This window comes from Homo sapiens, chromosome 13, assembly GCF_000001405.40.
Source record: "Homo sapiens chromosome 13, GRCh38.p14 Primary Assembly".
NCBI classification, from domain to species: Eukaryota; Metazoa; Chordata; class Mammalia; order Primates; family Hominidae; genus Homo; species Homo sapiens.
This window is the reverse complement of record NC_000013.11, coordinates 105,245,799-105,317,887: the sequence shown is the minus strand read 5'-3', so window position 1 is coordinate 105,317,887 and position 72,089 is coordinate 105,245,799. Positions and strand designations below refer to the sequence as shown.

The 72,089-nt window shown below is 37.3% G+C and overlaps 4 annotated features.

Moving 5' to 3' along the window:
• Positions 34,550-35,485: an enhancer, noted in NCBI's record as "OCT4-NANOG hESC enhancer chr13:105934754-105935689 (GRCh37/hg19 assembly coordinates)". NCBI's record gives its function as "activates a minimal SCP1, AML or CMV promoter by ChIP-STARR-seq in naive H9 embryonic stem cells {active_cell/tissue: H9 hESC(naive)}" and the evidence as "EXISTENCE:reporter gene assay evidence [ECO:0000049][PMID:30033119]".
• Positions 38,246-38,746: an enhancer, noted in NCBI's record as "OCT4-NANOG-H3K27ac hESC enhancer chr13:105931493-105931993 (GRCh37/hg19 assembly coordinates)". NCBI's record gives its function as "activates a minimal SCP1, AML or CMV promoter by ChIP-STARR-seq in primed H9 embryonic stem cells {active_cell/tissue: H9 hESC(primed)}" and the evidence as "EXISTENCE:reporter gene assay evidence [ECO:0000049][PMID:30033119]".
• Positions 38,747-39,247: an enhancer, noted in NCBI's record as "OCT4-NANOG-H3K27ac hESC enhancer chr13:105930992-105931492 (GRCh37/hg19 assembly coordinates)". NCBI's record gives its function as "activates a minimal SCP1, AML or CMV promoter by ChIP-STARR-seq in primed H9 embryonic stem cells {active_cell/tissue: H9 hESC(primed)}" and the evidence as "EXISTENCE:reporter gene assay evidence [ECO:0000049][PMID:30033119]".
• Positions 43,350-43,527: a silencer, noted in NCBI's record as "fragment chr13:105926712-105926889 (GRCh37/hg19 assembly coordinates)". NCBI's record gives its function as "represses an EF-1alpha promoter that drives an FKBP-Casp9 reporter gene in an ReSE screen in HepG2 liver carcinoma cells {active_cell/tissue: HepG2}" and the evidence as "EXISTENCE:reporter gene assay evidence [ECO:0000049][PMID:32094911]".

Genomic DNA, 72,089 nt, shown 5'->3' with positions numbered 1-72,089 from the left:
TCATCTTGGTTTTGGTCTAGAGGGGAGGATAAAGTGCTATCCAATTTTGAGAGCTATCTGCAATTTTGCTTAATATTCGCTTTGCATAAAGTCAGAAATTTTTGGAGAGAACTATAATTGCCCCATATTTAAAATATTATTGAGAATGCAATAGACTGAATTCAAAATGCACTTTGAGATTCAGCCTACTCACTTAAAAAATAATTTTTTCCAAGTTCATTTGCAAAGTTCTGTTGAATTCTTTTTTTAGTTATACTTAGTTATATTTAAAAACTTAATAAAAAGGCCTGTGCTATAAGAAGTTAGTGTTCTTTGCCATTATTCCTTTTAGTTTTAAAGGTACTTTGCAGCACATGTGTTAGTACAACTTACAAAATCTGGTAAAAATAAAAGGGAATTAAAGATGTTATTGAGATGCTGTGAGTTTGCAAAACATAATTTAAAAAGTTAGGAATTAACTACTGATTTCTTATAATAGTGTATTTTTAACTCTTATCTAACCTGGAATCATCTTGCATTGTTTAGCAAAATTCATCTTGCGTTTTTGGAGTCAAATGATGGCAAAACAGCACAAGCTGGAAAACTGATCATGGATTTTGAAATAGCCACCGTCTTTTCTGCTCCCAGAATTTTATGAATATTTTTTTCTTATTTTTTTCCTTAATCCTAAGGTATTTTATTTCTACAAAAACATTTATTGACTCACATAGTTTGTCAGGTATTTAATAAAGAAAGGTTTTACTTCTTGTGTGTTTATTCATTTGCTTAATCACAAAAAAACTGTTTCCTCCAACTGTAATTGATGTTTCTTTAGCTTCTTTGACTCTTATCAAGTGGTTTGTGTTGTTATCATTGACTTTTTGAATTGTTTAGCACTTTTTTGTCTTCGTTTCAGTAACTTCACATACAGTATGTATTCAGAAAAGAGCCTGAGGTATGTTAAAAGGGGTAATGTCAGTGAGCCCCGCCACGTCACAGTGACAGCTTCAGGTTCCTGATATCTTCTTCGAGGTGATAACCATTAATAGCTGCTTGAAGGGCTAGATGTATTTTGGTTGTAACAAAAGGGAGTGTAAAGTGTTGCCAGAATCATGGTGATACTCTACTGGAGAAAATAAGAAACACTAAAAAAAATAAATAAAAAACTTACCTCTAAGTATGATAAACTCCAAAGGAAGATGTAGATAAAAAAAGACACTAAGATATTTGTGTGGCATGCTATAAGCAAGTTTTGAATTGTATTCTTCAACATTTGATAAAACAAAAATTCAAACTCTTAATAAAAATTAACCCCTCTCCTTTTTTTTTTTTTTTTTTTTTTTCACTTTTCTCTGTGCCAGGCCTGGTGATAAAATTATCCTGCCAAAGACCTTGGTCTGAAGCCATTATTTGTGTAGCCACTTCTTCAGAAATCAGAAAATCATTTAAGCTTGGGTTAGACAGCTGTGTGAAGTGTTATCAAGTAAGTGACATCTGCAAATTAGACAGAAAAGTATGCAGCTGGCAAAATAATCTAAAATGCAACAGTTTTCTGAAATTCTTGGGAGCTAAAGAAGGGACCAGGAAAAAGAGAAAAAGAAACAAAAATGTTTTCTAGGCTAGATTTTAAAGAAGTCAAGATTATATATATATGTAGCAAAGAAAGGCCTTACCTATAGCTTAATAATTTTAAAATGACATTTCTAATCCAATTATATGTAATAATGGGAATAGGACAGACCTGGGCTAAAAACTGACAATTTATGCCTAAGTGTGTGTGCACCTGTGTGTCTTTTTTAGTGTCTGTCTAGGTAAAATGAATTCTCTAGATTAAGTGGAATGAACCAATGAACTCATAGGTCACCTCCTCCTCCTCTGCCAACTTTTTCATTTTGGTTTTTACTTAGCTTAATTGCTTTTGGTTTGAAATTTGCAATCCTGCTACTTGAGGTTATAAAACAATAGTTGACTTAATAAGAACACACCAACTAAAATTATCAGGAGAAATTAAGGAATTTCAGGTCAATAGGAGGATGCAAGGGAAACCTCTACATTACAAACAATTTATTTATATGGGCTGCAGTTCTCTGTTCTAGTTATGTATTGCTGCATAATAAGTCACCACAAAACTCAGTGTGAAAGCAATTATGATTATCTTGTCCCTGATGCTGCAGTACGATCAAGGCTCCAGTAGATATCTCAGCTCTTCTCCGCATGCATCTGCTGGGCCAGCCCAAAAGTAGGGGTTATTTGACAGGTGGGACTAGAATTATTGCAGACATCACTTGGGTTGGCAGTGAAGGTTGGCTGTCAGCTGCTACTTTGCCTGAGGCCATCTGCTAGAACCTTTGCACATGTTCTTGCATTGTGGCTAGTTGGCTTTCTAGCAGCATGTCTACCGGGTTCCCAAGGGAGTATCCCAAGGAGACAAAATGGTCAACCATGGCTTTCCTGTAGCCATAACCAAAAAACATACCTGAAACTAAGAAGAAAAAGAAGTTTAATTGGACTTACAGTTCCACATGGCTGGGGAGGCCTTAGAATCACGGCAGGTGATGAAAGGCACTTCTTACATGGTGGCGACAAGAGAAAAATGAGGAGGAAGCAAAAGTGGAAACCACTGATAAACCCATCAGATCTCATGAGACTTATTCACTCTCATGAGAATGGCACAGGGAAGACCGGCCTCCGTGATTCAATTAGCTCCCCCTGGGTCCCTCCCACAACACGTGGGAGTTCTGGGAGACACAATTCAAGATGGGATTTGGGTGCAGACATAGCCAAACCATATCACCGGCCTTGAAGGTCACATAACATCCTTTCTACTCTATTCACAAAGTTCTACCTTTCAAAGGGAGGGTCTGTCATGGAAACCACCTCATGGGAGGAATGTCATTTAACATGAGCCCAGGGAACAAAATATCTTGCAGAGGCCCTCTTTGAAAAATACAGTTTGCCACAGTCTGCCACCTGGCCACAACAATCCATTCCCCTCTTCCATGTAAAATGCATTCAACCTCTCCCTCAAAATCTAAGTCTCAGGCCTTTATATGTTAGTTTGCAAGGGGTGCCATAACAGATATTTCAGACTGGGTGATTTAAACAATAAAAATGTATTTTCTCACAAATTTGGAGTCGGAATTTTGAGATGGAAGTGTCAGAATGCCTGGTTTCTTTTGATCCCTGTCTCCCAGGATTCTCCCTCTGTAGATGGCCCTCTCCTCCCTGTGAAGATGGCCATCTCCTCCCTGTGTTTTCACAGTCTTCCCTCTGTAATTGTTTCCAAATTTCCTCTTCTTGTAAGGACGCCAGTCCTATTGCCATGTTGGGTTCAGGTTCAGCCTAATAACTTCATAGTAATTTAATTACCAACTTAAAGGCCCTGTCTCCAAATATAGTCATATTCTTAGGCACTAGGGGTTAGACATTTATCATATGAATTCTGGAAGGACACAATTTAGTCTATTCCATGATAGCTGTTTGAAGTCTATTACCTAAATCGTCTCCAGGTACAGATGATTCTACTTGGTTGCATTCCCTGAGTATTTGCTTTCAGACTGAAGAACTGTGAATTAAAGAGAGAAGTGTTTTGTCTCTCCTTCTCCAGCCCCATCGCACACAATATACAATGGTGACACAAGCATGGGATATAGACTTTCAAAACTCCTCTTCTAAAAGGAAGAGACTAGGAGGCTCACAGAAACCACTAGCCCATGGCCATTCTGAAATCCTGTGGGATACATACTGCTTGTTCCTTGGTGATAACTTTATGGATCTCCTTCTTTTAAAAGATAAATTAAAGCCCTCTATAAGGGAGAGTGTGTTTTTATATTTGTAGGAGAGAGTTCTTCCTTAGAAATCCTCGTGCTGTCTTCGGGTTCATCATTTCTTATTGCAGGTAAAGGAGTACCCTGGCAACAGTGGCAGGTTGTATTTTCTAAGTTAGTCATCATAATGCACCCTACATTTTCCTCTGTGTATGTGAGGTTGACCTGCTCTCACTGAGGGGATATGTCCCATCCCTTTGCACCTGCGTGGGACTTAGGGGCTGCTCCACGTGAGCAAGTATGGTGAAAGTGATGCAAAGCAAGACCCAAGGTGAGGCCATAAAAGGCCATGCACTCCTGATATTCTTACAGGACACTCAATTTTGGATCCCATCACCATGCTGTGAGAAAAAACAAATAGCAACATAAAGAGATCCTACGTAGGTGTTCTGGCTGATAGCCCCATCTGGGGTTCCAGCCAACAGCAGTCATCAGGCATGAATGAGAAACACTGATTATTTCAGTACCTAGGATCGAGCCATCCCAGGCCTTCCAGTTGCCCCTCTCGACGCCACATGGGATACCTCCTCTAAGTCTGGCCCAAATAACAGTTTAATGAGAAAAAAAATCATTGATGTTTGATGCCACTTAGTTTTAAAGGGAATTGGAACAGAGTTCTGTACCTGGAGGAAGGTGCTCCTATAACAACCCAAACACTGACATTAGCTCTGGGCTGACGCAGTGGACACAATCGAGGAAGACACTAAACGATGTTCACAAGAGAACCTTGGAGAGAGTTAGCAGAGACATAATGGGCCTGGAGGAGGCTTCTGAGTAGGGCTTAACAAAAAATATGAAAAATTAAAATGATAGTAAAAGCTGGCAGAAAGGAGACCCTTGCTTTATACTAGCAATAAGTTTCACAACGTTGTTGCCTGAAGTAACATAGGAAATCAACAAGGCTTCTAATTAAGTTGATAATGTAGTGAAGAGATTTTGAAACAGGTAGTGAACCACAGGACCACGTGACTTTCTCTACCTCCACATGACAAATGAGAGAGGGTGAGACAAACTAGAGAAAGAACTGTTAACTACAAAAGACCTGGGATTTGCTGGGTTTGAAAATAAAACTCTTCTTTATTCCTAGTCTGTCCAGATGGCAAAGTCTGCTGAGATTAAAAAATGGCTTTTGGGCAGAGAATAAATCCAGGACATTGTCAAGAAAACAGAACCTAAAGATGAAGCCAAGGGGGTGACTGGAAAGCATGTTTAAGACATTTAAGGTGGTGCCTCAGAGACCCTTTCTAACAGGTGTCATTAGTGAAATCATTAATAGCATCTATTTAGGGAACAGTTCAACTTAGCTCTCTGAACCTCTTCTTTTATTGTGAAATAATATTCTTGTATTTTATCACACCACCTTATATTTTCAATCTCTGCCATATACTTTATTCATTTAATCATTATTTTAATGAAACATACTGGATGAGGAGGGCAGATATCATTGCTCTCCATTGTCTCCAATGACATTACATTCCTTGAGGTCAGCTTAAGTATCTATCTTTGTTACCCCATCAGCCCAGGGACTAATTCTTTGACTTTAGAAAGTGTCTCTCTGCCAGGCTCTACTCACACTACCACCTCTGTTATCTCATCAGTTCTCATGACAACCCCATACAGGCAAGGTTATTACACCCAGATGTCAGATGAGGTAACTATAAAACCCAAAAAGGTTGAATAAATTTCCCAATGTCACATTGCTACTGTGTGTTAGAATTGGAATTCTAATATGGTCTTTCTGACTTGAAAATAAGCAAGTGACCTTTCCATTTTACTCAGCCATCTTGCATGTAATAGAAACACAGGCATATATGCACTCAAAGGAAGAAAAGAAATGATGTCATTTGATTTCTAATCTTGTGGCTCTGAAACACTGAGACTTTATACTTTCAGCATCTCCTGACAAATCATCCCAAGGCAATGCTGTTTTTAATATTAATTATTCAAATAAGTTGTAAAATAGTTTTTGAATTTAAAACTAATGTGGATGACATGTATACATATGTAACTAACCTGCACATTGTGCACATGTACCCTAAAACTTCAAGTATAATAATAATAATAAATAAATAAATAAATAAATAAAAAACTAATGTGGAAAAGGACCATTCCTTTAACATTTATTGTGTGATATTTTAATCCATGGATAAACTGTTCATAACTGTTAATATAAGTCTTTCTTGATTTTTCTTACCTATTTTCACAAAAAATGATAATCTGGAATTATATTTGTATAACTCAATTATATGATATCTCTGAATAAAACAGATACTCAATATTTAGATGGTGATCACTTCATTTTTCCAAATTCCATATGTGTACATTTGTGTGCATTATAGTCACTACTTGAAATATTTTATTTCATAATCTAGTGACAAACTTGCTGATATGGTTTGGCTGTGTCCCCACTCAAATATCACCTCGAATTGTAATAATCCCCACATGTCAAGGGCAGGACCAGGTAGAGAGAATTGAATCATGGGGGTTGTTTCCCCCATGCTGTTCTCTTGATAGTGAGTTTGAGTGTTTGCTTCCCCTTAGGCCATGATTGTAAGTTTCCTGAGGCCGCCCCAGCCATGCTGAACTGTGAGTCAATTAAGCCTCTTGCCTTTATAAATTACCCAGTCTTGGGTATGTCTTTATTAGCAGCGAGAGAATGGACTAATACATTTGCCTTCTCCTTGTTTTGGAATTGTCTCTATATTCATTGGTTTTGGTGTGTAGAGCCTGGCAATGAGCAGAAAATGAAGTGTGTTGTGTCATTCACTGAGTCATTTGTTCATTCATACTTCTTCCAACAAAAGGTGCTAATCTTGGGTGTCAGACACTGAGTTTATCCTTGATTTATTATGGTCCTGAAGCACATAGACAGATAAAAGGGAAAATTCATTTACAATGCAGTGTGAACGTATTATTGTAGATCTGCATGTAAGACGCAATGAGAAATCAGAGCTGGAGGCCGAGAAGGCTTTTATTAAGAAGGGATTTTAGATCACAGCCTTGCAGGTCTTAGCCAAATTAAGCAATTAATTGGTGAGTATGGAATAGGTAAGTGGTCTGTCAAAAGGCTGTGAAATTAAAGCAGAAAGATTCTTTATTTTGGAAAGGTAAAGGAAAAAATTTCTGACTTATCTACCAAAAATTTATGAAATAAATTTATAACATTTATTTAAAAATGTATAACCAAAAGAAAATATAGGAGGTGTTTTCTACCTACATGATTTATTTCCTGAATATCTACATATTAGGTGGAGTTCCCTTTTCATTTTCTAAAGAACTTAGGTTCCACACTATATAATATTTGTCTTATATGACTCTATTTTAAAAGTACGAGTCTTGAACAATATGAATGGTACACACAAAAGGATCAAGTAATTTTTTTTTATTTTGCACATTTTCCATTTATATTCTTCCTTAATGGGTTGCCATAAATATTTACTTGACGTAATTTTTGGTAGCAATTTTTAGAATAATTCTAACTATTACAAAAGTAGCATCAATGAGAAGACCTACAGTTTTAATATTATTTTATTAGTTAATATACCTTCTATATTCCACATATTGTGCTAAGTCTTTTGTACAGAGTATTTCTTTGATATTCACATTAAACTCTATTAAGAAGTAAATATTGTTATTACCCCCAGATACCTTTGCAGATCAAAAAATTGAGACTTAGAGAAACTTCAGACACAGAGTAACTGAATATAGAAAATATTTAGAAAATCTTATTTGATCCAGTTGCAAGAGAATTTCAAGCAATGTGACAAAGTTCAAAATTATCAATTTATTACTTAATTACTCACATTCCAAATTTGGTTAATGTTTATGAATAACACACCACCCGAAACTTAGTGGCATAAAATGACGGCCATTAAAATATGTTTTTCTTTATCAGCCTTGGTCCAATGTAGAAAGTGAAATTGCACAGTAATTCGAACAGGTAAATGTATACTATAAAATATAAACAATTAAAGATAAAAAGTGAACAATTAAAGATAAAGAGAAAAATTTATAAATAAATATATAACATAAATAATTATTAACTTTTACAGAGTATTGAAATAATGGAGGAATGTCAAGAAGCAAAAAGAATTGTAAAGAATTTAAAAAATTCTAAAGAATATAAGATGAGCAGATATGATATGACACAATATAACATACCTATGTAATATAAATATTATACGAAGAGTAAAATGTAATACAATGTAACATAATTAAATAAAATAAAATCTGGCATAATATGATATGGTATGATCCAACATGATCTAATATAATAGCTGTCATCACTGGTGCTAAGATACAGTACCCAAGGAAGAACCACCCCACTTCCTCCCAGGCTGAAAACTAGGCTCCCAGACCTCACTGGTGAGGACATAGTCACCGATCACTGTATGGCACATAGGTTTCTGTTGGGGCATTCTGATGGAATTTGGTGAAACTTCACCCTTTGGAACTTACAGAGCTCTAAGATGCTGCAGGGGAGCCACGGCCCACTGCGTGCTGCGTGCTGCTGGCTACAGTGTATTGCCTGGGCCACCCATGCCGCAGGAGCCTTCAGAGCAAGAACACCAAAGTCAGGAAGCACATTCCTCTTCTCCAGCAGTATCTTTTCATCCTCCTCCATTGGCCAGGCCTAGTATCCTGGGTCATGTCTAAATGTGGCTCTCTTGTGTTTTTTTTTCTTGCCTGTGTCATGGCTTGTAATTTTTTTGTTGTAGTTGAAAGCTGGGCGTGTTGTATAGGACAATAGGAGTGGAGGTAATAGGACTATAGTTTGGGGGCTTATGTTAACCTGTCTAGAATTTGGGTTGTGTTGAAGGTTTATTGGTACTCCAGGGGTCAGAGTCGTCATATTCCTCTATTGGCCTTGCCTTTGTCTCACCTGTTAACTCCAGACTTTCCTAAGTGGTTCTGCTCAAAGAGACGGTCTGTATCTTGTACATCTTTTAGTGAAAATTCACTTTTGGTGTAGTGATAGATGTGGAAGATGGAAAATGTTCTGGAAATTCATGACTCATCCTCCATCTCTTAGTGGGCTTGTGTTCCTGAGCTGCAACCTTCACTTTCACACATTTTTTTTAGCTTCCCCACTCCTCTCAGGTGAAACAGGAAGGCTGGAGGGGCCTACACTCAGGTAAATGACCTTTCCACAGGTAGATCAGGCTCTGATAAAGTCTTTTCCTGTGGGGTTAGGCCTTTGTTTTAGAGAATTTTCTTGGTATATTTCACAGCTGTTACTTTCCCTTCCTTCTGCTAAAGCCAAAAGGGGATTTTTCTTAGCTCTAAGAACTAAGTTTCTAGTTAGAAACTAGTACTCTAGTCTCTAAGAACATGGTCCTTACTAGCTCCTCACTTTCAAACTAACCCACACCCAGCTTCCAGCAATTTATTAAAATTACCATCTAAGTGTTCTACCAGATTATGTCTCTGGTAGCTTCTGTCCAGGTATATCAACTCCACCTGTCAGCTGTGCCTGTCTCTCCAGATTTTGGGGTGGTTAACCCCAAAACCGCAGTTCTGTAATGGGTCCAAGAGAACATGTTTAAGTTTGTTGAGCTTTTTCTTATTACATGTAATAGAGTGATCACTTCCAAGTTATTTAACTTTTAAATAAAAACCTGTTGAGCAATTAATATATACCTACTTCTATATTACTTTCGGAACATATGTGCTCTTTTAAACCCATGTAGTTTTCAAAATGTTTTAAATTATGACTGACCCCAAGTCCCAATTCTCTCAAAATTGTCTCAAATAAACAAGTATTGAGCCATCGTGATGAATTATGTTTGTTCACAGGTTATTCCATTTAATTTTCTCTTCCCACCTCATTAAGATGTAAATAGTAACTCAGCTTCATAGAGAAGACTGAGGCTAAGAGAAAAGGATTGTCCAGGCTGAAAGGTTAGAAAAAGGCAGAAGCTGCTCTTCTACTCAGATTTCTGACTTCAATTCCACAAAGGTCTTAAAATTAGGAAAGCAACACTTAAGCACTTTAAATAGCTATGAAAAATGCAAAATGGAATCTATTCAAGCCCATGATTCTGTGTTAATTGTGCTCTGATGATTGTTCTCTTTCTTTGCAGCCCCACGGTAACGGAGGTGGAAGTCAGTTCTACTTCTCTGTTGTTTTGCAAGGAATGTTCCTAGGAATATTCTGTTGCACCCTGGGAACATTATCTTCATCCGTATTTTAAGCTTTTTATAGACAAGCAAAAGAACCATTTAAAATATATATACCACAGCTTCTGATACAGTGTTGAAATACTACAGGCATATTAAGCAGTTTCTCCCATTCACAAAGGAAGAGTCAAGTGAGATTTGACAACAATTTTATGAAACTGACAAAATGAATCACAATCAATTAATATGTAATGGTTTTATTTATAAGAATTTGATGGTCAAAGCTGTGAAAGCTTATATACTTCTCTCTGGAAGCAGGATTAAAGGAGTTCCCTCTTGGTGAACTCACCAACACACAATCTTGAGCTGGAGAAGTCATTACATCATTACAAAGTATGTAATTTTTGACTTTTTATTTATTAATCCCCTTAGATACACAATGCATTTTACAATAATGAGAAGTTGTTTCCTAAAGTGACAATCATTTTTCTTCATAAACATAATTTGCTTCCTTAACTATTTAGGAGTATTTAGTTCCTTTAGAGTCCATATCTGTTTTTGTCTTTATGGGGCATTCCACAATTATCCTTCACTTGCCATAAGTGAGTCAATCTTTCAGTTTCATTGGTTCTGGAAACCTGTCTTAGTATTTTGTTATATTATCTTTCTATTTTTTACTTGTTATGGTTAAGAAATACAACTTTATCAAGTAAAAGTATATAAAAGTAGATATTAATTTCTCCATTTGTTAGACTGATTATTCACTATGGGCAAATGGACTTAAGTAGGCCTTTCAGATTATTCTGTGTTCATATGTGAGTAGCAGAGTTTTCACTTTGTATCCTAGAGGGTATTATAAACATTAATTAACTTCTATAACAACCCTGGGAAATGTAGGCTGTATTATGTCTATTTTGTAGATAAAGAACTTGCAACTTGTAATCAAGCTATGCTGAGCTAGGTACTGAAGAGTTTCTCACAAACAAGAAGATATTGTCACAGGTTTGTACTGACCAAAAAAGAAAAAAAAAATCAGCCGTGTTTGGCTGCCATTTTTATTTGTGATTTTAAAAATTTTAAAAGTAAATATTAATTTAGTTATTACTATGGGCAAAGCATTAAGCCCACCCACATTCTTTCTTGTTTCTCACAAAAGTTATTCCCTAAACACATTCTTTTTCCTTACATTCACAGTTTCTCACCACCCAATTTGATCTGTAACCTTGCTTCTATCTGTTTATTATGAATTTAAGAACAGCTGGTGTTTGATTTACCAATTTCCCACCATTTATGCTTTTTATGTCATCTATTTTGACTCCAATTTGCATGTGTCTGCAAGCATTCTGAATATGAGAATTCTCTGCTCATCTTTAATCCAATTTATTTTTGTTTCCTGAAGTACCTTATTCTCATACTGTTGTGACCTCTTTCTAATACCTTCTGTGTCAACTTCCTCGTGTGTGCTTCCTTTCTGTAGTTCCCATTTAAAAACCCTTTGATCCTCTCCCTTTCCAATGATTACCGTATTTTCCCAAATATTTTATAGTCAAATCCTTTAACTTCCGTTTTTATACTCACTGTGCTCATTCCCTTAGCACATATCCTTTTCTCTAACGCTTGCAAAATCTTTCAAATCTAGCATACTTCAGATATCTGAATAGCCAGACGGGCTACTTCTTTCCATATCTTACACCTTTTTAATGTTTTCTGCAATACTTTAAACATTTGTCCTCTCTGCAACATTACTAGACAGGTTCCCTTCTTTAAGTTCTAATCTTTTGAAGCTTCTGACTTCCCTGGGCCTTCTTGACACTGTATTTTCTTGCGCTCTCTGACTGCTCCTTCTCTGTTATATTTGCAACTCCTCTTTTTTCTCTCACCTCTAAATGCCTCATGAGGAAACCAATCCTTCCCTCTGCTCTTATAAACTGAACCTGCTCTATCTGTGAAGCTTAACACTGCCTAGGAGAGTAGTCATGGAGTAGAATACATAGCTGTACGCTGGATGCAGCAGATCAGAAACAATGTCTAACTAAAGCATTCAAGAAAATAAAAATAACCTTTCTTCATTTCTACTTAAATGAGCTCTATTTGAGTTTTGATTTCTTCATTTCTACTTAAATGAGCTCTATTTGAGTTTTGAGATCTCATTCAACCAATGCATGTCAGTGCAAGGTTTGAATTCTGGTGCCGGTCTGCCATCTTGAATCTTCCACCTAAGATGGTATTTGCTGAAGGATTCATTGTGTGGTGGGATCTTTAAACAGAAATCCGAGCTGGACACTGATGAGCTCATCTTACCTCCGGTTTGCCTGTAGGTAACGGATACTTTTGTGTCCTATCTAAGGCTATGTAGCTATTCACCAGGTTTATAGTCACTTGGATATGATACCCTCTTAGGGTCTGAGGAGGCATATTTACATAGATTTCCTAAAAACTCATTTCCATTCTTTAGCCTTTTAATCCCCTTCACACCGTACCCCTCTCCCCAGCTCCCTCACTCAAACCTCTGTCTGGGGTCAGGGAATGGGACCATCAATTTGAGACACTGAATTTACATGTTTTCTTCATCTCTGTCTCCCCGTTTACTCTGTCTAGCGCAAATGATCTTCTCTCCAGCCTTTATGGGAAACTCAAGTCCCCAGCTCTCTTCACAGTGACATTTCTCTCACATATTGAAGTCCCTCCAATAACAGTTTAGCGTCCTGGATATCAAAAGCAAGATAGTCCTTAATTTCTATTATTTTTTGTCATGTTGGAGTCTAAGATAGACTACTCTAGCCCCTAGAATGGAGATGAAAAGGGTGGCAAAGTTCATCAGAAGAAAAATTATAAACTTCTATCCTTTCACATGACACCAGTTTTTATTTAGCTACAGGCAAACTATGCTTTATATCTGCAGGCCTGTCATCATCAGAGGAGAGATAAAGGAAGTCGTGTTGTGGCTTCTCTGTGCTAACTTCCTAAAACCATTTAATCCATTTCCAGAGGTATTGGTGGAATAAAAATAAACCTCCTTTCCTCCTTTTCATGCCCAGGTTAACTTTGAATCTGGCAAGTAACTGAACTTTTTTACCTGTGCTTCTGCAGTAACCCAGAGCTAAGATGTTTCCTCCCAAACCCCCAGGCACATGACATTCCTCAGAGAAGCTCTAGGGTCGTGAGGAAGATTGTAGCCTCTGCCACGATCCCATTCCCAGCTCTGTTGATACAGCGGGGTGAGTTACTTCCATTTCTTTGCTTCTGTTTTTACTAAGGCATACTCATGGTCTTTGAAGTATAAAATTATGAGAATTCATGGAGTAAAAGACTTAATGCAGAGGCTGGAACATAGTATATATTCAATAAATGTTCATCACTGATGTGATGAGGACACTGGGTCTTAATAGAGTACTTTGGCAAATATTAAGTATTGAAAAATTTTTGAAGTGTCCGTTCAGTAATTTGAATGACAAAGCTAAGGCTCAACTGAAAACTCTTTTCTAGTAACTCAAATTCCATGCCTTTTTAAAAAGGTTCTTGTTAGTGAGACAGTAATAAAATTAATATTTATTTTATTTTTTCATCAGCAATGAAAGAGTTCATGTAAGTTTTGTGGCTGATTCAGTTGTCTATTGCTTCATACCCAACTACAGAATTCAGGTGCTTCTGATTCTGAGGGCTGGCTGGACAGGTCTTCTGGTGGTCTTTGCAGGACTCACTCATGAGGTTCCTTTATCCAATGGGTTTTCTTGTAGCTGAGCTATACTGGGATTCTGCATTGGATGAACTTCTCTCTCCCTGTGGACTCGAGGACTCTCCATATCCACCATTTCTGAGCCTCAAGGAGGGTGACCTGGGTTCTTGCATGGCAGCTGGGTCCCTGGGTTCCATGTTCCATGAAGAGAATGCTTATCAAGTCTCTGCTTGGATCATGTTTGCTAATGTCCCATTGGCTCAGTAAAACCACATAAACAAGCCAGGATCAACATGGGAGGGGGCTAAAGAAGATGCAGAATACTGGAAGTGCAATTCATGAGCAACTACCAACGTAACTGTGCACCCAGATTCTGGGGATTTATAAAGTGTGAAATTAGTTCAGCTGGAAAATACATTTCTCAGACTCATCTCCTCTGCATGACTACAGGTAAGAGTTGGCTAAAGGAGGTAGTCCATGAAATTGCAAGGTGGTAGGGAAGCAATTATCATTACTCCGTAAAGGTTGTTATGGTCAGATATAATGTCAGGTGAACACATAAGTGCCTGCTGGGCTCCAGTTTGTCCTCGCCGTCCTCTGATCCATGCCCAGCTCACATTCATGTCCACAGAACCTGTTGAACAACAGTGGTGCCAACTCCACAAACCAGATGCTCGGCTCTAGACCCACTGAGTACTGATGGCACAGAGGCTCAGCTTCCCAGAGGTGACCCTCCAGTTTTCCTTCTTGGTCCCAGTTTGGTGCATGATTGGCTTGTGTAGTGGCTGCAGAAAGACTCTTGCTTTAATCCTATCCATGTTCCATTCCCAACTTTCCAAGTTCTCCGCACACTTGTGTAGGGTCTAACCCCTATCCTACTTTCTCCATAACAGTTATTGGGGCTCTGATTCTTTCAAGGCCTCCTGAGGTGGTGATAAGCTCCATATTTTTTCTTCTGGGTTTGCCTGCATACACCATAAGGCAGGAGAAACAATTGACTTACAGATGTGTAATTTTAACATCTGAAGAAAACTTTGTGCTATAAACTGAATAGAAAAATAATCAAGACAAGCTTTCTATGATTCTTAATAAAATACTACATGTTCATACCATTTTACCTCTCATTAGAATACTTCATCTTTAAGTCTCATTTTTGTGATCTCTAAATATTGTATGGTTAGATGTGATAAAAAGTATTATGCAAACAAATGTGAAATTCTAAGTCTTTATACAGTTGTCTCAATTTTACTTTTCAACCCAATCAATCTTATTAACTTTGTATGTAATGTTCTCTATTTCCTTACAACTGTGATTTTCTTCTTTAAGCTGTTAAATATTATTTACCTATCAACAGCAACAAAAGTTTTCCACAATTACCAAATCATGCAATACTCTGGAGAAATACACTTGGAAATGATGGCAAAAGAAAAAAATAGTTGGTTGAATTTTCATTAACCTTGATATAATTTATTCCTGTCATGCATTCTTGTATTGATTCCTCTGTGATATGATGAGGGTTATTTTTTCACCTTATAGTTTTTTTGGTAAAAGATATGTATGTATAATTCCTTATTATATAGCTACAGTAGTTTTTGTGGTTAGGAAAACAATCTATTCTTATCATAAAAATTGTCCAATATTATAGAAATTACCAAAATATGATATCAACTTGACTGGTAGAAATAACTCCTATTAAATATTTAGTACTTCAGATTTAATTTTCTGCACTGTTATAGACTGAATGTTTATACTCTCAAAATTTATATGTTGAAAAATTCTAACACTCAAAGTGATAGAATTAAGACATGGGGCTTTTGAGAGGTGATTAGGTCATGATGGTGGGGTACCCATGGATGTGATTAGTACCCTTAAAAGAGAGACCCCCGAGAGCTGTCTTGCTCTGCTCTTTTTCCACCAGATGAGTCCATCTGTCTTCCAAGAAGCAGACCCTCACCAGACACCTTATCTACCAGTGCCTTAATCTTAGACTTCTCAGCATTAAGAACAATGGCGAATAGATTGTTTAGGTCACTAGTTTATGGTGTTTTTGTTATAGCAGCTCAAATGGACTTAGATACTGCACATATCATATATGTATGCATACACACACACATAATAGGGTTATACTATTTGCCAGGTTTTCTCATTTCTATTATATGGCAGGTTTTCCCACTTAAGTCTATAATTTTTTTGTGTTATCTGTACATCATGTTATCAAAAACATTGTAATCAAAATTGTTTTTATTCCAATGAGAGCATCATTCGTCTTGACAAGTGATTGGGTAAAAGGAATCTTCTTTGCTGCATTTAACAATTGATATCAAATAATTAATACTGACATTTTCCTATGGTAAGTCTTGATGAAGTACCTGGCCACCCTAAAAGCCTAACTCTTGAGCAGCCTCCTCATGATCCACACTTTTATTTGCCTGTAATACAAATAAATAAGATCATCGTGTGCCAATATGTTAATGTCTTATTCTTAATATACATTTCAGGATTACGTTTCCTTGTTTGGGGATTGAATTCCTCTAAAAACATACTACTCCCCAAGGAGTATAATAAAGACCGATAGAAATGTTAATTTAACAATGTTTTTCTGATAGTTGAAATATTTATATCATAGCCATAGTATATTTATGGTTTCTCAAAGTCACAAGCATTAAATATAGTAGCATGTTGTAGGAAAACAAATTAATTTAGAACAACTCAGTACTTTGATTCTATAATAACTGATTGATGATTTAATCTTTCCAGTTTCTTAAAGCCATTCTTCAAATGGGGAAAATGACATGAGATTTGCACATCACATGTTACTGTGAAGATCATGATGAGGAAGCAGCCTCTGGAAAAAGCCACCATTTGATCGGGTTTAAAAGCCTGCACTCTGGTTTCTTTTGATATTTCTTTTTTTTTTTTCTTTTTTTTTTCTTTTTATTATACTTTAAGTTTTAGGGTACATGTGCACATTGTGCAGGTTAGTTACATATGTATACATGTGCCATGCTGGTGCGCTGCACCCACTGACTTGTCATCTAGCATTAGATATATCTCCCAATGCTATCCCTCCCCCCTCCCCCCACCCCACCACAGTCCCCAGAGTGTGATATTCCCCTTCCTGTGTCCATGTGATCTCATTGTTCAATTCCCACCTATGAGTGAGAATATGCAGTGTTCGGTTTTTTGTTCTTGTGATAGTTTACTGAGAATGATGATTTCCAATTTCATCCATGTCCCTACAAAGGACATGAACTCATCATTTTTTATGGCTGCATAGTATTCCATGGTGTATATGTGCCACATTTTCTTAATCCATTCTATCATTGTTGGACATTTGGGTTGGTTCCAAGTCTTTGCTATTGTGAATAATGCCGCAATAAACATACATGTGCATGTGTCTTTACAACAGCATGATTTATAGTCCTTTGGGTATATACCCAGTAATGGGATGGCTGGGTCAAATGGTATTTCTAGTTCTAGATCCCTGAGGAATCGCCACACTGACTTCCACAATGGTTGAACTAGTTTACAGTCCCACCAACAGTGTAAAAGTGTTCCTATTTCTCCACATCCTCTCCAGCACCTGTTGTTTCCTGACTTTTTAATGATTGCCATTCTAACTGGTGTGAGATGGTATCTCATTGTGGTTTTGATTTGCATTTCTCTGATGGCCAGTGATGATGAGCATTTTTTCATGTGTCTTTTGGCTGCATAAATGTCTTCTTTTGAGAAGTGTCTGTTCATGTCCTTTGCCCACTTTTTGATGGGGTTGTTTGTTTTTTTCTTGTAAATTTGTTTGAGTTCATTGTAGATTCTGGATATTAGCCCTTTGTCAGATGAGTAGGTTGCGAAAATTGTCTCCCATTTTGTAGGTTGCCTGTTCACTCTGATGGTAGTTTCTTTTGCTGTGCAGATGCTCTTTAGTTTAATTAGATCCCATTTGTCAATTTTGTCTTTTGTTGCCATTGCTTTTGGTGTTTTGGACATGAAGTCCTTGCCCATGCCTATGTCCTGAATGGTAATGCCTAGGTTTTCTTCTAGGGTTTTTATGGTTTTAGGTCTAACATTTAAATCTTTAATCCATCTTGAATTTATTTTTGTATAAGGTGTAAGGAAGGGATCCAGTTTCAGCTTTCTACATACGGCTAGCCAGTTTTCCCAGCACCATTTATTAAATAGGGAATCCTTTCCCCATTGCTTGTTTTTCTCAGGTTTGTCAAAGATCAGGTAGTTGTAGATATGCGGCGTTATTTCTGAGGGCTCTGTTCTGTTCCATTGATCTATATCTCTGTTTTGGTACCAGTACCATGCTGTTTTGGTTACTGTAGCCTTGTAGTATAGTTTGAAGTCAGGTAGTGTGATGCCTCCAGCTTTGTTCTTTTGGCTTAGGATTGACTTGGCGATGCGGGCTCTTTTTTGGTTCCATATGAACTTTAAAGTAGTTTTTTCCAATTCTGTGAAGAAAGTCATTGGTAGCTTTATGGGGATGGCATTGAATCTCTAAATTACCTTGGGCAGTATGGCCATTTTCGCGATATTGATTCTTCCTACCCATGAGCATGGAATGTTCTTCCATTTGTTTGTATCCTCTTTTATTTCCTTGAGCAGTGGTTTGTAGTTCTCCTTGAAGAGGTCCTTCACATCCCTTGTAAGTTGGATTCCTAGGTATTTTATTCTCTTTGAAGCAATTGTGAATGGGAGTTCACTCATGATTTGGCTCTCTGTTTGTCTGTTGTTGGTGTATAAGAATGCTTGTGATTTTTGCACATTGATTTTGTATCCTGAAACTTTGCTGAAGTTGCTTATCAGCTTAAGGAGATTTTGGGCTGAGACAATGGAGTTTTCTAGATATACAATCATGTCGTCTGCAAAGAGGGACAATTTGACTTCCTCTTTTCCTAATTGAATACCCTTTATTTCCTTCTCCTGCCTGATTGCCCTGGCCAGAACTTCCAACACTATGTTGAATAGGAGTGGTGAGAGAGGGCATCCATGTCTTGTGCCAGTTTTCAAAGGGAATGCTTCCAGTTTTTGCCCATTCAATATGATATTGGCTGTGGGTTTGTCATAGATAGCTCTTATTATTTTGAAATACATCCCAGTTTCTATGGGATATATTCACATCCCAGTCTTACTACTCCTTAGCTGCATGATCTCAGACAATTTAGTGAGCCTTTTTGCACCTTGTTTTCTCATCTGCAAAGTGGGTGAGATCATGATGATCACAGTAGTAGTCATTTTAGAGTTGCTATAAGGATGAATTGAGTTACTAATTGTAAATTAGTTGATACAATTAAGTAACAAATTTAATGCAGCAGTAAGTAGTAAAAGTTTCATAAGTGAAGTATAAGCATGAGAGTGCTTTTCACATTTTGTGAACTAAATGTAGAACTAATAATTTCCATCTTGGTTCCTTAAAAAATTATACAGAATAAAGGAAACAAAAAGATGATGTTTCATTTGATGGAAGGTAGCTATGTTCCTGGTGTTTCCTTAGTAATTGAAATTTATCTTTAAAATAGCAACATAGAATAATAAAACATCCAGAAACATTTATTGCAAAAAAAAATCATTACTAATATCCATCCATTTAAAAAGTTTTTGGAGTATTTTTCTCTTTTTTCATTTAATATTTAATATAAATATGCCTGTATTAATTCTTACAATGCCAAGACATTTGTAAATTAAACATTAAAAGTACTTATTATTTTAAAAGTACCTATTATTAAAAGTACTTAATATTTCAAGTACCATTGGAAATACACAGAACTGTAGTCGTTTTTGTTGGTCACAATTCCAGGAAAGGAACGAATCTGAAGCACATAAATGTAAAATCCACTTATTTGCCATCCCATCTTCATTTATTTCAGAGTAAAGTTATCTAAATGAACCTATTTTCTAATTAAGAATTTCTTTTATGGCCAGTAAATTACTTTCAAGATTTGCCCTGTAACTCTGCAGAATGCCACCAGCATACTATGTCTTGAGGATAATAGAGAAAATTTCTATATTCATAAAAGAATGTTTTCTGTCCAGAATTGCTTTTGATTAATATGAGGCTGCATTACTGACACTGCCTTTTTCTGGGAAAGAACCCTGAGTGTATTTTATCTAAGTGCCATTATTGTTCTGGAAATAAGATAGCAATGGCATTCGTTAGCTTTGACTCTAATGGCTGTAAAAGCTATGGGAATGTAGGACTTTGTGCTACGTTTGCATGAGATAATGACGGCTCATTGCAGGCCAGCTTTCATGAACTTCATTTGTGCCAGAACGGTAATGCTGGGCGTGTACTTAGGGCTTTTCCTCTCGAAGGCTCCACATATCACTTTTGAACGTGTCTGTCAAAGTAGCTGGTAGAATCAATGAAAATAGCCTTGGCCTCCAGCATGAATGATCTAAATTGAAAGAAGCATATTGAGAGGGCTGGAACCCAGTCACAAATTCAGGGACAGGCGGCCGGATAATGAAGCAAAGGCACCCAGTGGCACAGCTGTGTCGCATGCCTCTGGGAGCTAGAGGGGAGCTTCGCCATCATTTGTCTTCCATTTGCACACCCAGAGAGCTGTGTTTATTGGGGGCTTGTGATCCCCTCTTCTTTTTTCAACCACCCAGGGGCATCTGCTCATAAAGTGTGTAATTATTTATTTTTACAATTCTGCATTATCCAGATAATATTTTGAAATCTGGACTGATTTTTGAAAAATCAAAAAACTGCTTTTTCTGCATTGTTCAAAATTGACTTTGAGAAATCGACTAGCAGTTGTGAATTGTTTCAGTTCATATCCTACGTAGCTAGAAGTTATAAAGCTATTCTTAAATATGATGCCTAGAGAGGGGTTTGGTAGATGGGGAGTCAATGCACAATGGCATTAAGAAAGGTGGAAAGAATGAAAGGTTGCTAGGAATTTAATAGGCTTAAATACTTTCCTTTCACCCTTCTCCAGTATGGAGAGGTGAGGTTTGGACTGTAGACGAACAGGTAAGCACAAAGTAATGACTGGAGGAGGTTTCTCAGTAGAAGCCAAGGAAGACCTGGTGCCAGGGTTCAGGTAAATTCTAACTCAGAAGATGTGAGTTTTCAGTCAAGATTGACCTGTTGCTCAAGATACAAATTGCAGTATTTGAATTTTGTATAAAGATAATACATAGGGTCTTTTCACTGAAGAATCGTAAAGCTTTCAAATATTAAAGGACTATAAAATTAAATTATATGCCATTATTTACTACCAAATCATCAACTACCAAATACCTCAGTGCATTTTCTAGCATTAACTTTATTTAGTACCAGAATTATCACAGAGTCTAAAGTTATTTCACACTTAATTTTGTAGAAATAAATAGATGTGTAGAAATCTTCCTTATGGATTCAATATTTTGGGAAAGAAGCCTCAGTGATGGATATTTTGTTGTGTTAGAAGTGGCTATCTATTGTTACTTTGTAATAAATTATCTTAAAGGGTGTTTATTGTAAGTATCACATATAATCCAGGATATTTTCCTTTGGAAGAGGCAAACCCAGTTAAATTGGGAAAAAGAATATAGTCTGCAAATACAAACATTGAAAAATGTGACCTCTGCCCCTTTTCAACTCTTATAGGACAAATTCAGAACTCAACTAAATGAAATTCTTTATATTGTTAAAAAATTTCCCCTAGATCTCAGACAGATGCTGAGATCTGTTTTGTAGCATTCACCCACGTACCTAAATCTCACTCTCAGCAATTACACTACTTGAAGAATGTACCATAAGAAGAGCAAACTTAATGGAGCTTGAAGGTGGTGTCATATTGAGTGTAGGCACGCAACAATATAAGTGATCCTTTTCTTCTCTTGCTTTTTTTCTTAGTTGAGTAAAAATAGGTTAGTGGGCATCATCTCAGATATTCCAAATCATAGCTAAGTTATTTATTTGCATAGCATCGGATCATTTTTTATAATATCTGATATGAATTAAGCAACTATATTTTATTTAAAATAATAATAGTAACTACCATTTATCAAGTATCAACTCTGAACTATGAACTTTGCATTCAAAGACACAGATCAGGTCATGGAGTTTTTGATGTAGATATTATCACACTTTTATAGATGAGAAAATTGAGGCCCGAAGAGTCTAAGTAACTTGGCCAATATAGCAAAGGACAAATCAAGAATTTGAACCCAGTCCTTTAGATCCTGGTGTCCATAGCAATATATCTCACATCTTGTTAATTGTAGTACTGATAAGATTTCAGTTATTACAGCATTTCTCAGAGATCAATTGCACATATATTTAAATATTCAAAATAAAAATTCTAAATGTCTTTAGATGTGTTTGTAAAGAAGATGTTAGTTTTTCTTGTGGGATCTCTACAGTTTCAGTGCTCTTGGACACACACTTGCAAATTCCATAAATCATCACTAGATAATAAAACTAGCTAAAGTGTATTAAACATCTATGATATGCCGGGTTCAGAGAAAGTTATTTTTATGTATTGTTTAATTCACAGAAAAACCCTACCATGTAGGTGAATATGTTATTTTCAGCAGCAGCATCTTATCAATGACAAAACTCAGGAAAAGAGAATCAAAATGATTTTTCTAGAGTTATACAGCAAGATAGTGGCTATATTATTCATTCTCATCCTGCTAATAAAGACATACCATGACTGGGTAATTTATGAAGGAAAGAGGTTTAATGATTCACAGTTCTGCATGGCTGGGGAGGCCTCAGGACACTTACAATCATGGCAGAACATGTCCTTCTTCACATGGCAGCAGCAAGGAGAAGTGCAGAGTGAAGGTGGGGAAAAGCCCCTTATAAAACCATCAGGTCTCCTGAGAACTCATTCACTATCACGAGAACAGCATGGAGGAAGCTGCCCCATGATTCAATTACTTCCCACCGGGTCCCTCCCCTGACACATGGGGATTATGGGAACTAGAGTTCAAGATGAGATTTGGGTGAGGACACAGCCAAATCATATCAGTGGCAGACCTGAGATTCAAAATGTACCATTTCAACTCAGAGTCTGAAACTTACCCACTCTGCCAAACTACCTCTTTGAACAATATTTCCCATGATGTGGTTAAACTGATTAAAGAGAATTTAATATCACATTTTCATATACAGCAGTGTTACTTCAAATCTGAAAGATATAAATATTTACCAAAACTACCTACTCTAAGATACAGATAGAAAACTCATTCACTTGCAAGTAGCTGTGTTTTCTACTTAGCTCAGTAGAAAGTTGTATATCATTTATTGGGCAATAGAATGATGTTCCCATTGTCATTTTTGTTTAATTTTTAAAGTGGATAAGTTGCCGTCTTTATGGCAGGCCTCACTCTGTTAACAATTTGAAGTAAATTTTAGTGAGAGCAAAGCAGGAAGGAAATAAAACTTCCAGAATTCTATTGCAATAACCCTGGCAAGTGAGGATTACATACTGAAAGGTTTTTGCGTTTGTTTTTTGAGACAGGGTCTTGTTCTGTTGCCGAGGATGGAGTGCAGTGGTGTTATCTCTGTTCACTGCAGCCTCGACCTCCTGGGCTCAAGCAATCCTCCCACCCCTGCTTCCTGAGTATCTGGAATTACAAGTGCACGCCACCATGCTCAGCTAATTTTTTAAATTTTTCGTAGAGACAAAGTCTCGCCATGTTGGTCTCAAACTCCTGGGCTCAAGTAATCCTCCCACTTCAGTCTCCCAAAGTGCTGAGATTACAGGCATGAGCCCACCATGCCCGGACATATCCTGAAATTTCAAAGAGAAAGAGAAGGTTGAGTAGGAAGGGATGAACATGAGAGGAACTGGTGGCTACTTGGGATGCAGAGGCGTTTAGTGAGTTTGGCCTTTATGGGAAATACAGGAGGTTGAGGAGGCATGGAGCTAGTAGACAATGAAATCTGATTTGGATCTATTGAGTTTTAGGTACCAAATGTCTAATGCACAGTGTCTCAATTACCTTAAGATCCCTAATGCATAAGACAACGTAAAACCTAGAGCAAGAACTTAAGAAATACTAGGATGATTGGAATTCAGGATAAAGATTTGGGGATACAGGCACTTGGAGATCATGGTGGTGAGGGAATAAGACAAGAGGCAGAGTGTAGACCCCCAAGTGAGCAGGATCACCGAGAAGAAAGATTAGCTGGAGGAAACTCTGGAGACACCCTGACCTTGAGGGTCAGCCATGAAAATAATTAATGATTTTAAAAAAAAGAATTGATTATTTTTCAGGAAATCAAGATTTTAAAAAATCATGTTCTGTGATTGTGGGAGTGACCAGAAAATTTAAGTGAAGGGTGGAGTCTGTACCTTGGATTGTGCAGAGAAGAAAGAGAGGACTCACCTGATTCTCTGGAGTAATGAAGATTTTAAACATAAGTTGACAAATGAATAACAATGTAGTGTTGGGAGGAAAGCATATGTGCTACAGGAGACTAATTGTGAAGGAAAGAATAGAAGTATAATAATATATGTAATAGAATATATATAATATATCATATATAATAGAATATATAATATATGATATGCATAATATAGATTATATATTATAATATATGGTAATATATATTCTATAATAGAACATATAATTGTATAATAGAAATATAATAAATATACTCATAACTCCCAAAATCTTGGCCCGCTTATATGTAATAAAACATGTTTATGGTATGGTCAAGGTATAAAATGTCATACACAAGGCGTTAACTATGAAATTATGCACACACATATAGACTCACATGCACACACTTTTTTCCTATTAATCTATAAAAATTATTACAAGGAAATGTGCAACAATATAAACAGAGGAGGTAAACCTCTGAATGATGGGATTATGGGTCATTTACTATTGTTTTAAAAATAACTTCCTATCATTTATTGATATTTCACTATGAGCCAGTAGAGACTTCATCTTCATAAAAAGAGTGAGATTAGGGACAGGAAAGGAGTGTGTGTCTTTTCATATCTTAACTACCGAACCCCGGGGACCTTTCACTCCCTGGATGATCCTGTTGTCACTCATTAGGTTTAATATAAGAAAATAGGGCCCAAGGAGGCATTGCTCATAAATAGTGATTTCTGAGCAGTAGCAGTCAGACCTGGCCTGAGGCAATTTGGAATGAGGCTGCACTTACTGTTCAAAGTTTCTATTAATCCCCTGAGGTGAAGCATCTGACCCATGGTGTCGAACTGGCATCTTGGCCACCGTTCCTAATGAAAGGACTATCTACACATGTGCCTAAGGTAGGTAGCATAATATGTCATGCATCATTTATTAAAGTTCACATGTAGAATTAGGCAATATTATAGCTTTCAGTATCATCTTTCATCTGTGAATAGAAAAGACAAAAGCAGAATTATTAGGCTGGAAGAGACCTTGGAAGATTACTTAGTTCATTGCTTGATCTTTTGGAGAACCATATGAAGTATTGTGTATATTAATCAACCAGTCAACCAAGACTTGTTGCATATTCACAGGTGCACAGCCTTATGAAGTACCTGGCTCTCCCAATGCCCTTCCTTCAATACTATCAAAGTCATATTTTCCCAGGGACTTGAATCATTTTAGATAAGAGCTAACAAAGGTTCAGAACAATACCTTGCTTATTTAGTACAAAACATATCATTCAGATTATGCAGCACTTTTAGTGTGCAGTGGAAGGAATAAAAGCTGAATAAAGCACAGTCCAGTTTTCAAGGATCTCATAACTACTAGCAACTGGGTCCCCAACATCCCCACTTCATAGGTGTACTTATCATCTCAGTTACACCACAACAGCCACGACTGCTTCCCAGTCTTGATTACAGCTCCTAAGCATCTGAAACTCATATGTACCTTGGAAAGTAAGCAAGTTTTGTGGCCACTGATATGTATGCAGGCACACATATCACATATGGCAAAAGCTTGTAGAAGTTTGATATGAGATTGGATTTTTTTTTCAAAGTATGCAACTATGTTTATGGGAAAGCAAAATGTTCAATTTCTAATGCAGTCAATTCAAACTACAGCTTACATCCAAAGAGAGGTCCCAAGTGTTGTTATTCTCAAACTAGTTCCCCAAACCTCCAGATCTCATCTGAACCTCAAAACTTCATATGCAAGCAAATCTTGGTACTGGCACTTCTGTGGCTGGAAGCTAGCCAGCTGCTGTGTTTAAAAATGGTTTGCGTTCCGTGGTTTCTGGTTTGGAGACCATTTGGACTTCACACCCTTCCTCTTTACAACTGTAGAAGAGAAAAGCTAAAGAATTCAGCCTTGAAAATGCATTTCTAGGTAGTGTATATACTGTATGGTTGGCTAAGCATACATGAAAGGTTTTGGTCACACCAGGGTTAAGCACAAACAAAATGTTTTAGGGGTTTATGGAGTAATTTGACCTAAACTCCAAACTTCAGTACTGTGAGGCATGACCTAATGCACGCTACTAGAGTCTTGCATATGAGTATATATAAAGGCACAATATTTGAGATTTATTAATGAGCCAGAATATAGAATCACAGGTCAAAAAGAGGGTTCACATAAGCCACAGAGGCCTGACCTGCCTAAGAAGAGAATGAGTGCTAGCATTTTCCAGGCATTGGAAACTCACGAAAACACCCTGGTTTTCCTTGCTATTGAGTGTTAAACGTCAAACTTTGCCTAGAAACACATTGTCTTCAGGGTAGATTTAATGGATTATGGGCTAGTGGGGTAAAAATATCACTCTGCACACAGTATCTTTTGCAGGTAATTTATACAGAATGAACTGGACACTGTGAGGCCTGCCTGGATACCCTCTTGTGTGACTGACATGCCCACCTCTTAAATGCAGTAGATATTGGCTTCTGAGCAAGAGAAGATGTGCCTCTCACTAGGAATTGCCCTCAGCCACAGGGAACCACCCCAACCAAGTTTACACCCCTTTAAGAGGGCAGCCCATGGCCAATGACTGCAGGATATGGCCTAGCTCCTTCCCTAAGGTTTGCTGGAATCCTCAAGGTCCTCTCAGTTCTAGAGCTCCCTGTGGCCACTGGTGCAACCATATTATACATCAGTGTCACCCTGAATCCATTCTGGCCTTTCTCATTGGTGTGCCGATGTGTCTCCTGAGTTCACTGCAGCCTAATAGGCCTTCTGCATGCAACTCCTCAGAGATACTATATCCAGGAAAATAATTGATAAGTTGCAAAGTTTCCTCATCATGTGCAGCAATTCTAGCCAATTACATTTCAGCATTTTTGGTTCTTACATTTTTTTAAACAGAATGCACCGAGTACTTATTTCAATGTCATTAAAAATATTTTAATACTCCTATGAGCTCAAATTCAACCACCTCTTTCTTCAAATTCAGCTTTCCCTGCAATTGGTAGAAGCTGTCACTGATATGGAAGCTGGATTGTTATCTGGAAATTGATTTTAATCAGGACTTGTTAAATATGTGTTTGTCCATAATGTTATATTGAATAAATTGTACCTCATCACGTTGGCTCATGGCAAAATAGAACAATTAGGCAGCCCAGTGGCAGGTTGACATTTATCAGACTATTTTCACTGTGAGTTTAAATGACAACTATGGCATAATCCAATTTGTGTTTTCATCAGCTTATGGAAGCATCAAAGTGCCTGCAGTGCTTGTGAATGGACTGCCAGTGTGATACACTGATTCAAAAATATATTCTGTCCAGATATCAATTTTTTACATTTTTTCCAGATCAAATCAAGCTAATAAGAAATGCATTTTCTCTGGCATTAGGTATAAAAGTCATTCTGTGTAACTTGGCTCCAATATCACTTGTAGAGAAAGGAGTGGACTGGAAGATCATTGTTTAAAGATTGTTGTTATGCTTGGGAATGTGTATATAGTCTATATTGTAAAACGTATGGCAGCATTATACTGGAAGAACTAACATGTAGAGATGATGAATGCAGAAACAAAGAAAACAACCAGCTCCATCTACCTATCAAAAGTATAAAAGTATAGAAAGGTTATAAAAAAATGAAAATACTCCTGGGCGCAGTGGCTCATGCCTGTAATCTCAGCACATTGGGAGGCCGAGGCTGGTGGATCACAAGGTCAGAAATTCGAGACCAGCCTGGTCAATATGGTGAAACCCTGCCTCTACTAAAAACACAAAAATTAGCTGGGTGTAGTGGCACATGCCTGTAGTCCCAGCTACTCAGGAGGCTGAGGCAGAAGAATTGCTTGAACCCGGGAGGCGGAGCTTTCAGTGAGCTGAGATTGTCCCACTGCACTCCAACCTGGGCGACAGAGTAAGACTCCATCTAAAAAAAAATTAAAAATAAAAATAAAATTATATATATATATATATTTCTCTACCTCATGTTTACTCCTCTGCAAACTCATATTAGTGGTACCACCTTGAATAAGCCTTTAAATACTATACTTGAAACACTATATATTAAAAGCCTGCAGCAAAACCTCTGTCCCTGTCTCACTCCCCTTCAGTTAGAGAAAGAACTGCATTTGAACATCTGATGTGATAAAATAGAATTCCATCTAATTCTATTCCATCTAATTCTATTCTATCTAAATAGAATAGAATTCTATTTAGAATTCTAATATTAGCCCAGTAATTGAGTTGTTAAGATTGGTTTCTAGAAGTACTGCTAATTGCTAGACTGAGGCAAGTTATTCTCCTTTATGCTGGGACCAATTTGTCCTGTTTTTAAGATTGGGATATTAGTATCAAATTTAAACATTATATCTCTCTTACCTAATACTGATCTTATGAAAATAGAGAACGCAAAGCTAAATTTAAGATTCTTAGAAAACAAAGTTGTTGATGATAAAATAACATATTTAATATGGTTTGGCTGTGTCCCCACCCAAATCTCAACTTGAATTGTATCTCCCAGAATTCCCACGTGTTATGGGAGGGACCCAGGGGGAGGTAATTAAATCATGGGGGCCGGTCTTTTCCATGCTATTCTTGAGATAGTGGATAAGTCTCATGAGATCTGCTGGGTTTATCAGGGGTTCCAGGTTTTGCTTCCTCCTCATTTTCTTTTGACACTGCCATGTAAGAAGTGCCTTTTGCCTCCCACCATGACTCTGAGGCCTCCCAACCATGTGGAACTGTAAGTCTAATTAAACCTCTTTTTCATCCCAGTCTCAGGTATGTCTTTACCAGCAGCATGGAAACAGACTAATACAATATTTTGTATTAATATCTTGGTTAACTTAATAGAAAAGTCTATGCTTAATACAATGCTTTGAGCTTGAAGGATTTCAAGAGGGATGCATGACTATTGACCTAAAATGAAGTTATAGGAGTTCTTGGAATTATCTAAATTTTTTTTCTTGATCTATTAAACACTTCACTTTTATGAAGAAGATGTTTTAAAAAAGAAAGCAAACATAAAGGCTAACCAAAAACACACCAGTCCTTCAAGGACAGGCCAAGGAGCTTAGAATTATTTTATGACTAATGCTAACTCTGTTATTATTTAACAACAAAATCTTGCTTAAAATTGCAAAACCAGAGTTGTTGCATTCATGAAATGACAACATTAATGCTTTCTGGATATAGCATACGGTGATTCTTTATTTTACCCAACTAAAAATTTGAAGCCAATAAAATGTTTCTCTCAGACTAGTTGCTTAACTAAATTATTCAACTTTGGGTCAATCTAAATTTCAAAGATACGTTAAAGTTCAGAGAATGCTACTATTGCTACTAATAAAATTAGTTATTTCAATTTTTGTTTTAAAAATTATATCTGCAACAATTAATTTGGAGGTCTTGGGAAATTCAAAAAAAGAATGAACTCCTTGATTTATTGGTTGATTTCTCAATCACATGTTGTAATGCCTACTCTGAGAACAGTATTGCTCTAGGCATTGTGGGAAATTTCGAGATTACTATACAATAAGTAATAATAAATACATGGAAGATAAAGAGATATAGAGACATGTAGTCAATAGGCGACTTCATATCCAATGTAAATAAAATATATAAAAAATTAAACACATTAGTTTTTGTTTACCTGTACTCAAGGTAGTTCCAAATATCCAATGACCTTCATCTTGCAATTGAAGGTAAAATCCAGACTTAGATGCTTTGTTAGATTTGATCTCATTCCCTCATATTTTCTTCTCCAGGGTAGATGTTAGGGGTAGTTTGCCTCACGCCAGGTCTTCCTCCCATCTGGACCTCCTTGGACAAGTTACATACCTTTATTATGACTTAATTTCTGTATCTATAAAAGGAATATGGAAATAACCATATTTTTCCCACTATACTGATAATCGAATTAAATATTTTACAATATTTAAGTCCTAAAAACAGTGGTTGGCACTTAGTAAGTACCTTGCAGGGCCTAGGCATGTTCCCGCTGGCTTCCTCTGCAGTGGAGCTCCCCTAAGGTCTTAGCCAGCATTTCTTGCAGACAATGCCTGATGTCTGAGGTCCCCCCTCAATATCCAAACCCTGGGTTTGCACTCTGAGTTTTTCAAACCCTGACTGAGCCAGGTCATGTCATCCTCTCCCTTGGCTGGTGTGCCTTTGAGGATGCCTTCAGGCCCTTCTCCTGAACAAGGCACTGTGACATTGCTACTGACGATTCTAACTCCATGCCCAATTAGGGCATCTCTCTCTGACTGAAATTTCCAGGAAATCAGGGATCAGGTCCTTTATCTCCTGGGATTTCCCCAAAACAACTGTGAAAATTCCATCTTTTTATTCTATCTCTCCCAAGGTTTTTGATCCTACTAGAGGCCAAGGTACAACTACCTTTGATATGGTTTGGCTGTGTCCCCACCCAAATCTCATCTTGAATTGTAGTTCCCGTAATCCCCAGGTGTAATGGGAGGGCCCCAGTGGGAAGTAATTGAATCATGGGAATGGGGACTATTACCCCCATGCTGTTCTTCTCATGATAGTGAGTTCTCACGAGATCTGATGGTTTTATAAGGGACTTTTCCTTCTTTGCTTGGCAATTCTCCTTGCTGCCACCATGTGAAGAAGGACGTTTTTGCTTCCCCTTCTGCCATGATTGTAAGTTTCCTGAGGCCTCCCCAGCCATGCTGAACTATGAGTCAATTAAACCTCTTTCCTTTATAAATTACCCAGTCCCAGGTATGTCTTTATTAGTAGCATGAGAATGGACTAATACACCCTTTTGAAAAAATTTTGCATCAGTCATTAACCTTCTTTGTATTTTCCATAATTCTGGCTCTTTCCCTCATTAAACAATGACTGTATCATTCTTAGTGGGACTGAGATGGGAGGGGTGAGGAGGGAATGCTGGATGGTGGTGAGACAAGAACTAGCTTCTCATATGAAGTCTTCCCAGCCTCCTGTTTATGAATAAGTTCTATGCCCTGTTTCATCATGTTTTCATTGTTGATATTTGCTATTTATATCTTCTGAATGTCAAATACTTTTTTTATCTCCAGTGCCTGTGTCTACCATTTGAAACATTTGGCTTAAATAGAAAAAAAAAAAAAAAGGAACTCAGCTGTCTTCTTTATTCTAGGATATATATATATATATATGTATATACACTCCTGAAGTGAAGAATAGACCCATACAATGGGCTATCATTCAGCTACAAAAAGAAATACTGGAAAATAAAAAAGAGACAAAAGGCTGCATATTGTTTGATTCCATTTATACAAAACATCCACGATAAGTAAACCTATATAGACATAAAGCTGATTGGTGTTGTTCAGGAGCTGGGGGGTAGGTGGAATAAGGAGTGACTCTTTAGTGGGTATGAGATTTCCATTTGGAGTGATGACAAAGTTCTGGAGCTACCAGAGGTGATGGTTGCACGGCACTGTGAAGGTATTTAATGCCAATGAATTAATTGCACACAGCAAAATAGTTAAAATAGAAAACTTTGTGTTATCTCTCTTTTACCACAATAAAAAAACAAGAATTACAAAAGTAAAATATATTTTTTGAAAACAGTTTTAAGCAATTCTTAAGTAGTTTATATGAAAAGTGAGAATGCTATTTTCTCTTTCATGATTTTTACTTTACAGAGAGAATGCTGCTATTTGCATTCCCTGTGTGTCCTGCTAGAAATTATTCTATACATGCAACAGGATGAGGCTCTCCAGTACAGTGTCATAACTTAGCAGGGGTTCTGGGACCTTTTTTTCCTTCCAGAGTATTATAATTCTCTGAAATCCAAGAAGTACAAACTTTACTTTGAAGAGATTGCACGTAGTAGATTGTACTACTTGTTTCCAATTACATCCATCCCCTTTCTACCCCGTCCTGTGAAGTAATATGTTCACTTCTCCATAGATTTTGGGGTTAGGCATGCTTCTAGCTTTGGCCAGTGGGTTGTGAAAAGATAATGTGTTTGCCTTATATTAGCAGAAACCTTTAGAAATATTGCAAGAACCCTCTTTCCCCCTCACTCTGCTACTGGAGCTCCTTCCCTCAACCTGGGAACCATATAAAAAGACATGGAGTGCCACACTGAGCGGGGCTGGGCTGATTCCTGTAGTGCCCAGCAGAACCTGGCAGAACTGCAACTTCCCAGAGACCCCAGGTGACCTTCAGCAAGAACCATGAGTCAGTTGTAAGAACTTAAGATCTGGGGCTTATTTGTTGCCTCAGTAAAAGCTGAAAAATACATGCGCTCTGGTATGAAGAAATACTGGGATGTGCATGAGATAAAGTTCAGATGGGACCCACAAAACCAAAAATTTTCCAAATCAAAGTGTTAACCAGCTCTTCTGATCTTCCAGGGTCTGGGGAGGCACCAGTGAAGTAAACTGACAATGATACCAGCTGTAGAGAAGCTCCTATTGCAGTGCAAGGAGACAAAAATGGATAAGTAAAACATTCTGTGTATTATTAAGATAAATGTTACAGAGAAAAATATATCAGGAAAGGGAGAGAGGAATATATCTAAATGGAGAAAGGTGAAATTAAACATAGGATGTTTGAGAACATCTTTACTGGGAAAGTCGCATTGGAATAAATATATGCAGGAGGCAAGGAGGCCTGAGTTGATGTGGGTAAAGGATGTTTGTAACAGAGGAAACCAAAAGTGCAAATGTCTTGCGTTGAGAGCATGATGGTTTTGATGAAAATATTTAATGGGTGTTTGATGAAAATGAAGGAGAACGATCAGTTTAGAAAAAAATAAAAGGTGAGATACATATCAAATCGCCCAGCGGCTTGCGGAATGCAGATTTCTAAGCTCTCAGAGATTCTGATTCCATAAACCTCAGGTGGGGCCCATGAATTTGCATGTCTAATAAGTTCTCAGGGAAATACTGATGCAGCGCAACACCAGGAGCACCTTGGGAACTACAGCTCCAGGGCTTTGCAGGTTGTGAGGAGGACTTCGGTGTCTCCTCTGAGTGAGATGGAAAATCACAAGGATGTTTTTAGCAGAGGAGAGACATTAGCTGACCACCAGGATGATTGTGACTGTGTTGAGAATAAGCAAGAAAGTGCTAAAAGTGGAAGCAGAGAAGCCAAATATGAACAGTACTGAAACATGGGACAATTATACTGGCCTTATGCAAAAAGAAAAATGATTCCTTTTGTTTAGTAAGAGGTAAGACAGTTCCTGATGCGGGTCGGGACATGTTGAGAGATATTCCAACCAATGCCCTCTGTTTTCTCTGGCAAGGTCATCTAACTTGATGAGTGGGAAAGTGAGGAGGGGTGTTGGTTACTTTTGCAGGGAGAATAAAAAGATCATTGCAGAGCGTGGGAGAGCTAATTGAGTGAAAAAATATTTTATTATTCCAGAACACCCTTCCATAAACAAATGAGGTTATGACTATGGATTTGTAGTTAAGAGATGTTAAAAGGTACATCATTTGTTAAGCTTGTTAAACTAACACTAGGACCACTCTTGGCACTTACATATCCCAAATACAAAACCCAATACATCTTCCTTGTTTCAAAAACGGTCTCTTGGAGAATGATGCCCAAGGGTTCCTTGAGTTTTAATGAATAAGCATTTGCTGAGTGAATGCACCAACACTTTGTGTAATACTACCAGTATCACTTTCCTTCTGCCAAATACTTTAAATAAAAACTCCACCAAAGATGACGTAAAATAGAATCAAAACCTGCTGGTAGGGTGTATAAGCAAGATAGAATCAGAGTTTACTAAAATCAGTATTTAATGGAGAAGATGACGGCAGTGATGATATTAGCTAACCGTGCTGAATATTATTATCTGACAGGCACTCTTCTAAGCCTTGTCCTGTTTTAACTCATTTCATCCTTTTCAAAATTGGATGAGATTGGTACTAATATTATTCCCATTTCGCAAAGATGAAAACTGCAGACCAGCAGTATACCCAGTGTTGCACAGACAGCATAAGGAGCAGTGAGGTCTGAACTAAGGCATTCTGCCCAGGGCTCTGTGCTTTTTAACAACTACACCAGAAGCAAGTGAGAATTACAGAATGTTAAATTTGGGCTCTTTTGTTTTTCCTTTTCTAAGGTAGACTGCGGGGAATGACCCTTGTAACTGAATACTGCACCATAATTATAATGGGAAGCTGTTTCTATCTCAGAATCTGGCCCTGAACGATCCTAGGATATTTAGGCCAAAAATGCAGGGGAGAGAGTCCTGATGGGGGGCGTGGCTGTGAGTGGAGGGGGAAGGAAAGTGAGGCCAACCACACACTTTCTGCTGCAGCTTCTGCACCCTCTTGGAAAGACACTGTGAACCACATTGAGCTAACTCTTGATACACCCGCAGATACCCACACTCACTGCTCTTCCTAAAGACAGGCACTTGGCTCTTTAACCTTGAAATGGGGAATCCAGAAAAAAAAAAAAAACAGTTAAAGATATTTTATTCAATTAATACCTTGCACGAAGCCATATTAAAATGTTTTCTGCTGTCTCCACTCTTGCCCTCTCAATATCTTTCAATATTTTAGATATATATATATCTAAAAATGTTAAATTTAACTTTGGGAGGATTTAAGGATACTTATAAAAATAACCATTCAGTTACTTTCTAATAATCATTTATCCAAGTTTAGGATTCTTGCAAGGAAGAAGACATTAAAATGGCCGCTCTACTACTTTTATCTGCTAGTAAATAAATTCATGATGAACATTTAGAAGGTCGCTGAAGTTAAGAGAGCTAGTATTCCCCACAGGATTTAAATCATTGAGGCTTTTGGCCGCATTTATCACTTGTAAAAAGAATTTTACTGACCAGGAATAAATACATTTACAATGTGTCTAAGTAACGCCTGTGTGATTTTCATTTACATGACAATGACCCTTTCCACTGTTTTCTTACAACTTTCCCTTCGACTGCCTGATGTTTATTGGTTCATTATTTGTAAAAGAGTAAAACCTCATCTGAAAAAAAAAAAAAAAAAAGAAAGTGTGTTGTGTCTTTAATTTTAAAAACCGCCCAAGGGCCCTATGGGGGATATTAAATCTGTCTCTTTGCTGTATATCTTGATGTACATTTTAGTTGAAACCAGGTGTTTTGTATATTGAACTTTTTAACACTGCAGGGAGGTAAGTATTCACAGCTGGAGTTTTATGCTTCACACATTTTCATGTTTGAGAACAAGAAGCAACCCCTAGGAAAACCTCCTCCGGCATGAAGAGAGGCTGAACAATGCGCTTCTGTAGCTAGTGGCAGGCCATGGATATGATGAAGTCACAGATATCGGAACTGAATGCGAGATAGATGCCAGTGAAACCAAGACAAAAACTTTCAAGGAATCCAAGTGCACAGGTTCTCAGATCAATCACAAGCGATGAGGTTGTCACTGCACAGAGGGGCTGAAAAGCAGCATCAAAGCCACTAAAGAGAGGGGAGAAGCTTTTGTTGGGCCGGCTTTTGTCTTCATAACCAGCATTGGAAGCCAGCTCACATCAACTGAAAGGCCGAGTTAATCTATTTCTAGTGAACATTGTTCGACTGTGTGTAGTTAGCCCGTAATCATTAAAGAAAAATAACTAGGTTGGCATGACCAAAAAAGCATTGATTTTCCTGTGGAGCACATTTGTATGAGTTGAATTTTTTGCATATGTTATTGTGCGCATGAGAGAGAAGAGGTGACTGACCTCACAAAACAAATGCACACAGCAGCGCTGCTTCTTAGCCTCCACAATGAACTTGGTGTTTGTAGAGCAAGACGTAAGATGGCCTATTAAAATTAAAAACATAACATTTCTAATTCAGCCTTTTATGGATTCACTTTAACCTTTAAAGACTCCTTAAAAATACAGCAACAAAAAAAGCACCTTTTCACGATTTGGTTAGCCTTCCTGGAGAAATTTGTCATGGCATTGCACTGAGAGTTTTGTTCTTTGTGGCCAGTAAGAAAAGATTCAGAGAGGGGGTACCGCTAGAGAAGGACAGGGTGAGGGAGACCGATACACTGCAATGTCTTCATCCCTTCTTAGTATGTGACTTTGATGTCCCACATCTCCAGAAAAGAGCTTCATGTTAGCTCTGATCATTCCAGATCAATCCAGCCCCCATGCAAATGCAGTGATCAGGCTATATTTAGTAAAATGTTGTTCATTTTAAGTTTTTTTATTATTTGAGAGCAGAGACTTCCAGTAGGCACAGTTTAGACCCTGTTATCTTTGTCTCACCTCCCTCTGCTCCAAGACCTCAGAGACCCAGACTGTTGTTAGGATGTCAGCGCTTGGAGGCACGCAGTGGCTGAGCACTGGGTTCTGTGCAGCTCTGACAGTAGGCACCATGAGTTTTCAGGCCAAGAAAAATAACTTAAAACCCTAAGAAAATAAACAACCCCAAGGCTACCAAGGAAGGAGAGATTATAGCTGAAAAATGTCAGTACTTGACAGCACAAAACAGTTGCCCACATATGATGGGGGAAGGAAAATCTAAAAAACAAAAAGTTGATGGGTGTTTTAACATGTTTTTTGGCAGAATATTTTCGAAGTGGATTGAAATATTTTCCTTCCCAGTTAGACCTAGGCTCATGGTGTTTTGCTAATGATTCTCTGAATAAGTGTTTTCTTCAATTGCTTTGAGTGACATAAGTTGCTCAGATGGGTCACACCCTCATGTTGGAACATCGAGTATGAAGTTTCATGTGGACACACAGAGCAGAAAATCTGCCTTTTTTGGAATTTGGGGGTACAGATTCGCTCTGTGTTTGTGACAGAATGTCATCTTCTGTTTGTGAGGAAGCAGGTTGAGGAGTCAATAATGGATGAAAGTACAGGAGTCAGAGATTGTGGAAGATTCTGAATGAGAATGAGTCCAAGAAGGAGGGCTTGGCTGGCCTGTAAGTATCATGTTCTCTGAGCTGGAGGGTAACAAGACACAGTGATGCAAATCACTGTCTCTCACTACAGGTGGCTTGGGAGTCCTTATCTGATGCACATGTGCTTTTCAGCCTTTGCACAATAACATGTATCTTTTCATTTAAGCTTGTGGCAATTATTTGAGACTGATTCTATTACCATCTGCACAGAGGCCAACTTACTTAAATGAGAAATAAAACCCACTAAGTTTTTCTGGCTAGGGTAGGCTTATCTAGTTTAAAGCCATAACTTCTATTAGTTCTACGTAAACCAAAATTGGTAATTCGGAGATTTACAAGATCTTGGAAAATTCAACTTTCTGTTCCGATTCTTCACCTCATATTCAAGTTAACATACATTAATCTAGACCTGGAAACTGAAATCTGATGTGCGTAGGCCTAAATGAGAGGACAGAATCACTCCTTCAACAATGTATTAATAAATATTTCAACTGTATTAATAAACACAATAAACACACTGATAAAATGATGACTATGTGATAGGCCCTGGGCTAGGTGTCAAATACACAGTAATAAATAAGATGAGTTCTATATCTTTAAGGACCATGTATTCTAAATTCCATCTGGAGTATAATTTTTATTTCTCAATTCTATTTTGTCTGTCATTTTTCCTTTATTTTTATGGATTTCTGCATTAAATAACTTAAAAATTTTAATTATAGGCCATTGTATATTTTTAGTCCAGTTGAAAAAGCACCTTTTACTAACTACAGACTGTGGACAGTGATTATGTAGGAATTGAAGAAATAAAAATAAAACAGGAGAAGATCTCACCTTACAGGGAGGGATCTTCCAGACCAGGGGACAACATTATTAAACCATATCTTTCTCTAGACATGCAAATATCATTGTCATGAAAGAGATCTAGCCAGGCAGCCTGTTATTCAGAGGATTTGTAGAAGGTATTTCTGCAAAACACCATTCTACTCCATTGTATTAAAAGTTTATTAGTATTAATCAGTGTCTGAAGAAAGCAATTTGAAACTAGAATTTTTTTTTATTCTGTGCCCTAGGATGTCAGCCTAGATTATCTGACAGCTGTCACAGTGGCTTCAATTTGATTAGAATTTCTTAATGCCACCATCCTTTGATCAATTCATTTATGTAATCATTCATATGTTTCTCAAAACATTTATTAAGCATCTACTATATGCTTTACTTTACCAGGTGTTACATTTTAAGCCAAATTTTAGATTCTTTTCTAAAAGACAGAACTGCTATCTATTTGCCTTTACAGCTTGATGCCTCTTTAAGGCAGGAGAGACAGCACAGATAGTTGTTGTCATGGGCAGTTTGGAATAAGTATCTACTTCCAGTGATTTTTTTTAGATACATAAATGAGAGTTATAAGAATATTTCATAAAAGTTCTAAGAACTTGTATCCAATTAAGATGACCCTTCAAATGAGAGCTTTTCCTATTCCCTGGTTTTATCTTATTTTATTTATTTATTTATTTATTTATTTATTTATTTATTGTGCTTCCTCCCTGCCCCATAATGTTTTTGTATTTCCAGATAAAATCAAATAAAATTAAGCCTTTATCAGGGACATACTCAAGCCACAATTTTTAGCTGGAGACATTTCAAGGAAATCTTACTTTTTAAGAGATTGTCTGAATGACAGAGAAGGCAAAGAGGCAGCTCAAATTACCTAAGGCCATGAGGCATTCAAATTCTATACTTGGGCAAACATCAGCTCCCTCCCTGATGTGTCTGGGAGCAAGGCACAATAGCAGGATGACGGAGCAGTCCCTTGTCTCCTGCTCTGTGTTCATTAGAGGGGACTCCAGCCCCTCCACTGGCATGATTCAGTACAGGCGTCCATGAATTGTTGCAATTGCACAATGGGGCAAGCTACTGGCAGTATTTGCCACATCAGCATTCCTGGTTCAGAAAACACAGGCTCTTCCACAGACTAATGAATTGAGGTGAGACTGGGGTCTAAGTTCTGCAATTGACCACGATGGATGATTGTCATTAGCACTTGACCAAAGCCAGTTTGCTCAGAGGATTAGAGGAGGCCAATCCCGGGAGGCCAGCCTGTGGGGAATCAGCTTAGGTAGTTAACCTTTACCTCTCATTCTGCAAACTTGGGCTCACATCGTGAGAGATGTATGTATCTCCCATTTCCCTCTGTCCTGCTTTGTTTCTCTCTGCTTCCTCACTTCCTGATCATCAGAAACTACTTAGAACCTCCAAACTCACCAGGCTGACCACCCAGGCTTCAGAATTGAGGACTCTTACTTGCGCAGTTATTGCAATGGGGTGTTTGGGAGTGAAAGTGGGGATTGTAACTTGCCTCAAAACTGATGTATACATCATGACATCATGGTGGTGATTGATTATTTCTTTTTTTTTTTTCCTGGAGAAAAGCATAAGTTCCTTTGGTGCCTAAATCTATTATAAAATTTGGCATTTGCAAATATTGGATGAGCTTCCGTAATCAAAGAAAGTTTCACTTATCTCTCTTTTATTGAACATCTCGAGCCCATACTGAGACAGAATTTCAATTAATAGTTTAGTAATGAAAGAATTGTAAATTAACCTTTAACTTGATAAAAAATAACTAGGGCACAAGTCAATATACATTATTAATAATCATCACAATTTTGTTTTGTTCCAAACCTTTAAGTCACAAGACTTTATATTTTTGGAATAATTTATGCAGTTAAATATTCTAATGCAATCAAATTTAAGTATTTCTCTTTCATTCATAGCCCTGCTTTGCTTACAATCAAATGAGATACAAGGTATTTAAACAACTAACTATAATGTTTGGACATCTGTGCTTTTAAAAATAGATAGACTAGTTCAAAAAAACACAAATAACAAAATTCATAATAAGTAAACACTTTGTCACTTTGTTAAGTGTTCAGTATCTATAACCTACTTAGGTATTATTTCAGCATAATATACATTATTACATTAACGACAAAAAAATAAATACCTTAGATCTGTACAAAAGTATAGACTGAACTAGATAAGACAAGAGAACATTTTTATAGATTTGAACTCAGAGAGCTCTGCACGTCACTTTAAGACATGGCTGAACTGTCCAAGAAGCATCTGTGATTATTGGGGTGTCCTCCCTGTGAAACTTAAAACATATTAATCTCTGACAATCACTTGCAATCAGGTAAGATTTTCATCCTGAGCTAATGTATGCTGTGCTGAAAACTTTACTCCCCATTTCTCACATACGGAGATGATTCTAATATGTTCCCAAATGCTAAACTTATTAAGATAGTCTGAAAATAAAATTTAGATTTGACATTTTATTTATAGTTATAATATCATGTAACTTCTAGATATATACTGTGTAGTATAATATGTTAGCAATAATATATGCAACATTAGACACATATGTATATGTGTATACAGACACTTGAGGGCCACATATTGTTAACCACCCTATAATTGGATAATACAGTTCCATAAGCAAGTGAGTTCTACCTATATTTCCAATCTTTTTTTTTTCTTTTTTTCTTTTGAGGCAGAGTCTCCCTCTGTCTCCCAGACTGGAGTGCAGTGGCATGATCACAGCTCACGGTAACCTTGAACTCCAGGGCTCACTGCAATCTAGTAGCTAGGACTACAGCACACCCAGGCCACCATATCTGGCTACTTTGGTTTATTTCTTATAGAGACATGGTCTCACTGTGTTGCCTGGCTGGTCTCAAACTTCTGGTCTCAAGCAGTCCTCCTGCCTCAGCCTCCTGAAGCTCTGGGATTACAGGCATGAGCCACTGCCCCTAGCCCTCCAATTTTTTTCCTTATTTTCAATCTGTGCCATAACTTCTAAGCATATGTGAGTTTTCCATACTTACTTAATATCTGAAAACCAAATTTTTTGATTCACTGGGAATGCCGGACCCCTTAGTATCATTGAAGTTCTTGGAATTTAAGATTTTTATTTTTGAATAAGGCACATATCACCTCTGGTGAAATCATTATAACTGACTGTCAATAATGTTCAAGAAGACAGAATTTTAATACATACCAAATGGCACCCCTTGGGGAGGGGGTGGGTGTGGAAAAAAAGCTAACCAAGAACTTAGATGTACATATATTCACAATGATGATTACCCAGCAGGAATATCTTAGAACAAGGCTGCTTGTTTATAGTGAATGTAATGAGCTTTCCGTACTGAGCTCAACTCTTTTTAGAACCACAAACAAAGAAAGTGTGTATTAGAAGAGCTCTTCAACTTACACCATCAATTGGACTCTCTGCCAAACTACAGGAGCAATCTGAGACCTTGACTAGGGTAAGTGGTTCTTAGCAGAGTTCATGACAAAATAGCGAAAGCCAGGGGTGTTCTACCAACAGCACGTGCTGTATACTGAGTTCCTTTCATACTTGCAAGAGGCCAGCATTTATTTATTTTGCATTGTATGCAAACATCTTCAGTGATAGAAGAAATGAAACATTTTATATATTATTTGATAAAGATATTTGTCTCTTAAAAAGAATAATGTTAGCATCAGATAAATGCACTTAAAGCAGTAAGATGACCAATTTTGCCTGAAATGGTATTTAAGAGTGGGAATTGGTATTTCATGATAGTTTTGATTTGCATTTCCCTAATGACTAGAGATGAACATCCTTTCATGGGCTTATTGGCCATTTGTATATCTTCTTTGGGGAAATCTCTATTTAAGTCTTTTTTTTTAAATTGTGCTGTCTGCCTGTTTTTAAGTTGGGTTGTGTGTTTTGCTGTTGTTGCTTTAGGAGTTCTCTTTATATTCTGAATATTAATCCCTCATTAGATATATGATGTGCAAATATTTTCTCCTATTCTGTGAGCTGCATTTTGATTCTGTTGACTGTGTCCTTTGAAGATCTATTTTTATTTTCTTTTACTTTCTATAAAATGCATTTTGTCTATTTTTTACTTTGTTGCCTGTGTCTTTGGTGTCCTAGCCAAGAACTTATTGCTAGCTCAATATTGTGAAGTTTTGTCCTGTGTTTTGTTTTAAGAGTTTTATAATTTCTGGTCTCTGTTTAGATACTGAATTCATTTTTATTTAAATACTACATCATGTTTTACATAGTATTAGGTAAGGGTCCAACTTGATTCTTTTGCATGTGGATATTTAGTTTTCCTAGCACCATTTTTTAAAAAAGACTTTTTTCCCCCATTGAATAGTTTTAACACCCTTATTAAAAATCACCTGCACATATTTTTGAGGATTTACTTCTGGACTCTCTATTTCTTTCCACTGGTCTCTGTCTTTAGGTCAGTACCACACTGTTTTGATTGTTGTAAGACTAGTACATTTTTAAATCAGAAAGTGTGAGTTTTTCAGCTATGTTTTCCTTTTCAGAATTGTTTTTGCTATTTGGGATTTCTTGAGATTCTATACATATTTGGGAATGGATTTATCTATTTCTGTAAAAAATGCCATTGGAAATTTGAAAGGGATTGGATGAAATCTACAGATACCGGTAGGTAGTATTGACATCTTAACAATGTTAAGTCGTTCAATCCATGAACATAGAATGTCTGGGAGACATTTGTTTTTGAAAAACAGTGACAAAGAAATTTTAACAAAATCCATTTAACAATATCCCAAAACTCAGTACAAAATATTAGTTAAAAAGGAACACTTCTGTGTGAAAAAATTATATTTAAAAATTTAACTTGTGCTAACGAACACTTAAACATCTAAAAAGTACGAAGTACTGAGTCATTAATTGGACCAATTTGATTAGATTCCACCAAAGGAGTTATATTTTCGGTCAAAATACTTGATATCTGGACGTAATTATAAGTTCATACCCAAAGAGTTTATAAACATCATTTCATAAAACAGTCTTCTATATATTATGATCCAAATAGATGTGTGATACATAAAATTGTAAGCCAGGCTTTAAATCAGGAAGCGGAGATAATAATGTATGAGTCTGGTTTGAAAAATGCTGCAATATGCTTTAAGATGATTAGCACCTCTTCTTGCAGGCTGTGTGCATGTGTATGTGTGTAAATACTATGAACGGGTATAGTAAGACTCTTAAAAATTTACATACTGATATTTACTATATCATAGATCTTGAACCTGGTAATCCCCGTAACCATTACACACATACACAAATGCATATGCACATATTCAATAAATCTACATATATACTAGATCGATATATTTACATGTACATACATGCAATATACTTATATATAATATGTTTATGTTATTTATATAGTGTATATTCATACAATAATGATATAAAACTTTGCTAGACTTAAATGGTAAAAATTCAAGGACATTATTCCCAATTTGAAAAATTGGAATATAAATTTTGGTAATACATAAAACATTTTATGATTTTATTAATGAAAAATAGCATTTTAAGTACATTTTATATACAAATAAAGTAGAACAAATTAGAAAAAGTATTATGATAAAATTACATTAAAAAATAATTACTGGGATCTGGCAGGGCCTTTGTCTCTTTCTTCAGACAGAGCTCCACATCCTGTCTTCACCGCTCCGTGCCCTCTGCTCCTGGAGACCCTAGGTGACTCTACTGCAGACTCTGTGATTCTGGGACTGGAAGGTATTGGGAGATCCATCCATAACTAAGGCAGCAGGATCCCTGGAAGCCAGGAAATATTTTCTAGTGCCATGATGGCTGACTAGAAGCTGATGTCTGCCATTCTCATGGGGAGGAGAAACAGTGGTGAGTATACATTAGCTCCTGACCTGGATGGTCCAGGAGGACACTTTGGGATGCATCCAGGAAACAATGTGACCCACAGAGAACAAAGAAGAGCAAGACCAGACAGGATTGGGACTAAAGAGGAGGCTCCCCACTGTGTGGAACGGTGAGTGAATGAAAGCCCCCGAGGACCACACTTTTGCCACAGACCTTTGCAACTCTGGGCTCAGGCAATTCCCTGTGATCATCCCTTCCCATCCCCACCAGGGCTTCCAGACTGACACAGAGAGTGACATGGAGTCTGGGCAGAGCCACTGTGCAGGCACATGCCTAGCCTTAGGGAACTTGGACAGCTGGACACCCCAGCACCAGCAACTGAAGCGCTGGCAACAGGGGAGGCCAGACTCCCTTACACGCTGTCAGAATAGGAGCTGAATCTATGGGGCTGAAGAGCAGATGGACTGCAGGCCTTGCCTGTACTGCACAGTACAGGACAAAGCCAAGTGGCCTGGGACCCTAGCATGGCCAACCCAGCCCTGCCTGAGCTCTTGGGCCAGTAGCAGCCCTGTACTTCCCTGGGATGGAGCTCCCAGCACTCGCACACGGGCCCACCAGTTTTGCTGCTCTACAGCACCCCCCAACAACCCCCCCACCACCACACCTGCTGCCCTCAGGCTTGGGAGACAGTGAAGTGATTAAGGACTAATTCAGACCCCAGCACAGCACAGCTGTTTTATGCAAAAGCTGCCAGACTGTTTTCCACATGGGTCCTTTCCCCTGCTACTTCTCACTGGGTAGGGCCTCCCAACCAGGGACCTAAGCCACCCCAGACCCACCCGAGCTCTCGGGCTGGCAGCAGCTCTGCACTTCCCTGAGATGGAGCTCCCAGAGGCGGCAGGGAGGCCCACCATTGTTATGTTCTGCAGCTCCTGCCTCTGCTGCCCTCAGGCTAAGGAGGGAGGAAGAGCTTAAGGACTAACACAGGCCTCCAGCACTGTGCAGCTGCCTTACACAATAGTGGCCACAGTGTTTTCCACATAGGTCCCTGCCCCTGTTACTCCTCACTAGGCAGGGACTCTCAACCTGGTCCCCAGCCCAACCATCCTGTCCCTGACTGAACCCTTCAGTCGGTGGTGGCTCCGTGTTACTCTGGGGAGGAAATTCCACAGACAACCAACAGCCCTCTCCCATTGCAGCTGCAGTGGTATTACCCTTCCTGCCTTCGGGCTGGGGAAAGAACAAAGGGCTTGGTTGCATCGCTGGCACCTCCAGCACTCCACAGCTGCCATGCAGAGCAGAGAATAGTCTTTCTTCCCCCACCCACTACTCTTCACAAGGCTGAGCCCCCGGCTTAAGGCAGCAGAGCAGCTACCCCAAACCCAAGTGAGCACCAAACCCAACTCACATGTTAAGTGAGGAGCCTGGTGGGAGGTGATTGAATCATGGGAGAAGACTTCCCCTTTGCTGTTCTTGTAATAGTGAACGAGTGCTCACAAGATCTGGTTGTTTTAAAGTGTGCAGCACTTCCCCTTTCACTCTCTCTTCTTCCTGCTCGGCCATGGTAAGGCATGTTTGCTTCCCCTTCTCCTTCCGCCATGATAGTAAGTTTCTGAGGCTTCTCAGCCATGCGTCCCGTACAGCCTGCAGAACTGTGAGTCAATTAAACCTCTTTTCTTCATAAATTACCCAGTCTTAGGTAGCAGTGTGAGAATGGGCTAATACAATATATATGCAGCCAACAAGCATATTAAAAAATGCTTAACATCACTAATCATTATAGAAATGCAAATAAAAATCATAGATATGCACACTGGTCACAATGGCTATATCAAAAAGTCAAAAAAAAAAAAAAAAAAACAGATACTGGTGAAGCTACAGATTAAAGAGAATGCTTATATACCGCTGGTGGGAATATAAATTAGTTCAGCCACTGTGGAAAGCAGTTTGGAGATTTCTCAAAGAACTTAAAAGAGAACTACCACTCAACCCAGCAATCCCTTTATTGGGCATATACCCACAGAAATGTAGTATATAACATAAAGGCACATGCATATGTTCTTCACCACACTGTTCATAATAGCAAAGACATGGAATCAACGTAAATGCCCATAAATAGTAGACTGGATAAAGAAAATTTCATACATATACACCATGGGATACTCTGTGACCATAAAAATTAACGATATTATGTTCTTTGCAGCAACATGGATAGAGCTGGACAACATTATTCTAAGAATACTAATGCAGTAACAGAAAACCGAACACTGCATGTTCTCATTTACAAGTGGGAGCTGAACATTGAGTACACATGGACACAAAGAAGGGACCAATAGACACCATGGCATACTTGAGGGCGGAGGGTGGGAGGAGGGTGAAGACCGAAAAATAACCTATTAGATACTATGCTTATTACCTGGGTGATGAAATAATATGTACGCCAAATCCCCCACAACATGTAATTTTTCTATTAAACAAACCTGCACATGTACCCCTGAAACTAAAAGTTAAAAATATAATTACTACTATTTTAAAGTATCTAGGTGCTCTGAAATATACAAAACACAGATAGCACCTGCACTTAAGGAAATCATAATTGAATTCACGAGGCAAGGGATACATAAGCCAAATTTAAAGAAAATAAAGCAAAGAAAATATAGTGAATTAAAAGGCAATTGACTTATTGTGGTGCAATACAATGACAACCACAGAAGCTTACAGCAGGTCATGATGCAGGAACATGACAGAGGAGGGGGCTGTATTGCAGCTATGGCTGTGCATCACATTTGGGGTGAGGAACCAACACTTTGGCATGTGAGTCAAGATCTCACCATCTAGTCCTAGTGAATACTCTAATATATTATATATTTCATACATTATGTAGGCTATTTAGTATATAGCATATAACACAACTTTTATGATATATGTTATATAGGCTCTATAGAATACAGCATATAATACAACTTTCATTATATGCAATATATGTTATATTACATTTGAACTAGGTGTGTAATACAATATATGATAAATTATATGCTTTTCATGAATCATTATATAATTATGTATTAGCCCGTTTTCATGTAGCTGAAAAATACATACCCCAAACTGGGTAATTTATAAAGAAAGAGAGCTTTAAGGGACTCACAGTTTTATATGGCTGGGGAGGCCTCACAATCATGGTGGAAAGTTAAAGGTACATCTCACATGGCAGCAGGCAAGAGAGAGAATGAGAGCCAAGCAAAAGGGTTTTCCTCTTATAAAACCATCAGATCTCATGAGATTTATTCACTACCACGAGAAAAGTATGGGAGAAAACATCCCTGTGATTCAATTACCTTCCACTGGGTTCCTCCCACAACTTGTGGGGATTATGGAAGCTACAATTCAAGATAAGATTGGGTGGGGAAACAGTTAAACCATATAATTCCACTCCTGCCCCCTCCCAAATCTCAAGTCCTCACATTTCAAACCCAATCATGCCTTCCCAACAGTACCCCGAAGTCTTAACGCATTTCAGCATTAACTCAAAGTTCAAAGTCTCATCCAAGACAAGGCAAATCCCTTTTATCTTTGAGCCTATAAAATCAAAAGCCACTTAGTTACTTCCTAGATACAATGGGGGTATGGGCATTGGATAAATACAGCCGTTCCAAATGGGAGAAATTGCCCAAAACAAAAGAGCTACAAGGCCCATGCAAGTCTGAACTCCAGCAGGACAGCCAAATCTTAAAGCTCTGAAATGATCTCTTTTGACTCCATGTATCACATCCAGGTCACGCTGTTGTGAGAGGTGGGCTCACATTGTCTTGGGCAGCTCCGACCCTGTGGCTTTACAGGGTACAGCCCCTGTGCCCAGCTGCCTTCATGGGCTAGCTAGCACTGGGTGTCTGTGGCTTTTCCAGGTGCACTGTGAAAGCTGTTGATGGATCTACTATTCTGGGGTCTGGAGTACAGTGACCCTCTTTTCACAGCTCCACTAGGCAATGCCCCAGTGGGGACTCTGTGTGAGGCTCCAACCCCATATTTCCCTTCCACACTGCCCTGGCAAAGGTTCTCCATGAGGGCCCTGTCCCTGCAGGAAACTTCTGACTGGACATCCAGGCATTTTCATACTTCCTCTGTAATCTAGGCAGAGGTTCCCAAACCTTAACTCTTCACTTCTGTGCACTCGCAGGCTCAACACCATGTGGAAGCTGCCAAGGCTTGGGGCTTCCACCCTCTGAAGCCACAACCTGAGCTGTACCTTGGCCCCTTTTAGCCATGGCTAGAGTGGCTGGGATGCAGGGCACCAAGTCCCTAGGCTGCACATGGCAGGGGTCCCTAGGCCCAGCCCATGAGACCATTTCTTCCTCCTAGGCCTCTGGGTCTGTGATGGGAGGCACTGCTGCAAACATCTCTGACATGTCCTGGAGACACTTTTCCCATTGTCTTGGGGATTGACATTCAGCTCCTCATTACTTATGCACATTACTTCAGCGGGCTTGAATTTCTCCTCAGAAAATAGATTTTCCTTTTCTATCACATCATCAGGCTGCAAATTTTCTGAATTTTTATGCTGTTTTCCTTTTAAAACCAAATGCTTTTAGCATCACCTAAATCATATCTTGAATGCTGTGCTGCTTAGAAATTTCTTCCGCCAGATATCCTAAATAATCTCTCTCAAGTTCAAAGTTCCACAAATCCCTAGGGCAGGGGTGAAATGCCGCCAGTTTCTTTGCTAAAACATAGCAAGAGTCACCTTTACTCCAGTTCCCAATAAGTTTCTCATCTCCATCTGAGACCACCTCAGCCTGGATTTCATTGTCCATATCACTATCAGCATTTTGGTCAAAGCCATTCAACAAGTCTCTAGGAAGTTCCAAACTTTCTCACATCTTTCTATCCTCTTCTTAGCTCTCCAAACTGTACCAACCTCTGCCTGTTACCCATTCCAAAGTTACTTCCACATTTTGGGGTATCTTTACAGCAGCACCCAGCTCTCCAGGTACCAATTTACTGTATTAGACCATTTTCACATTGCTGATAAAGACATACCTGAAACTGGGGAATTTATGAAGAAAAAGAGGTTTAATGAACTTACATTTCTATGTGGCTGGGGAGGCCTCACAATCATGGTAGAAGGTGGAAGGCATGTCTTATTTTGGCAGCTGGCAAGAGAGAGAATGACAGCCAAGAGGAAGGGTTTTCTCCTTATAAAGCCACCCAATCTCTTGAGACTTATTCACTACCATGAGAACAGTATGGGGGAAACCACCCCCATGATTCAATTACCTTCCGCTGGGTCCCTCCCATAACACATGGGAATTATGGAAGCTACAATTCAAGATGAGATTTGGGTGGGGACACAGCCAAACCATATCAACATAAAATATAATTATAATACAATATAGATTATATATAATATAATAGAAATGTATACATAACTATGTATAACATATATCTGATATATACCTAAGTATATGGGTATAACTAATGCTTAATGCACATCTACGTAATCTATATAAATCAATCAATCAATCTATGTCTACCTGTTCAGGGTATAAAATCTTTGCATACTATGTTAACATAGTATGCAAGTTCCTTGTGCAACAGATAGTGTACAGCAATTAACTGCTGTCAAGTTTTATCTTTCCTGTAAAACTCCCAGCACCTGCACTGAACTTCGCTGGTCAATAAGTGCATTATATACACACCCATATGCACATACATATATAATATTTTTATATGTCAATTGCTCCTCTAGATTGAGTCCAATGCTCAGAATTATAACGGTAATTTCTCAAAAACAAAGAAACGGAAGAAAAGAAGGAAGGGGGATGGAGAGAAGTCAGAAACAGAGAATGAGGGAAGAAGAAAGGAAGTGCTGAAAATGTATTTGGGGTGAATAAACACATGAGATGGTATAAAGAGGCAGGTAATGTTTCACTTCTTTAATAGAAATGGCAACACCTTTCAGTTGAAATCAACTTACACTTTACAATCAGTGATTTTGTGTCATTAGGTAAAATTATTTGTTTTCTAAACCTCAGTTTTATATACACACACGTACACAAATATATACAATATCTATATTGTATATACAGCATATGTATCTATACATAAATACATCTAAACAATGAACATATTTATTTACCTAAGTGATTGGCACATAAAAATGGTCTAATAAGTGATATTAGCAGTTGGTCCATTAGAATTGTTGGCGAAGATTCAAAGGCAGCTAGAGATTGAATTGCAGTGAACCTTGAAAGTTTGATAAGGAATCTGGATGACATTTGGTGGTTAATACTTATTGAAAGTTTTAAAGTCAGGGAACTATCTGATAAAAGCCACAGCTAACATAAAATATGTTTGAGAATGTTCTGACCACAGAATACAAAATGTTATAAATAGAATAATTTCATTTACACATTAATCACTTAAATTTTGTTAGGCATTGACATTTCCTAATAAAATTAAAATCTAAGAAAAGTCAGTCATGGTACAAATCAAAGGGGTAGGGATTATGAAATACCCAGTAAGAGAGGAAACTGCTATAGCACTGAATCAGTGTATCAGGACCAATTAATTTATTTTTGCTTTATTTTCCCTGATCATAACTTTTGTGTTTGTTTGCATTGTTTAATTTACTGAATATGTATGTTAGATTATAAAACTAAAGATGTAAGATACTGTGAGGTCCATTCCCTAGGGATAGCTGAGTGAGGGTCAATAGAATGAAACAGGAAACCAGGGTAGCTTGCAAACTGGAGAGAAAAGACTGATGGTGATCAAATTATATCAATCTCATTGATTCTTCCAAAGAGCTCTGAGCAGGGATGGAATACAACCGCCCCGTTCAGTCAGAAGGTGTTTTGCAGGGTGTTTTGCCAATGTCCTGGGAGCTGCCACCGAACGATGGAGGTGCCAAGAGGTTGGACATGTGAGTGATATCTTAGGCCTCACTCATGCTTCAAGCAGACGTTTTTTTCTATTAGCTGCTTTCTCTATTTAGGCTTATGTAAGATTTTATTTTAAAGCCTCTGCTATTTAAAAAATTAGAAACCCACTGACAGTGAAACTAAATTTGGAGGTAGGCATATATCAATTCTAGTAGCAACTTTAGATCCACTTTAGAATACCCTGTTCAGAAGATTCTAAGTACCCCTTCCAGTGGCTGGGACCATCCAGGGCCAGCAGTGCTGGCAGGAATCTAGCCTGGGTCTGAAAGGGACTCGCGTGGGCACGGGTTCCTGTACTCTTCCCTTTGGGGCATGTGTGGTCCCTCATCTTATGAGTGGGTTCAAATGGGTGCCCAGAGGAGCCCTGGGACTCAGTCTTTGGGTTCCATTCAGACCCGTGGCCTCATCGGTCCAGGATATACCACTGGCAGTCACAGTATTTCTTTCCGAGGATCTGGTCACTGTCACACTTGTTGACACAGGACAAATTTAGAGCATAGGGCTACCTGCAATCCACTGTGACTTTCTGGTGTGGCTGCATGCTGATTCTCACCTCTGGGTTCCAACCATGGAACCATGTCTGGTTTACATCAGTCAAGGCTGGCATGGGTGACAGCAACCTTCCTTACCCTGTGTGTCCTTGCCCCTGGGGTGGTCACCCAGTCTTTCTGCTGGCTCTGTACTCTATGTGAGGCAGATCTGGGTGGCTGCACCTCTCTGTTTCAAGAGCGTTTGAGATGATTAGTCCACAATGCTAATGGGCCTTTCCAATTCTCCTGTCTAACCTCAACCAATGGGGTGATATCATGTTTGCTGAGTGGTCATCTGCCAGGCTCAATGATGGATTGCCATACTCTGCATAAATGGGATTGTTCCAGCTCCACACGCAAACTCCATGTTTATCCTTCCTGCTGGGGATCAGGTGTGTGGCCAGCAGAGGCATCGTCAACATGGGAAGAGGAACATCCTCTACATACAGCAATTATGGGTTACAGATTTCCACAGAGCACCTGATTGGAAAATTGTTCTGTGTTCACACTCTAAAAGTTGAAAAAGTTAAATGTAAACTTAACATAACCAGACAAAGAATTAGTGTTCACATTTTGCTATATACTTTGGATTGGATTGTGATCATGATCGAAGAGAAGAGTCCTTGAAACTCAGAGGTCACAGGCAGCAGGATGGACAATGCCAAGTGATGAGGGATGATATACCCAGCATTGAAACAATGATGTCAAGAAACCACAGGGAAAAGGCCATCTATATTGTTCAAGTACAAACACAGGCCTAACAAGGAGGGTAATAGGAGGGTTGCTAACTTTTTTTACTGGTAGGAGATACAAAATTAGCCCAGCACTCAATATTTGACAGTTAAGAACACAAAGAGATAGTTCCCGCATCAGACAAGAAAGACAAGGTAGCTGGACAATGGACACATATGTAATCCACTCTGATCTACTCATTGATATAAATGTCCAGATTGAATCATTATATTTCACAGGAGCTCCAACATTTTGTATTTGTTATTGCAGTAAATTATACATAACATAAAATGCACCATCATAACCATTTTTAAATGTACAGTTTGTTGGCACTAGGGCATTCACACTGTTGTGCAGCTTCCACCACCTTCTATCACCAGAAATGTCTTGTCTTCCCAGCCTGAAACTCTGGACCCAGTAAACACTATTTCCTCACTTTCTTCTCCACTGAGCCCATGACCATCTCCCTTCTACTTTCTGTCTCTATGAATTAGCTACTCCAGGAAATTCTTATAAATGGAACCATACAATTTTTGTCTTTTTGTGACTGTATGAGTGTATTATACTAATACTTTCAAGGTTCATCCATGTTGTAGTATGTTAGAATTTCCTTCTTTATAAGGCTGAATAACATTCCATTGTGTGTATATATTACATTTTGTTTATCTATTCATCCCTCAATGGCCACCTGGGTGGCGTCCAAATTTTGGCTATTGTGAATGCTGCTGCTATTAACATAGGTGTTCAAAAACCTATTGTTTTTAGTTCTTTTGGGTATGTGCTCGGAAATGGAATGGCTGATGAATGAAGTATTTTTCTTTTTAATTTCTGAGGAACTGCCACACTGTTTCCTATAGCAGCTGCGCTATTTTGCATTCCTTGTAGCAATGTACGAGGGTTCCAATTTCTTCACATTCTTGCCATACATGTTATGTTCTGTTGTATTATTTTTTAATAGCTATCGTGATGAGTGTGAGGTAGTGTCTCATTTTGGTTTTGAGTTTTCCTAATGATTACTGACATTGAAAATCTTTTTATAATGTCTATATTTATAAAATTATATTTATATAGACAAAGACCCCCAAAAACATATTTGTCTAGGGCCTTGTAGACCCAAGGGGAAGCCCTGATGGATTCGAATCCTAATTCCACCACCTATTAGCTGTGTAGTGTTGAATATATCTGTAAACCTACTTGAGTATCAGAATTTTTATATTGGCTGCATTTTAACTGTAGATAGCTGTTCTGGAGCAACAATACTGTAAAATTAGTCTTTTCTTGAAAAACAGGCAGAACCTAGTATTGAGAGATATAACTATTTTTTGCACCCCTCTTCTATATCTTATGCTATTGTCCACGAGCTTATTATATTGTAACTTGATATTAATTTTAAGAAAGATTTGAAATTAGCCATATTTTAGTATGTCAGTTTTCCATAACAAGGAAAAAAAAACACAGAATAAAGATTTAAGCCACAGGAAGGGAAGATATTTCTTTTATAAACACGTGATTAAAAGGAAAATCAATTAGAACTTGAAAGGGTTAGCACTGGATTACTATCATTTAGCAAATGTATTACAATTGTTTTCTCCAGTAAAAATAAAGATTAAAAGGAAAGCATAACTATATTAGAGAGTAAAAAATAGTATTTTATTCTTTCAATAAGTGAGATTCTAAGAAATAGAAGATGAGAAGCTAAATGTACTGAATCTGGGGGTTCCCTGCCTCTGTGTTGACCCCTTAATACTTTGTTTAGGTTGTAAAAGGTTGTTGCTTTTATGATATAGACTTTTTTGGCCCATTATGTAAGTAACCTAGGATGAGTAATGAAATACAGAATACAGAGTAATGTTAGAGGAAAAAAATAAAAAAAATTATTTTCAGTATGTTATATATTCTAATCTATATCTTCTGTTTTTGCTTTTATTTTTAAATGCATAAGGGACATAAGACAATGCTATGCAGATTAATGGAGATTTTTCTCTGCAAAGCCCCTTCTTTTCAGTACATTATTTGCGAATTTGAAATGCTTTGGCCTCTGTGCGCGCCTCTCTGTCTCATGAACCCAGACAGCCTGCTTAGCTCAAAGTGGGTTTACCCTCCTTTCAGTGCAGTCTGGATTTTGCCTCCTGGCAAAAAATAGAGACATCCATTCATCCATTTATGTTTTTTCCCTTAAAGTTTACAACCCTGTGCTTCTGTTTGTCTGATATGTAAAAAATGTTGTTTTTTACATGTATCTAGTTTTCTAGATTTTTATCAGTAAGAAAGCCATTCTCATGTAAATTACTGATTTTGGGGCAGAAGTGAACATCCAGGAATTCGTCTTTGATTTAATACTATGTATTTCTGTCTTTTAAATGCAATTTTAAGTTGCTTCCTTAACACATTTTATTTCCTTCGAAAACATCTATAGTTCTTAGTTTCTGGCCCTCCAGATATTTTTTTTTTTTTGCTGGTGTGTTTCTACTTTGTGCTCTTTAGATGCCTACTTCTTAATAGTTCATAGGGCATGCCAATTTTTAAAACATGTCTTTCAAACCTCTGGATCTTATAATACGTACCTTTTTTTTTAAAAAAAAAAAAAAAGCGTCTCTTCTTCCTTGAGTTTTCAGCATTATCTATTGGTCCTCTCATTTTTTTTATTATAGACTATATAAGTTTTCATTGCCACTCTCGAAAATGAATATCTGTTCAGATCTTTTGTTTGCCAACCTAGTATATGGGTTTGCTTACAATTCTGAGCCTTTCTCTCCTTTTGGCGTCTAGAGCTGGACCACAGGGCAATATCAGTATCCCTTCAGTCAATTACCAGTGTTTAGCAAGGCATTTCCCATGGCTGCATGAGTTGGAAGCTGCTTCTAATTCCTAAGCAATCTTACCAGAAACAAACAAATTAAAGTCCTAATATTTACGATTTCAGGTTTTTTTTTTCTCTATATCTGCTAACAGACTTACTATAAAACATTAACTTTCCTGGATAAAATATAGCCCCTTAGTTCTCCTTCCTTATTCAACGTTCTGAGAGTTGCAATGTACAGCTAGGAGATACATATGGAAATTGGGGGACTGGCTAATGGCGTGAGATGTAGGAAGGTATCTGTCATCTGTGGGAATGTGTTAGAATACAGCCGCTCCAATTCTAGTTTTACAATCTGTATTTTTGATCCTGGAGAAGGAAATAGAGTTTTGTCAGTGGTAGGCTCACTGGCAATATAATGTTATTGGTGATCCTCAAATTGTGTTTTTCAAATCTCATTCTATCAGCTTTATAGTTGATGAAAAGTTATCGTCAACATATTACACAGAAGCTCTTCTGAACTGGTCAGCATTTTCATCATGATATGGATCAGCTTTGACATATTAATTGCATATTTGAAGAAATTGCCAACTATCTGCAGAATCAGTGTCTGTAATTCAAAGTGCAGAATCTTCATTAGCTGGTTATTTTTATTCTCACTAGCTATCACCACGCAGATCAAAAGTTGAAACTTAGAGTGCTTATTGTAAAAATCCATCCTGCAGTTTCTTGTGAATACCTAGAAATGAATTTCCCCCCTTAGCTGCTGTGGCATTTTTGGCTATTATATAATTTCTTGTTAAATTTCACCTCAAAAACCTTCTGCCACTTTTTAGATAATCATCTTATTATTTAATTTCTGTATTGCACCATCACATTTTCCCCTTGGATGTAGTGAATGCTGTTTTTTTATTTAACTATTTCATTCCCACTTACATGTGAGCTACTTTTCATTAGTAAGAAAGACTAATTTTGAAAATTACTAGTACACAAATGTCAAAGGATCATATTGTTTATGCAGGATAAATAATAATAATAGGGCACTATTTTCAAATCTGAAAACCTCTAAGTTCCAAATTAGATTTGGTTCATAAAAAGTAATATTTATGCATATTAAGTATAAAGCAAATAAACATACTTTAACAAATAACCTTCAGTTTTCTATATTAAATTACATTCTGAGGTATGCCTTTAAGGAATTCAAGGAAATCATTTTTGTATCATTCTGTCTTACATTTGAAAACCAAGCCTAAAACACTAGCTTTCATTAATCTATATTTCCAAAATTAATCTAGGGCTAGATTTTTGGGGGACTCAAATCAAGTAATGCTAGATTAAATCAGACATCACTTCTCTATGATAATAATATCTAGCATTTTGTATGATGACACATCACACTACCAGGCTATATTTAACTTCTTAAATATTTTACTGTGGAAGTTTTATTTTATTTTTATGTTAAAAATCTAAACTAATAAATAGATGTAGCAAAATGTATAAATACTATGTATTCAAATGGCTTATGATGAGCAAGAAACTATAGATGTAGATGCTAATAAAATTCTATAATAAATTTTCTCTATTAACCGTGGGCAGTGAAAGTACTAGAAATGCCAGACTGTATGAAGATGTGGTGAAATGAGATTCTGCAAAGCTTTTGGTATGGTGACAGACCTAACCACCCCATGAGTAAATCCACAGGGCTGAGGAGAAGACTTATTATCCTTGTGGGTTAGCATGATAGATCAAACAACTTGTCAGTGTTGTACTGTAATTTCAGGGGGAAACACTTCAAGAAAAGAAAGTCATAATTCCAACTCCCAAGGCCTTTACCCTTTTACTTACCAGTGTCATTGCAACTAGGCGAGTGAATAGCAGTGATTTGATGGCAAGGACATACTTAGGCCAATGGGCTAACAAGGCCAAGATCACAAGTCAACTCCTGCATGGACCTGTTAGCTTTCTGTTGTTTCGTGGATTCAGACTGCTCTCTAATGCCAACTAGCTATGACGCCAAATGCCATGGACCATCAAAATGACAGAGTGAGTATGAGGGGAAAACCATCCCCACTCCTGAGAGGATCAAAAAAAGTAAATGTAAGTCTTTCTAATGTAGGCTCAGTAATTTTATCTATACTTTGAGAACATCATTGCATTGAAATCAAACCTAATAAGGCCTATTGTGTTCACGCATACAATGCTGTGCGGTTAAGTCAGTTAAAACTCACTCCAGCATCGAGCCCTCTCCAGTCACCAGAAGAGCATATCTAGCATTTAATTAGCTTTAATTAGCAGCATAAAACCTCCAAATACCAGGTAGCTGAAGTGGCTTCCAGAAGTAACTCTTTATAAATCTTGAATGAGTAATCACTTAACTTTTGTGATCCACTATCATAGTGGCTGCAGTCACCTGACCATAAGCTGTGTTTTCCATCTAAGAGAGCTTCTGGAAATGAAATATAATTATTGAAATAATAAGGTACTACATCTTGTGCTGTTTTGTTCATGATTTCAAAATCATTAAATTATCCCAAGAGAAAATCAATATGATGAGAATGCAAGTATGATATATAGCATTTGAGGTTTTCTTCAGCGAGGCCCCTGTTGTAACTTGTTAATTTTAATTCATTAAAGTTCTATATAGTATATGTTTTTACTCTTATTCATCAGTATATAATGAGGCTGCACATTGGAAAAACTAAGTCTTTTAACCTTTGATTAAGATAATTTAGCCTTAGGCCTGGTGTAGTGGCTCACACCTGTAAGCCTAGCACTTTCGGAGGCCAAGGTGGGTGATCACTTGAGGTTAGGAGTTCGAGACCAGCCTGGCCGACATGGTGAAACCTCATCTCTACTAAAAATACAAAACAAAACAACAAAAAAAGAAAAAATGGAGTTTAGTCTTAAATTTTTTTTTATGTTAAATATTTTTCAGACAGACTATTGGAAAGGAGGCTTGATGTCTGCAAAGTTAGTGACAAGTGAAAAGGTGGCAATTAGCAAGGCTGGGAGTAAAAATGGGCAAGACCTAAATGATGTTCCGTGATGCCTCCCTGTCTCGTTTCACCTTGTAGGCTTTGTTCTTATTTGTGGGCTGCTGCTTAAAATGTACCTGGAGAAGGGTGTTAATGCATGGGGAACATTATCCACCCCACCTAGGACATGATTTAATAGCAAAGGACACAGAAAGCATTTATTCACACTAGGACCAAAAAGACTCAAGTTGAAAGGTAAACAATGCTAAGGCCTTATGCCAGCTCTGTATGATCATTTCTGATTCATTGCAGTCAAATCCTTGAAATGTTTCTTTAGGTCAATTTAAAAATCAGGCATACCAATCATGAAACATGTTTGAATTGTCTCTGTATATAATATTCAAAACACATTATAATTGGAGAAAATACACTCATCCGACTTGGCTGTCATTCAGTTCAATAGGTATTATCTACTATGTGCTATATGCACTCTGTGCCACCAAAAGTACCATATTTCTTTGCATCTCAGATGCCATGTATCATAGCATATGTTTTTAACAGAGAAAAACAATGTATCAAACTGACATGTCATCAATTAGAAGATGCGTTCAACTTTAGAAACCTCAAAATATGAAAAGTTAGTATGCTGTTAAATAAACTGTCCAAAATACGCTCATTTATCTCCATCTCCGTGGAAATGACCACAGTACAAAACACCAGATTGTCACATGAACCAAATGTCTCAATAGGCCTTCCTCAAACTGAGTCTTATCTCCTCTCTGACTCTCTCCGCTCGCAATTCATTCTCCTCCAACAAGCTGGTGTCTTTTCAAATTGCAAAGTTGATTGTGGTACGAATATTGCAGTAACTGTTCTTGGATCCCTTGATAAAATATTAAAAAGGCAGAATTTTAGAGATCAGATTATCTCATGCAACTAATCTTTCTAGAACTTCTTGAAGTACAAGCTTTCATATCATGAAATAAACTCTGCAAAATATATATTTTTGTCATGTTTAAAAAACATTTAAGCCATGAGTTATTTGGGGGAAAAAAAGGGGGGGCTGGGCGCGGTGGCTCATGCCTGTAATCCCAGCACTTTGAGAGGCTGAGGCGGGCCGATCACGAGGTCAGGAGATTGAGACCATCCTGGCTAACACGGTGAAACCCTGTCTCTACTAAAAATACGAAAAAATTAGCAGGGTGCGGTGGCGGGCGCCTGTAGTCCCAGCTACTCGGGAGGCTGAGGCGGGAGAATGGCGTGAACCCTGGAGGCAGAGCTTGCAGTGAGCCACTGTACTCCAACCTGGGCGACAGAGTGAGACTCCGTCTCAAAAAAAAAAAAAAAAAAAAAAAAGATTTATTGGCAGATTGTATTTCTAAACATGGCCAGAGCAATACTTTCTATCTTAAAGGCCTTTTTGCCTGGTCATCTTGAAGCTTTCTATCAAGATGTGGAGTCTACAATAATTTGTGACAAAAGAAAAGTTATGTCACTTCTCAGGTTGGCTTTAGGAGATGAGAAGCTTCTGCTTTCCATGTATGTGGGCTGCCATTTCTTTGGAAGGCACTTTCAATGCTGCGAGAAGTCCACAAGGCCATGTGGAGTAGAAGCACAGCCACCGTTGAAAGTCCCAGGTGAACTCCCAGCCGGCAGCCAGCAGCCCCTTCCAGACATGGACCCAGATCATTTTAAAAATTTCCCATTCTGACCAACCACCAGCTAAATGCAGCTAAGTAAACGATCCCAGTGAACCCCACTTGGAGAAGCAGAACTGTGCCGCCTAACCTGAGTTCCTAGTCTCAGAGTCATGAACAAATTGCTTTTATTTAAGCCAGTAAATTTGGGGGTACTTTGTTACGCAGGAACAGATAGTCAAAAACTATTTTCTATTTGGAAATGTTTCATATTTTGTGAAGACAAATTAAAAGAAGAGGTCACATTTATCACCACAAATATCTAGAGAAAAAATCATTTTAAAAATATGATAAAGAGCTGCTAGAGAAAAATGGTACATTTAAAAAAAGCTAAGCAAGCATTATCCCAGCACATTTTACAATAATCTTTCAAAAAATAATTCTTTGTATATTTGTTTTTATGACTGAAAGTGTATGTTTAAAAAAGATTTTCCCAGTGATTCTTATTAACTATCAATGATTTTTGGTGGTATAATTAATGGATTTTGAGATTTGCCTAAGTTATGATATTTTGGTACAAAGTTGACTGTAGAAAACACATTATTGAAAACTTTTCCCAAGAATTATAGTTTGCTATCACCAAAAATTTACTATTATTAGTATATGTGCTTCTGAACTATACATTGGGGTTGTGGGAAAAAATAATTTTTGTTTGGCAGTTATTATCTTTTTTATTTAATTTTAAAGCAAGCTGGATTAACAATGAATTAATCATGTTTCTGCTTTTTGTTGCTTAAATAAAAATTATGGAATTTGATTAAAGAAATATTTTCAGAATAAAAAACAAGCAACAAAAAGTGTTCTGATTTTGTCATTAACAATGGAATAAACAGTGTAAATGTCAAGCACAATTTATGAATCAAGAGCCTAACAGCTGTACATATCTGCCACGTGTATGTTCACAAAGTAATTATACCAACAATGAGGTGCTAGGCTTTTTCCTTCTACCTCTTAGCCGTGGCTCAATGCATGGATATCAAGTGGATATAAATGAACCCTGTGACTGAGGGGAAGAGAATTGGCTAATGTGTAGAAGGATAAAAGAGAATGTGCTGGAGAAGAGAAGGCATGAATTTGCCTTTTGTCCTTTTCCAGTTCATCTGTTTTTAGCCCCATAGTCTATGGAAAAGAAAAACTGACAAAAAATAGTTATTCTTGCCAATTTAGGAGTCAAGTTCCCAGGTCCCAAAAATTACAAAATGGTTTGAGGAGCATTCATTGATAATTTTTAGTTCTAGCAATTTTCATTTTAACATTTGACTTCAGTCTAGCCTCAGCATTAAATGCAATGAAAGAAATGTATGCAGGGTATGAGGAGTAGGGAGACATTACGGTCAGATAGTCTGGGATGTGACCCAGAGGTCTTCAAGTGCTGGTCCTGTGCTATTTTACCCTCCTCATTTTATCAACGCAGGTTATGCTATTGTGAAGATTAAATAGATTTTATGTATATGCGTGTGCAACTTCTGACATGTTATCTGATACGCACTAAAATGTAGAACGACAAAACTATGGGTGCATCAGCGAGTCTCCCAAGGTGACTGGGTCAATGCCTGAGCAGAACACTGGGAATCTGTGTCTTCTTGGTGCTCTGTCTCCAAAGCATCTCTAGTCTCTCTTTCCTTACTCACAACTTTTCTTGGTATGTCCTGTGGTTCTGAGCTCATAAGCTATGATTTAGCAGGAAATTAACATCAAGATAACAATATACACTCTCTCTCATGCAAACCACTTTGAAGGCATTTTCCAACATACTGCAGAGAGACAGAAGAGGAGAATCATGCTGAATATCTTCTAAAGTTGTTTCAATAGTGATCAGGAAATTTGATTTTTCAGGAATTATGAACTAAAATATATCACGGAAAGGATAATTTAAAAGTTAAATTAAACTGTGTTTATTTTTAGAAATTGTACCACCAGGTCTTAATCTTGATAGAAAGAACCAGGTCAGCAATATAATAACACAATTTTTGAAATATTGATGTTAGCTAATATCATTCTAGGTGCTGTTGGGAACATATTAAAGATGGAGTTACAAATTATATAACACATCAGTGGCCCTGGAAGGTTAGAATGTCCTTGGCACTTGCTGACATTAATCCTGATTGGTAATTGGAGAGAAATTCCATATAGTCAGATTAATAGTTCACATTACACCTGTCATGAGTATAGCATATGTATTATGGTTCAGAAACTCATCCGATGTGCTTCTCATGCCATTAATCTCAGAAAAAACACAGTTATGGAGAAAGACAGCTTTCCTTACTTAAGAGTGCTCAAGTTATTATGGCATTTGTTAATGTTTTAGGTTTTTAAGATATTATTAGTGGAAATAAAGAATAAAAGTATTGAAAGAACAAAACCTACTTATATTTCATATATTGTGAATTGTTCAATTACTAGCTATAATTATGAAGAAAAATATTGTAACACATACAAACTTTGTTAATGATATACATTGTTTTGTATTTATGAATAAAATTTAAGAAATTATAGGATGACAACAACGAGAATATTATATCACATCTAAAGAAAAGAGAAAGAAAACATCTACCAGATAACTTTTGCCACTGCAAAATTTTTTTAAAAAGGCTGTAGTATTCTCATGTATCAACTAAATCACAAATATTACATGTATAGCATAAATATCTATACCATCTTCTCTAGAATTGTTTCAGCTCCCATAGCTATGTAAGTTTCTCTGGAGTGTCTACATTTTTGACTCCTATAAATCTTCAGTGTTTCATGTGTTTACAACTTTTGTTGTAAAATATACTTTACTTAGATATTGTCAAAAATAACATGTTTCACATTTTAAACTAACTCCATTCCCTTTGGAATTGGTTAATTTTTACTTTATGAGTTTTTTCACTGATAAATATTTGTAATTGTCAATGTGCTCATTATATGATCCTCCTAGAAAAGAGGAGCTTGTTTTTCTAGAGGCTGTAGCCCTTGGCATTCTTCTCATAAGATAAGTAGTTTTTTATCAGGCAGATATGAAAGGCTCTATTCTAAGCAGAAGGTACAATTTGTACAAAGGCCTGCGATGTGGAACATTGTGGCAATTTCACAAGGCAATAAATATTTTCACATGACCAGAATATGGTCCCTTCACTAAAATTACATAGGCCTAGATATTTTTCCCTGTTTTATACTGCTTAGGGAGTTTGATCATAGTTTCCATAATTTTATTTTCACCTTATACTGAATAAGGGGGGGTAGGCTTTCCTATCTATACCACTTCTAAAGCTTTCTGATCTTTTCTGTTGGCTTATCAGTATGAAAAGTTTCCTCATAATTAAAATAATGAGCCCATCTTAGAATGAGAATTCATTTACAATTCATCTTCCACATTTTTTGTCATATATTAGGTTTCTGTGTGGTTGTGTTGTTGCGTTAGTCTGTTCTTGCTGGGGAGACCTCAGCTATGCTTCCTGTACAACATGTGGAACTGTCACGGTGGAAGGGAAAGGGAAGCAGGCACATCTTCACATGTGCACAGCAAGAGGAAGAAAGGGGGGAGATACCACACACGTTTAAACAAGCAAATCTCATGAGAACTCTCTCAGAGGAACAGCACCAAAGCGGAAAATCTGCTCCCATTATCCAATCATCTCCCACCAGGCCCCACCTCCAACACTGGGGATGATTACAATTCAACATGAGATTTAGGATGGGACGCAGATTCAAACCATATCATTCTGTTCTTGGCCCCTCCTAAATCTCATGTTCTTTTCACATTGCAAAGTACAATCATCCCTTCTCAACAGTCCCTCAAAGTCTTCACTTACTTTAGCATTAACTCAAAAGTCCACAGTCCAAAGTCTCATCTGAGACAAGGCAAATCCCTTCCACCTATGAGCATGTAAAATCAAAAGCAAGTAAGTTACTTCCAAGATACAATAGAGGTACAGGCATTGGGTAAATACTTCCATCACAAAAGAAAGAAATCTGCCAAAGAAAAGGGGCTATAAGCCCCATGAAAGTCCAAAACCCAACAGGGCACTTATTAAATCTTAAAGCTCCAAAATAATCTCTTTTGACTCCATGTCTGACATCCAGGGAACACTGGGGCAAGGGGTTCCTCAGGCCTTGGGCAGCTATGGTGGAATATCATGTCTGAACAGAGTGACTACCATCATCTTCCTAGATGGCTCTATTCTGAATTCCATCTAATTTTTTTTATACTCTTGAGGCTTTACAAAAGAGTAACTGCTGAGCATTTAAACGCAGATGGGATAGTTTTATGTTTTTGTACCTTAAGCACTGTATCTGAGAACATTCTCTTAATGTAATGTAGAAACAGAAATAGTCTATCTTGGGTATTCAGTATTCCCTGAACCTTGGAACTATCCAGCAAGTGAAATCAATTAGGTGGGATATTCTGAGTAGAAAATGATGATCTGTTGCAACTTTGTCAATAGTAAAGTCAAATTTCTTATTGGGCCTTACATTTTTTTTTTCTGTATAAACCAGAAGTAGATTTGAAACTTTGGCTTTCACAGTTAATACTTTTATAATGAATATAACAAAACATTTTTAAATCTAAAAACATAATATATGATTTACCAGTCAGATAGCTTTCACCACAAAGTGAGTGGAAGTTTCCTGAGAAGATGAATGAGTTCAGGACCCAAGGTAAGAGAAGCTGTGGCCCAAAGGTGAAGGTGAAGGGCTGGTTTTTCTCAACCGAAATGTTGTATCCTTGGTATTGTTATGAAAACCAAAACGACACAAAGCAAAAATAAAATAATCAAATAAATAAATAAACAAGTAATAAAGCCATCTCCTAAAAGAAAACAGTATTAGAAAATAAAATGAGACAGTCAAAAGAAGAATCAGTGTGAGAAGATAATGCCTCCCAACAGTGACTGGAAGCACCAGGCCCCAGTGGTCAATTCTGCTCATTCTTCCTCCTGTTTTTATTTTTTATTTTTTGAGACACAGTCTCATTCTGTCACCCAGGCTACAGTACAGTGGCATGATCTAGGGATCTTGGCTCGCTGCAACCTCTGCCTCCCGGGTTCAAGTGATTCTCATGTCTCAGCCTCCTGAGTAGCTGGGATTACAGGCATGTCACCACGCAGGGCTAATTTATTTTTTTGATTTTCATTAGAGGTGAGGTTTCACTATGTTGGCCAGACTGGACTTGAACTCTTGGCCTCAAGGGATCCATTCACCTCGGACCCACAAAGTGCTAGGATTACAGTCGTGAACCATCTTTCTCTTTTAAGTTTTGAATTACAGAGGATAAATTTTGCTGTCGTGTTCTAATTGCATTTGATTTTTTTTCCTATAGCAAACTTGGAACATCTCAATGAAGGAAGAACAGGGCATATCCAGATCATATTCAAATTGTTCAGTCAACGAAGTGGGTGAAAGTAAATGTTATACAGTCACTGCAAACACTCATATCATAGTAAACATGGCTTGTCCAGGTAATGTAACCACTGGTCCCCCCTCACTCCTCTGCTCTCCCAGCCTTCCACTGTTGATGGTCACAGGGAGAATTTGTACTCTAATCAAATTGTGCTTTAAAATTATTATATCTCATTATAAAATGTAAATATCAATGACATATATAAAGAAATAGACAAACTTACTTAGCCGGGAGTCAAGGTTGGGCTTCTTAATCTACTTCTCATTACTTAGCAGATTTGGTGAAATATAAATTGTTAATACTTATTTATTTATTTTTCTGAGGCAGGGTCTCACTCTGTTACCCAGGCTGGAGTAGAGTGGTACAATCTAGGCCCATTGCAGCCTCTACCTCCTGGGCTCAAGTGATCCTCCTGCCTCAGCCTCCCAAAATGCTGGGATTACAGGCGTGAGCCACTGCACCCAGCCATTAATACTTACTGAGTAATTAAGATGTGTCAGTAACTGTCATAATCATTTGTATTAATGAAATTATTCATTAATAATAAATTAATGGTTATGACAACCTTTTGTGATAGGTAGTATTATCGTCTCTGTTTGACACATGGTAAAATCGAGATGCAGAGCTGTGAATGAATTTCTCAGAGATCTGATAGTCAGCAAAGATGCGTATAAATTTCAAACCTGGGGCCCGTTTTCTTAGCCGTTCAAGAGGGCTGGCCCCACTGAGCTTCAGTTGTTTCCATTTCAAAATAGAGAAAATTCTTTCTTCATAGAGCTGTTAAGGTCAAATTTGCTAATTTCTAAGCTTATTTCAAGGCATTCCCTTTGCAGACAGATAACAAAATAGATGTTCTTTCCCACAGGCAGAATCTGGCCCAGGTGACCATATAGATTGATGAGCAGAATGACGTTCCACTGCCGGGCAAACTCATCTGTGACCAAAGTGCATGACTCATTTGGTGGCCTTGAGCACCCCATCCCCTGTTGTAAAATTCATCGGCAGTTTTCAGTACCTTAGAGGCTAAATCAAGACTTTTTTTATGGCATGGAAATGTCTTCATGATGTGGCCCCTGCCTTCCCATGCCAATTTCCTTTCATCAGTCTTCACTGCATTTATACTGGATTGCTTGTGATTTTTGAATTTGCCCTACTCTATTTATGTGATCTTTGAGAAGGGCTGCCCTTCTGTCTAGGAAGAGCTCCCCTAACCAGATGCCTAAGTATCTCCTACTGGTTCATTGCATATCAGATCATCCTCTCAGATGCCTTCTTTTATATCCTAATGCCATCAAGTCAGTCTTCTTTCATAATTTCCTAACACCTTATCGTTGCCTTTATTCATCTCACACTGTTTTGTAATTATTTTTATATATGTTTCTTCTTTTAGTCTCTGAGGTTTTGATGGCAGGAGAAACTTTTCTTGTTTGTTCCCATATCCTCAGTGGAACTTGACACACTTAGTAGGGGCTTAGAAAATGATTGACTTAATAAGAATTTTGCAAGTGATAATAGCATAATTCCTTCTCAAAAATAAAATGGAAATGGAAATAAACGAACTAATAAGTAAATGTAAAAGGGTGAAAACTATTAGGTTTTACTTAGTCTTTTTTATTCAGCATGGTGACATACTTGGTTCTATGGTACTTTGATGGGAATATTTCAATTTGTACTAACCATCCTACTTCACTCTACTTATCTGTATAGAGTTATTTCCTCAGTAATTGGGACTTTCAGCTACTGAAATAATTTAAGTTTCTGTCATTTACAGGCTGCTCAGACTTTTGATTCACAATAGGAACAGCCCAACACAATGGAATGGGATGACAGAAGTGAATTGGTGCTTTCAATTCTGATTTAATTTGATTGCCCAGGGTAAAGAAAGGAAGGTAATTGTAGGACCCAGAAAAGTATATCATGACAATGACACTTAATAACTTTCCCAGAGATTTAGTTTTCTTTGGATGATATCTATATTTCATGGAACAAGGTGGATAAAAATTCTCCAGAGTAAAATTATCTCAGGCAAGTGTAATATTTCCTCCCATTGTTCATTAAAGTACATTTGGCACTTATTATATGCTTCCTTGTAGTTACATCCCTGTTTTATTCATATATTTTTGTCTATTTCAATGTACAATTCTTACATAAAAAGGACCTGTGCACTATTCATTGTCATTTATCATTTGTACCTAACATAGCATTTGCCTCTAAAAGAAATGTGCTCAATATAATAATAAAAAACAGAACGTATTGGTCAATTCATGTGTGTTTCACATTATCCATGAAAATGCAATAATCACTTGGCAAAGCTTTACAGGGACAATGTCCCAATGACCTAAAAATGATTTTATCATTTTAAAGTAGTCGTCAAAATTATTAAATTCATTCTTAGCCTTTAGTTCTGCAGATTGTGCTCATTTCAAATAGTTCAATCAAAGTCTTCAAAGATTGAAGTTTGAAAATTCTGCCTCTCATTACGTTATGCTCATAGTAATAGAATTTCTTTAGTCTGGAAGGTGTTTCCAACCTCCTTGTTACTTTTGGCAAGGTGTCTGTTCAAGGTAAACATACTAATAATACCAAGAGATAACAAAAGGAAAAATCAATGCAAGAAATGTCTAACTACATAATTCTCTTTCTAAAAAACTGAATTTAAAATTTCTAGAGCACAATTAATGTGCAGTAAGATATTGTGCTTGAATCTGGCAATTACATACTCTGTTTATCCCTCAGACTTGAATATTAGGTTTTAAAAAAATAGTTCTAGGCTCAACAGAACTATTTCATAATTTTAGCTGTAATTTCAAATAAAAAGGATCATTATTGATCAGTCTAGATAGAGAGAAATTGCAATTATATTTATGTTCTTCCATGAATGCAAATAGTCACAAATAATATGATCAATCTGAGGCCAGGCGCGGTGGCTCACGTCTGTAATCCCAGCACTTTGGGAGGCCGAGGCAGGTGGATCACGAGGTCAGGAGATCGAGACCATCCTGGCTAACACGGTGAAACCCCGTCTCTACTAAAAATACAAAAAATTAGTCGGGTTTGGTGGCGGGCGCCTGTAGTCCCAGCTATCCGGGAGGCTGAGGCAGGAGAATGGCGTGAACTTGGAAGGCGGAGCTTGCAGTGAGCCAAGATGGCGCCACTGCACTCCAGCCTGGGCGACAGAGAGAGACTCTGTCTCAAAAAAAAAAAAAAAAAAAAAAAAAAAGAGTGATCTGAGAATGTGACTGCATGGTTTTGAAATTTTTTGCATACATCTTCTTAGTAGTACCATATCTGAAAATAATCAGTTAAAAGAAGAACCATGATTGAAATTTTTATCTCAGGTAATTTTTGTATAGTTTATCAATGACCAAAGGCACAATGTAATATGGCCAAAGCTATGTTTTAGAAATACATTAATAAACATCACTGTTTAAAATTTACAATGTAGGAAAAAAAATCAGTGATAATCATTTAACAGTACCAATTTATTCCACTACATGTGAATATTGTCAAAATTGCTCGATTCACATTAAATCTTACTCTAATAATAAAATCTCTGTGCTTTAGCTGTTGTGGTTAGATCATTTATATTTAATGTATTGATGTTACTGGATTAAATTCTACCTCTACCTTCTTACTAGCTGTTTTCTATTTTTTCCATTGTTCTCGTTTTTTTTCCTCTTTATTTGCAGTTTCTGGCCTTGAGGTTTTTTTTTTTTTTTTTTTTTTCTTTTTTCTTTTTTTTGGTTCCAGTTTAATCTTCTCTATTGGCTTATTTATTTACTTTTCTTCTTTTGAAATTTTGGGACAGCATATTAGCTTATTTCTAATACTACTTTTATAAAATCTGTATTTGGTTGTCTTAGGATTTATTGTATACAGTGATAAACAATCTGTCTAAACTCAAATGTTACACAGCTTCATATGTAGTATAAAAACCTGATAGATTATATTTTCAATTCTGTTTTCCCATTCCTTCTGCCATTTTTGTAATATATTTTAGTTTTAAATATTCTACAAAAAACAAAATTCTTTGATACAAATTTTATTTTAATGAGCAGTTACTTTTAGAGCAATAAAAAATAAGAAAAATGTACTTTATTCCATTCTGGTATTCTAATTCTTTGAATGGGTAAAATTTTCTGGTGATGCCAGCTGATAGAAAATTTGTATTCATTTCTTATGGATGAGATCTCCTGGTAATTGATTTTTTTCATTTTCTGTTTGCCTGTGAAAGTCTTCGTTTTTTCTTCATTTTCGAAATTTTGAAATTGTACTTGTTTATTTTCAATTTGTACATCAAATTCTAGGTTAGGAGTTTTGCTTTTCTTTTATATATTTAAAGAGTTCACAACTTTGACTTCTTGCTTCTATGCCTGCTGACAAGAAATATGCTCTAATTTTTATTTTTAGTCCTGTGTAGATAATGTGGCTTTTTTTAATCCAGTTACGTTTAAGATTTTCTCTTGTCTTTGCCATTCAGCAGTTTGAATGCCTAGGTTTTGTCATTTTCATTTTGTTTTGTTCTGTTTGAATATTTGTTAATTTTGGTTTTCTCTGTGACCCTTGGGCCTCTGGTATACTGTCTGCCAATAATTTCTAAAATTATCAGTTATTATTTCACCCAATATTTATTCTGTGCTGTGCTCACTTTTTTCTCAGAAGGATTCAATTACAAGTACATTGGGTTGTTTGATATTGTCTCACAGCTCTTGAATCCTCTGTTATTTTTATTTCAATGTTTTTCTGTTTAAATTTTCATTTAGGTAATTCCTGTTTTCTTATTTTCCAGCTCACTGATTTCCTATTATGAATTAAGTCTAATCATGAACAAGTAAAATACATTCTTCCTCTGTGTGTTTTTTAAAAATATATTTTCATTTAATTCTCTCTTATACTTTCCATTTTTTTTCATTGAAATTACCTCTGTGAACTTGTATATTGTCTACCTTTACCATGAGAACCTTTAATCTCTTATGGTAGTAATTTTAAGTTCTTTTTCTGATGGTTCTAATATTTGTCATATCTCAGTACAGTTTGGATAATTGCTTTGAACCTTCAGACTGTATTTGCTTTTACCTTTTAAGTTACATCTCAAATGGTTTTGTTGAAAGATGGACATGTGTAAAATTGCAGATGATGAGGGCTTTGTTTTGGTTTGGTTTGGTTTTTAAATGAGAGGCATTGGATATGTGTATCCTTTTCTTAGGCCTTAGCTGTCTATTTTGTGTTCACCGCCTCAGCAGCAAGACAGGATTTACGGTGCTCTCCACTGAGCTCTCCGTGTCTGGCTGACAGAGAGAATTTGTCTCCTGCAGTTCTCACAACTGCATTCTGAGGTGATTTCCACTCAGTACTTGTTAGTGTGGTGATGGAGGGAGGAACACAGTGTGCGTTTTTTAAGATCCAGTTTTTGGCAGACCTGTTAAACCTGAGTCTGCAGATGTGGCCTTCGCAAGGATTCCTGCCCCTTTTTCTTAAGTGATGCTAAAACTACCAGGGATTCCTCCTCCAGGGAAAGAGCTTATTTTGTTGTTGTTGTTTGTTCATTTCCCCAGGATGCAATAGTTTCTGTCCTCAGGATAATGGTTTTGATTTTTGTTTTTGTTTTTGCTTTTATTTCCCTCTGAAGATAAAGGCATTTATTTCACGGGGCTGATAGGGTTGCCTGCTGTTATTTTTTCTTACCTCTTCTCTCTAAGGCAGAAGCTTTCTCAGGATTCTTTCCAGCTATGAACACCTGTTAGGGTTACTGTAAAAAAAGCTTACAGAAAAGGTGAATCCCCTGCACTATGGCACCTAGGGATTTTTCATCCTGAACCATACTTGCTTTCTTTAATTTATCAAACATTTCTAGCCGAATCTTCATATCTGCTTATATGACATGTGGGGGCATCTGTCCCAAATAACCAACTTCTCTGGTCCTGTTTCTTCCTACATTCACTGGTCTCTTCCAGATACTGAGTTTCTACTCTGCAAGCTCAGTTATCTGATGGTTTCTAAGAAATTCTTAAATTTGTATCTTGTCCAGATTTTTTTCATGTTTTAACGTTAGAAATGATGCTCATTTTTTGTCTATATCTCAGAACAAAAACCAGAAATCTCTGAATAATTCATTCATTCATTCGTGTTTTGCTGTGAAATCATCAGGTGAAATTGATAATCAATATTTAGTAAACAGCCGCTTGTATCCATCTTGTCACACATATAGTATGTAATGTAATTACTGCTTTAGAAAGAACTCCAAAATATTATTAGAACATTTATAGTTTCCCAGAATAATCTAGATATATTGTTTATATATATATATATATAAAACTTATAAATTTGAAATTGATTAATTGGCATATCTTTCCTCTTCACATTATTTGATACAAAGATAAGATTCAAAATTGTGTTCCACCCCTTTTCCCCATGGAGGTCACTAGAGTTTGCATTTTTAGTATTATTCTTGGCTATTCTTTGTACCCATACATATTTTTGCTTCTTTTGCTGCCTTATTTTTTGGTCACATTCTATTGTTTTGCCTGCCTTCTCACAAACTAACTGAAAATGTTTCTAGAAAATCATTGAACATAAATATTTATTTAAAAAATACACTTTATGAGGAAATAGTAAAGAAATGAAAGAAGGAAGGGAGGAAGAGAAAGGCAGGCATAAGATAGTATATTGTATGTTGTAGGAAATAAATATAATAAATATAAGATATCTGGCTTCAGAAAAAAAAAGTTGACATAAATTGTATTTTTTAGCCAAAACTCGAAAAATTCTAAAGCACCTAGAAGGGAAGAAAAAAAATAAAAATAACTTTTATTGGTGACAAATTTTAAAAGTCAATATTATCTTCAATAATTTAGTTAAGCTAACAGTAGGTAAGTTTCTGTCTTCTGTCAATAATACAATAGCACAGCATGAGGATGATACACTGAGTAGACATGGAGACCAGCACTAATCCAATATTGGGGTGAACAGAAAATACTGTTGGGAATTTGCAAGGGGCAGACTGTTAGTCACATAACCTTTGTTCCTCTTTTTAACCTGTCACTACTGGTGTGACTAGGTCAAGTTACTTAATCTTTCTGAGCTTTGTTTTCTTCTTTTATGAAATGGTGGATTAGATCTGAGTGTCGTTAACGTTTTCAAAATCTATACCTGTGACTTTAAATGTAGGTTAGTGCAGGAAGGGTCAGGCATTTCATGCCCAGCTGCGGATTTTGGTCTTGATCCTCTAGTAAGTGGAAAGTATTGATGGTGTCTGAGCACGAGGTTATCTGAAGTACTGAAGGGAAGTGTTAGCTTGGAAGGAGAATGGCTAGAGTGTGAGTGAATTGTTGCAGGTATGGAGCGAGGGCCTGGACGAGTCATGCAGTGATGGAAAGGGCAGATCAGGGAGCACCACTGAATAACACTGGTCTCTGTAATTATGCTAAAGTTCACACGAGAAGAGGGGTGAAGAGCCATGATGTGGGGGAAGGTCAATACTTCAAATGTCCTAGGTATTTGTTTCAACACACCCATGGCAC